Source organism: Diadema setosum, chromosome 16 (genome assembly GCF_964275005.1).
Source record: "Diadema setosum chromosome 16, eeDiaSeto1, whole genome shotgun sequence".
Taxonomy (NCBI): Eukaryota; Metazoa; Echinodermata; class Echinoidea; order Diadematoida; family Diadematidae; genus Diadema; species Diadema setosum.
The window spans coordinates 8,422,888-8,494,976 of NC_092700.1; the positions used below are offsets into that span (position 1 = coordinate 8,422,888).

The 72,089-nt window shown below is 40.4% G+C and overlaps 2 protein-coding genes and 1 pseudogene across 2 annotated transcripts; all 3 read left to right on the forward strand.

The window, feature by feature from the left end:
* Positions 1 to 7,371: 7,371 nt before the first annotated feature.
* Positions 7,372 to 7,983, forward strand: LOC140240259 (uncharacterized; annotated as a pseudogene).
* Positions 7,984 to 27,738: 19,755 nt separating this feature from the next.
* LOC140240260 (uncharacterized) lies at positions 27,739 to 44,439 on the forward strand. The gene is given in 6 exon segments (XM_072320045.1): positions 27,739 to 28,666; positions 30,492 to 30,526; positions 31,865 to 32,695; positions 32,697 to 33,526; positions 33,528 to 34,240; positions 44,321 to 44,439. Coding segments are annotated over 6 exon segments (3,456 nt in total).
* A 24,794-nt stretch (positions 44,440 to 69,233) lies between these two features.
* Positions 69,234 to 70,803, forward strand: LOC140240261 (uncharacterized). Its single transcript, XM_072320047.1, has 2 exons — positions 69,234 to 69,869; positions 70,021 to 70,803. The coding sequence occupies exons 1-2, from the start codon at positions 69,234 to 69,236 to the stop codon at positions 70,801 to 70,803; spliced, it is 1,419 nt and encodes a 472-aa protein (XP_072176148.1).
* The last annotated feature ends 1,286 nt before the right edge of the window (positions 70,804 to 72,089 follow it).

The window sequence follows — 72,089 nt, forward strand, 5'->3', positions numbered from 1 at the left end:
AGGTCTGTAAACGTCCTTATTGCTTCACTCCTCATCTGCGTGTTATTATGAATGGCATTCACTCTCGTATACTACAACGTACAACGTAGGTAGTCGGAGAGGCGCCCTCTAGTAAGTGAGTGACCAAGGCACCAAAATATGACCAAACCATCTACTACATTGTGTACCAAACTCGTGTAACTTTTGTATATAAGCTCATACACGTAGGTAAGTAAACATGCTCATAGTGAATTGATTTACCCTCCTTCTGGCAAAAAAAAAAAAAAAGTATTTTGTAATTACAATTATGCATTAAACAATTCAAAGATTTCAATTTTTCTATACCTATTGGGCACACTTGGAAGCTAAATTGAAGTTAAAGTTAAATGAAAATCAGTTCTGTTCAATGCTGTTTACATTGATTATTGTCCAGGGGCTTTATTTGAGGAAATCATGGGTGGTAAAGTAGGCCTAAAACTACTTGTAAATTCATGGAAATTCATGCAACTAGGTGTAAGGATGTTCATTAAGATTGTGAAATGTAAATGTTCTTTGACCTTGAATTAATAGATACAGGCATCACAATCACCATTGTGCAGGCTGCATGTATATGTATATCCTAAAAGTAGACAATGTAACAGAATACACTACTGATAGCTGTAGAAATAGAAGCACAGTTTGAAAATGGGCATTCTCTACCAGATAAAGAAGGCTTGCAAGATCACAAAGGCAACATACCTTTCAGACAACCTAGCTGAAAAGGCAGATGAAATCAACAGATTGTCAGTGTTCTTGAACTCAATCAGAACTTTTTACTTGGGGAAGCTGCTTACTTAATGAATAGGAACAGGCAAGAAGAAAACTGCCTCAGTGACCTGCTGATGTTTGCCACAGGATCAAGGCACATCCCCCTGTTGGGATTTGTAGAAAATCCTTGAGTAAAATTTAGGCACTGGGACAGCCTGGCTGTGCTCGATAGAACAACTACAAAGTACCCAGTTGCCAACACATGCAAACTTCAATTGTCTATTCCCATCCTTTTCTCTTATTCTCTCTTTTCTGCGAGAATGATGGCTGCCATCTCCAGCCCTCTCACATTCTTTCTTAAATAAAGATAAAGAAGGCTTGCAAAATCACAAAGGCAACATACCTTTCAGACAACCTTGCTGAAAAGGCAGATGAAATCAACAGATATGTCAGTGTTCTTGAACTCAATCAGAACTTTCTATATAGGGATGCTACTAGGCAAGAAGGCAAGAAGAACTTCGGAAGCCATCAAGCCAGAGCATGTACCCCTAATCGATGCTCTCCTCTACGTCCGTCCCACATGCGTACGATCGAGGTCTCTGATTGGACCGGAACAAAGGGCAAGCAATGACAGTGAACGCCCGCGTCTCTATACACACAAAAAAAAATCTGAGTCAAATGACTCATTTGCGTGAGTTTTCAGTTTGTCCGTGAGGCGACACACTTTTCCTAATTATTGAGTTTTTTCACTCACGCTTACTGAGTCACTTGACTCAGTAGAGAAACAGCCGAGTCACACAGCTGAGTCAAATGACTCATTTGCGCGAGTCTTCAGTTTGTCCGTGTGGTGACACACTTTTGCCGAATATTGAGTCTTTTTACTCACTAAAGTCATTAAATGAGTCAAGTGACTCAGTATGCTGAGTCAAGTGACTCACTGTGTAAGAATCGAAACGCGAAATGATTGAAACGTCTCTTGTTCAGCATGCTGATCCAGTCACTGACCTACGCATGCAGCACGACGGTAGACGGAGTAGGGAATCAGATCCTATATCTTGCGGTAGCCTATAATCCTATTCCTAACCTATTCCTAACCTATTCCTAACTTATTCCTAATACCTACCTACATATCACGAGACAATGCTTCTAATATATACAAATGTCGTAAAATTGTATTTATGTATGTGGTTACTGTTTTGAAATAGATTATCTATTCATTTATTCAAGACTTCTGATAACAGAGCTGAATATTTCATAAATTGTATGAAATTATAAATATTTAAAAATCAAATACAATTAAATACAATTTACCATCCGCGACAAAATCAGAAATACATTTCGGAAAATATTTTTTGAAAAAATAGTTAATTCCTTTGCTTGAAGTTATTACATGATCGATTATAATCGACTCATTGGACTCGCATGTCACATAAAATGAGTCGGTTGACTCATTTATAACAGTTACTGAGTCAAATAGAGATGATGCAATATGAGTCATCGTTTTCGTGACTCATTATTGTAATTCCGTGTGAGTCATTTTACTCGTTAGATTCGATAAAACGAGTCTTTTTACTCAGAAGAACTTAAAAGATGTGTCACAACAGCAATGACTCAGAAGATTTGACCTAAAATGAGTCAACTGAGTCGGGTAATTTTTTGTGTGTACATATGAAGCTGCCAAAAGGATTAAGTCATAATAGTATCGACAATGGACAGACGAGAAGAACCTATACCAGCTCTTGCCGTGGCAATCAGGGCCTGCACTGAAGATCCCAACTGCCAGTGCGAACTCTGCTCGACTTCACAAGACCTGGATGGCCGCGAACCAGTGCCCTGGCACTTGATTGCCGCGATGGAATGTGCCACGAACCCAGATTGCGAATTTGATCCGACGTGCGACGAGTTGCGAGATTACAAGGAAAAATATGCAAAGAAAGTGGAAGAGGTGAATAGACTTGAAAAGAAGTTGACTGCATGTCAAGAGAAACTGCAGAAAGTTAATGTCAGGAATATAAACAAGAAGATAAGGAGGAGAGAAGAAAATATCGCAAAATTGCAAATAGAGAAGGAGAGAACGGACAAGATAGTGGTAGAGCTTAGGGAAGAATTGGAGGTTGGAAGAGCACAACTTGCTGAAACTAAGGAAAAGGTTAATTCACTTGAAAAGCAGAAGGAGGAAAAGGAAGAAACAAGCAGAAAGAGTTACAAGACAGCATGGTACCACAAAAGACAGAGGGCAAAAGAAAGACACGCTTCTGGGGATGTAGAGGAGGAGCTGAAAACTGTCACAGAGCGCATGCACTTCTTGGAAAGACGTAATGACGAGTTAGAGGAGACATTGAGGCTGACACAAGATGAGGATATTGCAACATATGCTGATGGCAAGTATTTAGTGTCCGTCAGACTATAATGGAACTGATATCACAGAATGTGTCCTTGAACAAAGTGAACGTAGTTATGAGAACTGTTCTGAAAAACCTAACTGGTAAAACAGCTTCTCGCCTCCCGTCAGCAGGTACCAGAACACAAATTATGCTGGAAGCCAATCATCTCGCAACAATTGAGGTTGCTGTCGCGATGCGAGAAGGAAAACCTGAAGAAGCTTGTGGAAATTCTATCCATGGGGATGAAACAACAACGCACCATAAGAAATATCAGAATTTCCAAGTAACCTTGCCTGACGGCACATCACGCACGATTGGACTCCTTGAAATGTCATTCGGAGACACAGATGCAGTGTTGGAGGCTTTCACAGAGAAGATGAAGTATTATGGGAGGACGTTGTCTCAGTTGGAAGACACAGATCCAAATGATGTGTATGAAGAATTAATCACATCAATCAAATCAACAATGACTGATCAGGGTGCCACCATGTCCCAATTCCATGACCGACTCAAGTCCATAAGAGAAAACTTGCTGCCTGATGTTGTAGATAATTGGGAATCACTTCCCAATGAGGTAAAGAACTGCATGCAAGACTTTGGGCAGTTTTTCTGCAAAATGCATCCACTGGCGAATTTTGCTGAGGAGGTCGACAAGGTCCTGAAAGCCTTTGAAGACATCACAACATCTGGGAAGCATGTGCATGTTTTGCAGACCTCAGAATCTGGCGTGACAAGATTAATCAGGACAGCAAGTAAAGCTACAGAGGCTGTGATAAATCTGGTGTTGAGGATGTCTTTTCATCTTACCTGTTGGGTTGCGGATCAAGTAACCATTTGGTTGATTTCGTGGGGAATAGAGCAAACATCCTCTTTGAAGGTGCGGCCTCACTTTACTATCATGTCAGTCACATAGGGGACTTCCTTTACATGCTTGATCACAAGAATAACCTCCTGCTTGCAGTCGAAGAAGATGTTCATGAAAAATTGTATGTTGCAGACAATGGACAGACGAGAAGAACCTATACCAGCCCTTGCCGTGACAATCAGGGCCTGCACTGAAGATCCCAACTGCCAGTGCGAACTCTGCTCGACTTCACAAGACCTGGATGGCCACGAACCAGTGCCCTGGCACTTGATTGCCGCGATGGAATGTGCCACGAACCCAGATTGCAATTGCCAATTCTGCGCGGACGACGACGATGAGGAGGATGGCATCATCGACGAATACAAAGAGGAACGGACCACGACCTCGACTTCGATTATCTCTGGGTTCTATGCCCCAAGGAATAAATACCAAAGGCCCTTTTATGGGCCACACACATCCAAGAAAGAATTAATCAACGAATAATGCAAAACTAAAACAATACAAAAATATACAGTACACAACAATATGTTTAGCATAGTAAATAAAATTATGTAAGGGAGGTCAAACATAATAAGCCTGTATGTGAGGTGGTTTGGATTCGAGCTAGCCTTTAGACCTTTGACTGTTTGCACCGTATGATGAATGAAATTAATTACAGGGAGTATGGAGTGAAGTAGAAAGAAAGACAGCCCCTTGGTTTGAGGAGCTTGATGGCATCCTTGGGCCCAGGCCATATTCTGAGCCAGTGTTTGTGGCTCAAGCTGGTGTTGACGGTGAGAGCATCGACACAGGTGATGATAGTAACTCTGTCCCAGACTTTGAGTTCGATATGGAGCAATTTCTCAAGCAACTGCGGCGACATGATCTCATGAAGTTTGCCCACTTTATGCTTGACTTGGTTGTAGTGCTTTCACAAGTCTCCTAGGAAGCTCAACGTGCCAACAACACTGTAGCTGAGATTGCGGCTTCATTCGAGGCAGCTACAGCGACGCTGGTTAAGTACAAGAAAAGGTACTTTTTCTTTCTTTTTCCCTTCTTTCAATAAAATGAACCTTGGAGTGACATAAAAAAAGTTCTTTGTTGATGTATGAGGATATGCATAATTGATCTATGACTTTTGGATGTTGGATATTTCTGACTGTATATATTTTTCCACCTATTTTTTAGTGATCTGCTAAGCCTTACCCCTTAAAATATCAAAAATCAAGCTTTGATTGTAATCATGTGTGACATATTAAGTCAATCATCAGTATCACAAGAAGCTGTAATATTGAAAAGACAGAAATATGTGCTACCCTATTCAATCATTGGCTATCAAACTGAGTGACCACAACAGATGTGCTACTTAACTAATATAGTATTAGATAATTGTCTTACCATCTTTAAATATGAAAGTTTTTCAATTTCTCCTGAAGTCACTCCATCACAATGTCGAATGCAGCTAATGTGACTCTTGGATATCAGATTTAATCTTTGACCTGGTTTTACCTTAGTTTAACATTTATAAGGAGAAATATTTTTTGTTAAAATTGTGAACCATTAACAAATCATCCCTTCAAATTTTGTTCTTTCCATTGAAACAGGAAGATGACACCAAATCTCCAAACCTCCAGTGAGGTTGGGTTTTCAAGGAAGAGACCCTTACTCTCTCTAAAATCTATATACTTTCACTTTGTTTATTTGACAGACAAAAATCTGAATTTCTAATGAATACAAATTTAAAGCCTAAGTGATACCCTTTCTCTCTGTAGTGTATTATTTGGGAGGAATTCAAAACAGTGTACTTGTAATTTTACTTTTTTTTTGTAAGTAAACTTTCATTTTACAACATTTTTTGTTGTAAAATTTATTTTGATCACTGCACTAGACTTCGGAAGCGAGGAAGTCAGGACCCTCACAGAACACTTTGCCCCAGTCCTCGCAGAAGCTGGCGTGGCTACAACCATGGACCTACTACAAAAATGGACATTCAACAGGGAAAGTTGATGGTTTCCACCTATTACCCCTCATCAAGAGGGCTATCAGAATCTTTACTTTTTCCTTATCAAATTTTACGACATTTCAGGGGGGGTGGGGTTGTTTACGCAAGTCCCCTTTGAAGCGATGAGAGTCAGGTTGAACTAGATGCAGGCATAGACAAGCATGATAAATCATCATAAAACAAAGTTTTATACATTGTAATTTAAGAAGTTTTGTACTGTTTAAGTTCAAACCATTGATTGACATGCCAAGAAACCTACACCACTTTTTGCGAGTATAGATTTTATTACATTCTATTTAAATATTATACTATTTCAGTTTTATTAGTGTTAAAACTGTACCTTAGATTTCTTTTTTTTTTTCTATTTTAATACAGGTACTAAGTCAATCTGTAGCTAATGCACTAAAGCTAGTGAGCAAGGACACTAAGGACAGCTCTACAGAGGGAACTAGAGAATTTGAGATTTTCAACAAGTTCTTTGACTGTCTGAATGTATCCACTGTCACCCAGGCCCAGCATCAGTGAAATCCAAATCTTCTTCCCTATCCTGATGTGAATGATGTGAGATTAAAGGTAAATGTTATATATAGCCTACTTATTGATGTTCTTTGCTTTTCAGCCAATATATCTTCATAAACATGAAATACATTTTAACTGCGCATATATTTTTTGTGAACATCGAATATATTTTGTTTTTTTTCCCCAATGGCTTGCCATACAATAAAGAGCCAATTTAAGAAAGTGCTAGAACACAACAAAAAGTCAGGAAACAACAGAAGAACAATGAAATTCTAAGATGAAGTGAATCTGTAACTGGGACATTGACCCTCAATAAACCCACCAAGAGGCTCAGTCTTGGATAGTGATGACACCAGTGAGTCTGTTCCAGAGCAAGGATCTGCCTACCCTTCTACAGCTACATCTTCCTGCTCAGGTATGCTAGCTAAGTAGTACCAAACTTAGTCCCAAGTCTAACTAAATAGTCCCTATTACAATGGCTAAAGCCATGCTTGCTGCCTGGCATGCTAGCCTTTAGTGTCTGAATGAATCACAACATTTGACTTTTTTGTGGTGTATGGTTATTTTACTAACATTGGCAACAAGCCAGAATTATTTGGAATGACATGGGTCAAATATAGGGAAAAAATTAATATTTTATTTATGTGAACTACTTTTTATGTAAAACTACCAAAACCTGGTAGGTAAATGAGGTTTTACATTGCAGTCTATGGAATTTCCAGGACCAATCAACTAAATATGTATATTTTGTCAAATGCATTTTATAATATTCACCATGTGATCATGTATAAAGGTGATTCTACTCTGATTATACTCTCTCTTCTTTATTCTGAATATAGATTCTGGCCTCCTGGAACAAAGAAACTGTAAATCTGACGGCAGAAGATTGTCTCGCAATGAGAGTAACCACCATAACCTCGAAATCCCACTACCAGTCACAGTATATGAACATGAAGTCAAAGGGCATACACATAATGAAACCGCCAAGGGTTCTTGATGATCTAGAAAAAAACATTTATACCTGAAAGCGTGAGATTTCGTATAGACGGTGGAACAAAGATCATTCACCAGACTCCAGTGAAAACTGGACAGGCGCACATCTCTGGGGAGATGTCATTCGAGCCAGTCGACCTGACAGCTGTGGAGAGCCCATGCCTGGAGATGTCCTTTCCTAACATGAAGGGTGTGCCTTGGCCATATCCCCATGCACTAGCGAAAACACCAGCTGCAGGAAATACATGTCAAAATTGTGCAGGGACTCCAGCGTGCTGGCCTGGATTCAGAGGATGAGCATGTAATACTCACCATGTCCAGTAAAGGATGGAACAGACGGAATGGGGGACATTTCTATCACCAAAGATAAAAGAGACTGCCTGCTGCCAGACAAGGCATTTAGGGCAGCAATTGCAGAAATAAAATGCGAGGTAGAGAAGCCAAAAGGAGAGAGAGTGACCATCTATGAGCCGCCAGAACCCGACTCTTGTCTTCATCACCAGGCCTCTAATTGAGCTGTTGCCGATGAGAACAATCATGCCACCACGGTAGTTTTGCTCGATCACATGGAGTATAATAGGCAGCTAATGAAGGGAAGAGAACTAGCTGTCAATGTTCAGTCGGTTTGGAGATGGCACAGAGTTTGTTTTTTTAACTCTATGATTGATGAAAAGTTGGACAGAGCCCATGGGGGACTGCAAGGTAGTGGCTCTTGCTACATATGTTCTCTATGGTATGCCACAAAAGAGTCTGCATTGTGAAACTTCGTGGACATAAGAAGTGCGGGAGCGGTGGGCACATGCGCGAATTATCGATAACGTGTAACTTCTGGCATCAACCAATGCGATACGTTGAAATATGTCATATTTCTTGTTCAGGGCACGGGTGGGGGCAAAACGATTTAAATTCGCGGAAAAGAAGACACAATTTTCTTTCTTTTCATGTAAAGATTTTTTTCCAGAGAGTATTTAAGCAATTCAAAGCAAACGTCTGAGACAGGAAAAAAAGAGTGGGAAATCTCTTAAACAAAAGCTTCGAAGATTGAAAACACAAATTAAACAGAAGTTCAATATGGAAGCTCAAGCAGTCAAAGAAGTGGAGAATGAAACATTTGCAAAAGTCATGAAGCAGCAAAAAGAGAACTTGGAAAAAGGAGTTCCCCAAAAATTCCCTCAGCGACTCCTTTGGGAAGAGCAGATAAATTTCAATGAAAGATATTTAAAAGGCATGAGATGGCACCCAGCCATATTACGATCATGCATTGATATCGCTTCATGCAAAGTCCACATCTGCATACAAGCTTTTACGAGAGTCTGGCTTACTTTCATTACCACACCAGAAAACATTGTACCACTTTACACACTTCACAAACAACCTTCGTGGATTCACATCTGAATACTTTCAACAGATACGCACATAAGTGAAGTCATTGCAGATGAACACCGCCTGGGCGACCTGCTAATGCTTGCAACAGGTTCGAGGCATATCCCCCTGTTGGGATTTGTGGAAAATCCCACACTAAAATTCAGGCAATGGGACAGCCTATCTGAAATCAATAGGTCAACTGCAGAGTTCCCAGTTGCCAACACATGCAAACTTCAATTGTCTATTCCTATCCTTTCCTCTTATTCTCTCTCTTCTGCTAGGATGATGGCTGCCATCTCCAGCCCTCTTGCCTTCTTTCTTAAATAAAGATAAAGAAGGCTTGCAAGATCACAAAGGCAACATACCTTTCAAAGAACCTTGATGAAAAGGCAGATGAAATCAACAGATTTATCAGTGTTCTTGAACTCAATCAGAACTTTCTATTTGGGGAAGCTGCTTACTCACTGAATACGAACAGGCAAGGAGAACTTGGGAAGCTAATGGAACTGCCCAAGGTATGGAAAGTGATGTTGAGAAATTGCACAACTATTCCCAGGAAGAAAAAAACAATCTAGAATTGAAGATGATCTCTTATTCTGGGACAGTCATAATTTCGTCAAACTGTGAAAATAGACAGGTGCCAGACTTACAATATTCTATGTCAGGCTTGGGGAAGAGCCTTGTCAACTCAAGATATCAGAGTGGTGAGATGCAGAGAGGATGAAAAAGAGAAAAAGCAGGTATGTTGCAAGAACCACTCGAGAGACAACTTCTACAACAATTAAAGAATGTTATCAGACGTGAAAATGGGTGCAAGACTTACATTATTCAATGCCAGGCATGGGAGAGAGCCTTGCCAACTCAAGATATCAGACAGGCAAGATGCAGAGAGGGGAACATGGATCGACAAGGAGAAAGCAGATCTATTGCAAGACTTGCTGGAGAGAGACTTCTCTAACAATTAAAAACCTATTAATTGTCAGACATGGGAAACGGCGTCAGACTTCCAATGCCAGGCATGGGGGACAGCCTTGCCAACTCAAGATATCAGACAGGCAAGATGCAGAGAGGGGAACATGGATCGACAAAGAGAAAGCAGATTTATTGCAAGACTCACTCAAGAGAGACTTCTCTAACAATTGAAAACATATTAATTATCAGACGTGGGAAAAGATGCCTGGCTTACATTATTTAATGCCAGGCATGCGGAAGAGCCTTGTTACCTCAAGATATCAGACAGGCAAGATGCAGAGAGGGAAACATGGATCGACAAGGAGAAAGCAAGACCCCAATGAGAGATGACTTTTCTGTTATCAGATGAGGAAAGGCAACAACCATCATTTCTCAGTACTATTTCCTGAGGACACTGTGCAGTCAATGAAAAAGCTCTGCAATCCAGAAGCAGGGCTTCTGCTCTATAGTTCGTCCTGACAATCCAATAACCCGACGTCCGACAACCCACATGCCACATGCCTTCATCTCATCTCCCTCCTGCCATCAACCCACCTGCCACCAAACCTCCTGCCTTCAACCCTTCATCTCTTCTCTCTCCTGCCACCAACCCACCTGCCTCCAACCCTTCATCTTTTCTCCCACCTGCCCATGTCACTAACCCTGCTCACTCCACCACAAACCCATCTATGTCTAACTTCATACTCCCAGCTTCTAATATAAGTGGAACTAGCATTTCATCTCTTCTTCACCAGACTAATGGCATTCTACATACTAGTGTACATAACAGAGCCCCAACACCATCCAATGAATTAGAGGATTGTCAGGCTAATCAGAAGGGTAATACCTTTGGTCCAAACAACCATGCAATTCCTCTGGATGGAGAAGAGTACTCAAAGTGATCTCAGATTTCTTTCTTTCTTTTTTTTTTTTTTTTGGGGGGGGGGGTAAAATCACCCACAACCTTACCCAAGGGTACCGCGAGTTCACAATGTCAGGCTTTGATGAGGTTGGTAGAACATATTTTTTACTGCGTAGATAAAATTGCTCTCACAGTTAACATTTTGATGGTGTTCAGTAAAAGTTAAATTTAACATGATTTTGTGAATTTCTTGCATATTTTGACAAAACATTCAGTAAATATTGTTTGTTTCTAGATGGTTTTTTGAAGCAAATATGAACTTTGCCGAGAGGGCACCATGTATTCTGACATCATAAAACCAAGGTGCTGCAGATGTTGATACTTAGGCCTATATATTTTGATAATGAGACCTCAAGAGCAATGAAAGCCAGAAAAACCCTTGATACATCTAACAGCCGTACGCACCTTTTGTTGGAATTTTCAAACTTATCCACATCCTTGACCAACGATTCCTTTCTTGCTTTTTGAGGAAAATATCAATTTCCGTGACATGTATTTTCATTGTTTTTACTTGTTTGCACTTGTTTGGAGTCATATCTGAAAAACTTATTGACTTTATTCTAACTCACTTCAGTTGATCACCATCACACATTTGCATTGAGCCATCTATACCTCAGAGTGATTCCTATATACCCCCCTTCACACTGTGTGTGGGTAGGGGTATAATTAGACACAAAAGCTGCCCCATTCTGACCAACACCAATTCACGATGTGATGCTAGCCACATTTACAGATTAGACTTAGCAAAGCTCTGCAAAAGATGGGAAACCATTCATTCTCCAGTACCGAAAGCAAACACCGCTACATGAAAAATAAAAAATCTAAGCAAATGTCTGAGACAGGAAAAAAAAGAGTGGGAAATCTCTAAAACAAAAGCTTCGAAGATTGAAAACACAAATTAAAAAGAAGTTCATTATGGAAGCTCCAGCAGTTAATGAAGTGGAGAATGAAACATTTCCAAAAGTCATGAAGCAGCAAAAGGAGAACTTGGAAAAGGAGTTCCCCAGAAATTCCCCCCAGCGACTCCTTTGGGAAGAGCAGATAGATTTCAATGAAAGAAATTTAAAAGGCATGAGATGGCACCCAGCCATATTACGATCATGCATTGATATCGCTTCATGCTAAGTCCACATCTGCATACAAGCTTTTACGAGAGTCTGGCTTACTTTCATTACCACACCAGAAAACATTGTAACACTTTACACACTTCACAAACAACCTTCGTGGATTCACATCTGAATACTTTCAACGGATATGCACATAGTGAATTCATTGCAGATGAAAAGCGCCTGGGCAACCTGCTCATGTTTGCAACAGGTTTGAGGCATATCCTAATATCAATTAATTACTAAAATTCAGGCACTGGGCACTACGTCAACTGCAGAGTTCCCAGTTGCCAATACATGTACTCAAGAATCGTCTATTCCTATCCTTTCCTCTTATTCTCTCTTTTCTGCTAGGATGATGGCTGCCATCTCCAGCCCTCTCGCCTTCTTTCTTAAAAAGAGCGAACTAATTATTAACCAATGTCTTACCTCAATGCCGACGTATGAAGTAAGATTCTTCACTGATCACATACTTTCCCAACAGTTTTTCTCCACTCACTGTGAAAAGGTGAATTAATAAACTAGACTGGACTCTTGTGAGGGATAATATCAAACTGCATTCAGATCGTGTGATTTTCAAGATCTTTCCATCAGATTATTTGGCGTGTTTGTACATTCTACACATGATGGTAAGAAATTGAAAGAAGGTAATGTAAATAACGTGTTTTGTCGCACACATTTCACTATCATTAGTAACAGTATTTTAGAGAATACACCAGTGATAGCTGTAGAAAGAGCTGAAAGCCCAGTTTGAAAGAGGGCATTTTTTTACCTGGTAAAGAAGGCTTGCAAGATCACATTCATAGACAAGATACCTTTCAGACAACCTTGCTGAAAAGGCAGATGAAATCAACAGATTTGTCAGTGTTCTTGAACTCAATCAGAACTTTCTATTTGGGGATGCTGCTTACTCACTGAATAGGAACAGGCAAGAAGAACTTGGGAAGACAATGGAACTACCCATGATGACGATCTCTTATTCTGGGACAGTCATAATTTTGTCAAACTGTGACAATAGACAGGTGTGTCAGACTTATATTATTCAATACCAGGCGCGGGGAAGAACCTTGTTGACTCATGATATATGAGTGGCAAGATGCAGAGAGGAGAAAAAAGAGAGAGAGCATGTATGTTGCAAGAACCACTCGAGAGACAACTTCTTCAACAATTAAAAAATGTTATCAGACGTGAAAACGGGGGCAAGACTTACATTATTCAATGCCAGGCATGGGAGAGAGCCTTGTCAACTCAAGATATCAGACAGGTATGATGCAGAGATGGGAACATAGATCGACAAGGAGAAAGCAGATCTATTGCAAGACTCACTCGAGAGAGACTTCTCTAACAATTAAAAACATATTAACTATCAGACGTGGGAAAAGGTGCCTGACTTACATTATTCAAGGCCAGGCATGCAGAAGAGCCTTGTTAACTCAAGATATCAGACAGGCAAGAAGCAGAATAAGGAACATGGATCGACAAGGAGAAAGCAAGACCCCCTTGAGAGATGACTTTTCTGTTGACAAACGAGGAAAGGCAACAACCATCATTTCTCAGTACTGTTTCCCCAAGGACACTGTGCAGTCAATGAAAAAGCTCTGCAATCCAGAAGCAGGGCTTCTGCTTTATAATTCGTCCTGACAATCCAATAACCCGACATCCGACAACCCACATGCCACATGCCTTCATCTCATCTCCCTCCTGCCATCAACCCACCTGCCACCAAACCTCCTGCCTTCAACCCTTCATCTCTTCTCTCTCCTGCCACCAACCCACCTGCCTCCAACCCTTCATCTTTTCTCCCACCTGCCCATGTCACTAACCCTGCTCACTCCACCACAAACCCATCTATGTCTAACTTCATACTCCCAGCTTCTAATATAAGTGGAACTAGCATTTCATCTCTTCTTCACCAGACTAATGGCATTCTACATACTAGTGTACATAACAGAGCCCCAACACCATCCAATGAATTAGAGGATTGTCAGGCTAATCAGAAGGGTAATACCTTTGGTCCAAACAACCATGCAATTCCTCCGGATGGAGAAGAGTACTCAAAGTGATCTCAGATTTCTTTCTTTTTTTTTTTTTCTTTTTTTTTTGGGGGGGGGGGGGGGTAAAATTACCCACAACCTTACCCAAGGGTACCGCGAGTTCACAATGTCAGACTTTGATGAGGTTGGTAGAACCTATTTTTTACTGCGTAGATAAAATTGCTCTCACAGTTAACATTTTGATGGTGTTCACTAATACCCCTTTCCCACTGAAGAAAATCTTCCCCGGGGGCACCTGGGGGCACCCGGGGGAACCCCGCAGTGTGAAAGGTCACTCGGTTGAAACCTAGGGGAAGCCTAGGTGAAACACCGCTGAAATTTTGGGCAATTTTTACCCGAGAAGCGTCCTGGGTAAACACCGATAGTTCAACGGGAAATCACCCGGTGGTTCACCGAGAGCGCCCAGCGTGAAAGGTTGTCTCGGTGAAACACCGGGGAAAGTATGCAAATTATGTCAAAGGTCATGTCTTGTTTCTGGTCATGCCCACGTTTTCAGCGAGCTAGCACACACTCGACCTCCCAAACCCACACGTACAGGGTACTAGTAATTCGTGTTTGTAAACATACACACGACACTACATAGTATGTCGTTTCGTGTGCAATGTGGCGTTCACAGTGCGACAGCATTGTTTTCCATCGTGCTGTGCATTGTATTGTTTAATTAGCACGCCGTGTATACAAAGCTGATATAGAATTACAATGTACTTGATCGCTTTGATGCTTCCTCCTTCTTCGTCTTCCTCTAGGTCTTGCTCTTAACTCTTCCAGTAAAGTCTGATAGTGATACAGTCCGCCTCTTGCTTGATTTTTTCGTATTTTGTGCTTTTCTCGTCAAGTGCTGGGTTTACAGTGTGCAGGAGAAATCCGTTGACGTTTTGTACTGTTGAAATTTGAGGGAATTTTGCAAATGGCTGGAGTGTGGACCAAAGACGAAGAAAGATTGTTACTTCAATTACGTAGCGAGGCAGCAGTGAACAAAGAACTGATCCGAGCGGGACGTCGGCTGACGCTGGGACCGCGTACGAGTCCCTCCTCCGAAAACTTGCTGAACATGGGATCGAAAAAACCAAATCGCAGATGCACAACAAACTCAAGTACATAAGATCACCCACGTTGCAAGCAGAAAACCCGTCTAGGGGAAAGTTTCACCGAGAGCAGTGTGAAACGACGGCACCGAAACTTTCACCGAGAGGTTCCCCAGTGAATTCACCGGGGAACCTCTCGGTGGTTCACCGAGACGGGCAGCGGGAAAGGGGTATAAAAGTTAAATTTAACATGATTTTGTGAATTTCTTGCATATTTTGACAAAACATTCAGTAAATATTGTTTGTTTCTAGATGGTTTTTTGAAGCAAATATGAACTTTGCCGAGAGGGCACCATGTATTCTGACATCATAAAACCAAGGTGCTGCAGATGTTGATACTTAGGCCTATATATTTTGATAATGAGACCTCAAGAGCAATGAAAGCCAGAAAAACCCTTGATACATCTAACAGCCGTACGCACCTTTTGTTGGAATTTTCAAACTTATCCACATCCTTGACCAAAGATTCCTTTCTTGCTTTTTGAGGAAAATATCAATTTCCGTGACATGTATTTTCATTGTTTTTACTTGTTTGCACTTGTTTGGAGTCATATCTGAAAAACTTATTGACTTTATTCTAACTCATTTCAGTTGATCACCATCACATATTTGCATTGAGCCATCTAGACCTCAGAGTGATTCCTATATACCCCCCTTCACACTGTGTGTGGGTGGGGGTATAATTAGACACAAAAGCTGCCCCATTCTGACCAACACCAATTCACGATGTGATGCTTGCCACATTTACAGATTAGACTTAGCAAAGCTCTGCAAAAGATGGGAAACAATTAATTCTCCAGTACCGAAAGCAAACACCGCTACATGAAAAATGAAAAATCTAAGCAAATGTCTGAGACAGGAAAAAAAAGAGTGGGAAATCTCTAAAACAAAAGCTTCGAAGATTGAAAACACAAATAAAAAGAAGTTCAATATGGAAGCTCCAGCAGTTAATGAAGTGGAGAATGAAACATTTGCAAAAGTCATGAAGCAGCAAAAGGAGAACTTAGAAAAGGAGTTCCCCAGAATTTCCCCCCAGCGACTCCTTTGGGAAGAGCAGATAAATTTCAATGAAAGAAATTTAAAAGGCATGAGATGGCACCCAGCCATATTACGATCATGCATTGATATCGCTTCATGCAAAGTCCACATCTGCATACATGCATGATTACTCACTGAATAGAAACAGGCAAGAAGAACTTGGGAAGCCAATGGAACTAACCATGAAGACGATCTCCTATTCTGGGACAATCATAATTTTGCCAAACTAGGCTGTGACAATAGACAGGTGTGCCAGACTTACATTATTCAATGCCAGGCATGGGAGAGAGCCTTGTCAACTCAAGATATCAGACAGGCAAGATGCAGAGAGGGGAACATGGATCGACAAAGAGAAAGCAGATCTATTGCAAGACTTCTCTAACAATTAAAAACATATTAATTATCAGACATGGGAAAAAATGCCTGGCTTACATTATTTAATGCCAGGCATGTAGAAGAGCCTTGTTAACTCAAGATATCAGACAGGCAAGATGCAGAGAGGGGAACATGGATCGACAAGGAGAAAACAAGACCCCCTTGAGAGATGACTTTTCTGTTATCAGACAAGGAAAGGTAACAATCATCACTTATCAGTACTGTTTCCTGAGGACACTGTGCAGTCAATGAAAAAGCTCTGCAATCCAGAAGCAGGGCTTCTGCTCCTGACAATCCAATAACCCGACGTCCGACAACCCACATGCCACATGCCTTCATCTCTTCTTCCTCCTGCCATCAACCCACCTGCCACCAACCCATCTGCCACCAACCCATCTGCCATCAACCCATCTGCGATCAACCCACCTGCCATCAACTCACTTGCCATCAACTCACCTGCCATCAACCCACCTTCCATCAACCCTTCATCTCTTCTCCCTCCTGCCACCAACCCACCTTCCATCAACCCTTCATCTCTTCTCTCTCCTGCCATCAACACACCTGCCATCAACCCACCTGCCACCAACCCTCTATCTCTTCTCCCTCCTGCCACCAACCCACCATCCATCAACCCTTCATCTTTTCTCTCTCCTGCCACCAATCCACCTTCCATCAACCCTTCATCTCTTCTCCCTCCTGCCATCAACCCACCTGCCATCAACCCACCTGCCATCAACCCACCTGCCATCAACCCAGCTGACATCAACCCACTTGCCATCAACCCACCTGCCATCAACCCACCTGCCATCAACCCACCTGCCATCAACCCACCTGCCATCAACTCTTCATCTTTTCTCCCTCCTGCCACCAATCCACCTTCCATCAACCCTTCATCTCTTCTCTTTCCTGCCACCAACCCACCTGCCTTCAAATCTTCATCTTTTCTCCCACCTGCCCATGTCACTAATCCTGCCCACTCCACCACAAACCCATCTATGTCTAACTTCATACTCCCAGCTTCTAATATAAGTGGAACTAGCATTTCATCTCTTCTTCACCAGACTAATGGCATTCTACAGTGTACGTAACAGAGCCCCAACACCATCCAATGACTTAGAGGATTGTGAGGAATGTTTCACGAAGGAGAGAGAGAGTTGGTACATCTACGAGATGAACTGGCCATGGCCAAAGAAGGTATCTGTAAAATCTGTTTCTTTTCATTTAATAAGTGCACGGAGATTATTATATTTATTCTATGTAGATGTTCCTTTACTAACATCAGTAGTAATGTGGCCCTTCACCCTTTTTATGGATCGGGACCACCAACTTAGGGAGAAAGATTGGGAAAAGAAGATGGAAGTCGAAGAGTGCAGGAGAAGAGAAGACAGAGAGTGGGCAAGAGAAGAAAGAAGGGAAGCCAGGGAGTTTAACGTTGCTGTCATGGCCATTATGGAACGTCAGACCAACATGATTGCCAGGATGATGGGGGATATGCAGTCATCAAACGTCCCCCATATGAACTATCATGGTCCACATTATCCTGCGACATATTCTGCTGAGCATACCAGCACCACAGCATCCTGGAATGGAGAACATGAAACAGCCGCAATCAACAGCCGCAATCAACAGACAGGGTGTATATGAACTAATTTGGTTAGGGTATCTTTTTCTTTTGGGATGGGCATATGCTTCTTCTGTTAGTCTCACAGATCTGTTGACTCAAACTATAAAAAAAAAAAAAAATGTGTTCTTGATTTTTTTTTTGTTTCGAAGATCGGTAAAGTCAGGACGTACAAATCTAAAAGAGTCAGGAATGTCAACCTGATGCAGAAGGGCACAGCACTGGATTTTCCCTCTGGGGTAACTACTGCGACATGGTCATGGAATCTAATGTAAACGTAAAAATCATCAATGTCGAAGTTGCGGAATCATCAAGAGGAGTACATCTAGAATCCACTCCATCTATGACAATTGAAGTTAAGCATCAAAATAAGTGAAGTACAAAAATTTAGTTCGATGTATGGGCAATTATACGGATATAATAGCATACTATAACAGATAGGTGGTCGGATGTACTGATAGTAGATCTATATATGAATGGTAGGTGTTTGTACAAATATTATTTTTATACTCGTAACGTCTTGTTGTATTGAATGTCAAAAGAGGTACAACAAACACAACCACATTGTACAGTATATAGGTAATCACGCAAATATATTATTTGAGGGGGCAGCAACTACATTTTACCATCAGACCTACATCAGGAACTTTGTCAATGGACTTCCAGATCCTAACCAACTACTTAAGACCATCTTTGAAGACGTAATTGAGGCAATCATCCTTGCCGAGTTAAAAGCATTTGGGGTTAGTCCATAAACTCATTACAGAGCCACTATAGCACGAAGTTAAAATGGCAGACAACATCCTGTCTCTAATGACACCCTTCACAAACTTCAAAACCAAACTGGACATTTGGAAAGACAACCCACAAGGCCTCATGGATGCGAGAGCCTGTATTTCAAGGAGCGGTTGTGGATAGAGATGCCATTTTCGATATCCCATTTTCGATGTGCTCATCACAAAGGCGGAAAATGATGATGTTGATGTTATGTGTACACAAGCCCTTCATTTGATATGCTGTGCAATTCTACTTGTACTGGAAAGGCAATGTCAAGATAACCTCCCTGGTGGGAAGTACTGGAACCCAAGCAAAAAAAATACAAGAAAGGTTAAAAAATGTCCCCACAACCAACATGATCGGAGAGAGAGATTTGGATATCTCGATCTACTTGTACGTCAGAAGCCATCCACATGCATCGCATCGTTGGAGACGATATTAAAACAACTCATTTTCTCCTTACTTGTGCACAAATGGAAGTGCATAGCATTTCATGAGCCAATGTAAGAGGAAATGTCAAGTTTGCATTTTTATGCAAATTGTTATCATTAACACTTACAATGTAATCAATTATTATGTTAACGACTGATTTTATTCATAATTCATTGTAATTCCATGGATTTTGCAATGTGCAACCTTTGGATACATTCATGAATTTCTAGCCTGGTAAACATATTTTGTGTACATCACACACAAAACATGTCTTTTTTTTATTATTTTTCACTTGTAATCTATGCATATGTATGTGATAAATAAGTACTAATTAAATATGCAAACATTTACTTACATGTCTTCATCGAAGTTGACCTCATAACACAAATGTATCTGAGTTGGCTTGTAGTGAGTGATACAATATGATCTCATCTGACTGGCATAATACTCTGTTGGTCTTGCAAGCATCCATGTAAATGCAATATTTATCTTTCAATTTCAATATAGATTAGGCCAAACTAAAATATATTTTTGTTTCCGGTAACCAGACCGACCCGACCAAAAGGTGCCGACTCAGTAAATTTCATCCTCATAGAGAAAAATAAAATATTCAGTAGTCCGTCCGTGCAAGAAATTTAGCTACAAGACTTTTAAAAGAAATTTTATACTTGCCAAGAATGGCAGAAAAAATTGCACCAGCATGCACAACTACACGCAATTTCAATACTGCAAGGTACCGTACGTGCACTAGTTACCGCTCACTTTCGTGGTTTATCGTTAGTAGCGTTTTCAACTTTACCTCTTTCCTGAATCAGACTCATGAATTCTGTTGCCGATATAGTTCCCTGTTAACTGTATAAATTTCATCCATGCATCGAATGCGAGTGCGACATAATCGTGCTATGTTTCCGTCGTGTTTCTTGTACTAGTAGCTGCTGCTATTGAGATTTTTTTCCTCGTTCAATTTTTTTTTTTTTTATAACGAATTAAGAATTGAGGTTTGATATTAATTTTTAATACAACCAGCAGTAAAACTAAAAATACCAATCCAAAATTGGATCACGGTCCCTACAAAGTCTGCTGAACATTGCATTTTTTCCCCACATTTTAATCCATTCTTTGTCTTGTGGCCATGAAAGCTGTGTACCTTAATTAAATGCATCTTCCTTTAATTCATGCCTACCCTTTCCAGATTAGAAAGTGTGATGATCAAGATTGCTGCAAAAACCCTTCACTAGATGCAGTTCCATGAATGGCTACTCTGTTAAAAAAAAAAAAAAAAAAAAAAAAAAAAATGAGTGAAAATTTTTACTCTTGAAGGAGTGAATAAAAAAAAGAGTGCATTTAGAGTGAAGTTGGAGTAAATTTTAAGTGAAAATGTTCATTTTCACTCATTTTGGAGTGACCTCAGGGATCATTTGAAGATTTTGGAGTGATCCCTGAGGTCACTCGAAAACAAGTGAAAATGAACATTTTCACTCCACTTTCACTCTAAATTCATTCTTTTCTGTTATTCACTCCTTCAAGAGTGAATATTTTCACTAAATCTTTTTTTAGAGAGTACCTGATCCAGTCTTGGATTCCTCTGGAGATCACTACTTGCCATTAGATGATGTCATTGGAACAGACACTACTGATGCAGAGCGACCTTCTATGAAGCCATCACACAAGGCAGGGTCAAAGACCAGTAGTCAAAAATCTGTAGTGGACTACTTTCTCCTGGATGAACAAGTATACATTAAGTTTGTTCCAGATGTAATTTTTCAACTACATTTTTTTCAATGATTAACAGTTTTTTTTTTTTTTTTTGTTGCAATATGAACACCATTGCACTGAATATTGTTTCCACATTTTTATATTGAATAAAATATCCCAAATCTTATTTTTCAATACTAAACCAAGCCAAATGTTAAAAATCGAATCAAAATCCTGGTCTTCGAAGATAAGACACAGAGAATGCACTGAAATAAAACTGGATTATTCATAGTGATTTGTCTTTCATGTAGAGTCCTTTTTTCCCCTTCATTTTCCTAGGAGTTCCAAAGAAAGAACACAACTCTCTTCACACAACAGCATGCATGTGGGCTGGTGGAATGTGTGGAGTGTGGGAAGAAGCGAGTGTATGATATTACTCAAAGACTGTTATCAGTAGTCAGAAACAGGGAGAATTGGCAATACAGCTGTCGCAATATGAGTATTGCTGTGGTTCTCCTCTGCTTCCTCCTACTCATGAGCTTTCATCCACCATTCAGACACGTCTTGCCTTGACTTGTGGTGATATCTTGGAGCTTGCATTACAAGATGGGCTGAATTGACTCGTGTTGCTACTCTGGGAAGTCTGGTGGAGTTGTTGACCAAGAGAAGAAGAAACACTTCAAAACAGTCCTACCGCTATGTGGCACTTGTAAAGCGGCAAAAATGAGAGCATAACTTCATTGAATCATGTTGCCGCTGGATCAGATTGGAGGATGCGCTGCTCTAATCTCACATCAACTGTGAGCTTGCATAGCAAGTTCTTGTCCAATGGCAGAAAACTGATCTGACAGTACAGCATACCACCTTTCTGGGATGTCTGAATTGTGCCAGTGGCAAACTGTAGACGTATAAGTAGCATAGTATATGAAGAGTTTGTTTGCAAAAAACAATAAGTCCATTTTTGAAGATTTTGAAGTACGGTCTCTGTCATAAAGTACAAAATAATACCTTTTAAATGATATATTGGTCACTACATATAAAGGTACATTTTTGAAGTTATGGTCAAAAGAAGCAAAAATTTTCTTATTATTCTCTTTATTTTTCTTGACCTTTAATCGCAAATATCTCCATTTGGCAAATATGGACTTATCGGTTTTTGCAAACAAACTTCATATGTATGTACAAATGATACAGACATTTTGAGAATCTACATCCTTTCCAACATATCTGACAAAAATGTGAAATTTTCCATGAAAATCCACCCAGAATTGGTTGTTTGACAGAAATATACACAGAGATGAAATTTCACCTGTGCATTTACTCATTTCACCAACATTGTATTTTCAGTCCAATGTATACTGTAAAACGAGAAATGTTCGCGTGCATTTTAATTTCGCGAATTTCGCGAGCGCCAAGATTCGTGAAATTAAAATGCACGCGAAATTTCTTATCTACATTATATGCATTGAACGCAAGAGGCAATTCGCGAAAATTTCTTGCCGCGAAAAAGGCCGTCGGCTCCAATTCGCGAAAATTTCGTGCCGCGAATATATCATGTTTTACAGTACTTAGACAAGTGAAATACATTCTTTTATGTGAAAACATTGATTCACTTTCTTTGTAAGGTTGATGTGGCTTTTAGTCACTCTATAAAATTTGATCTTGGCTTTTTGTTTTCTTTGAGATACATTCCCGACACTTCCTCTTCTATGAAATAAAATGAAAGTGTAGTTTTCACATTTTCATGTCACCATGATCATCTGCTCATTAGGTTTCCCCCAACGTATGGTGGACAGGACAAAGAAGGTCATGATACCGGAAACCAACATATTATTCATTTTGGCCTAGTCTGTAATTCTGCAATTCTGCATTCAGTTTAGTCTATCATAAATGTTATAATCATGGTAATACTACAGTTTAACAATACTACTGTCTCTAGAGCTGGAAACGGAATTATACACTTGCAACCCTTGAACTACAAATCTCTTTTTTTTTTTTATATCGACAGGTACATAATTCATTAAATGGCACTTGAAAAAGGTGTGCAGAGAAGAAGATAGACTACAAAATACTCCATAGTGGCCCCCAGTTACCCAAGAAAGATAATGTATTTCACCAGAGGAACGTAGTCAACATCAAAGCTACACCATTTGGAGGTCATAGACTCAAAAGTTGTCCGGGACAAATATTTGTTAAAGTTCATTACACTGAGAAACCTTGGAATGTACACAAAATTATGATACTTGGCGTGACGCAAGTGATATAGTAGACATTTCCAATTGTTTTATCAACACCAATCAAGAAGAACGGCTATATTTTATCAAACTGCTGCGAACAAGCATCAAGGAGAATTTACATGGACAGCGAAAAGTAGATAGTGTGGTGAACATCGAAACTCCCATCTCGAAGGGGCTGTTCAATGAGATATCAACACTTGGTAGAAAATGTAAAAATCTCATTTTTTCTTGCCATCTTTGTCAGATTTTAATGACCTCCTTGGGAAAGGTTGGTGCTACAGAGTTTTTAACTCACAGGGGGATTTTTCCTCAGTAGTGCCTAAGACAACCTAAAATACATGGCAATTTCCAACTTACTTGTGACAATCACAAGAAATCACACAGATGGACATGCCATCGCTGTGCCTAGCCTCTGCCTCACATTCTGAGAGCTAAAGACATAATGCAACTGATTTATCTGTGATTTCATGCATCTGGACCTGCTGAAAATGAATTTTGTGGTTCTGTCCCTGCTGCAAACACCGCTGCAAACACCAGTCTTTCGCGCTATAGTCCCACACATTCATCTTCGTGTCATGGACCACCAGTTCTTCATGCAGAAATTGCAGTGACAATGACGATCTGCTGTAAGTTTTTTCTAATATTGCATACACCACAGGACCAATATTACATGCCCTCTTGCTACAGTGACCTGTATCTCTCAGCCTTATATCCGTGGAAACCCTGAACTTAATCAATGTCAATGCACAGTGTGCTTGGATAAACTGATACTGAGTCGTCCTACGGCTACTTAACTGCGTACTGTGCATACGTGTATCTGTAGCGGTGCTGAATGCCACACTGGTTGTATGTGCAAGCAAGTTGTGCGTGCTTCAGTCGCCTAGCTACACAGTGTACTGCTTGTAGACTACTGAGTATCTCATGTGACATCTGAAGTTAAGCCTCATCTTCTCAGAACTCAAAACCTCCCGTGATTATCACCAAATGACTATCACACGTGTTCTTCACGTGACGGTATATATAAGAGTAAGACATACCTCGAAGTGAAGATGAATTGACCTAAATGCTCTACAATCATAGTCTCAGAGTGCCAATGTGGATTACAGCTACAGTCCACTGGCTGCTTCTCTGCAGTCAGTATGCCTGACCTCGCCATTTCTGTTCATCACTGAGTATAGCACCGTAATAGTCATCACTCCAGGTTCCAGTACTACTGTCACACTGTCTGTCGCACTTGATACCCCAATATGGAGACCCGCAAAGGGAAAGCCACAAGAACTGAAGCAATCATTCAGGCTTTTGGAGAGTATATCCAGAGTCCTTATTTCCTTAAAGCTATCGAAGAAGCTGTTGAGAAAGCCATGATTAAACAAATGACAAAGTTTGTCCAGCGCCTTGACCTAGTTGAGCAAAAGTGCACCAGTCTCAAGGAGAAGTCCGATCAACATGATGGCTGCATCTTTGACCTGGAAGCATCCCTCAAAGCAAAAGATGCTGAAACTAGAGATTGTAATTTGTCATTACTGACAAATTAAGGTGATCCGATTTTTTTTTTTAATCAATGATTTGAGTCCTGATCGCAATACGCATGACCATACAGGTTTCATTTGTGTTTAGAGACATTGGCCGTGTGATGTTTGGATTCTCATTTAGAAAAGGGAGTCATATCTGCCATCCTTGGTACTAAATTCTGTATACACTAGATAACGAAGATACAGCAACAAATACATATGACCTTTGACCCACCTTTACACTCTCAAGATGGCACCTGAGGAAAAAGTGGTTAATTTGTGAAATGATTCTTGTGACATCGTCTACAAATGTCCAAAATATGGGAAAGATAGGACAGGTATTTACCAAGATACAAGATGAAACAGTTATGACCTTTGACCCTTATTTACATACCCAAGATGGCTTCTGATCAAGAAGTCGTTATTTTATGAAATAATGTAGGTGACATGAACTAAACATGTGCAAAATATGGTAGTGATAGAGCATGTTTTTCTTGAGTTTTTGCAAAGAAAATTGCGCAAAGAAAGAAATATTTCAATACATCGTTGATGAGCTTTAATTTTAACCAAGTATTTTGACGTGATACCGACATCGTGTGAAAAAACAAAGGGCACTTATATGATACCGCAAAGTTTCAGCTACAACATATTAATATCTAGGAGAAATTCACTGAAGCATAAGTGAGATAGTGCTTGATAAAGATAGTCATGTCAATTTTCACATCTAGAAAAACTCCCTCCCATAGAGATAACACGTAATAGCGAAGATTGAGAAAGAAGTACATACGACCTTTGACCCCACTTTGCACACCCAAGATGGCATCTGAGCAATTAGTTATTTTGTGAAAAAGTCCTTGTAACATGGTCTTTACGTGTGCAAAATATGAGAAAGATAGGACATATATTTACCAAGATACAGGATGAAACATTTATGACCTTTGACCCTAATTTACATACCCAAGATGGCGTCTGATCAAGTAGTTGTTATTTTGTGAAATAATGTTCGTGATATGAACTAAACATATGCAAAATATGGTGGTGATAGGGTATGTTTTTCTTTAGTTATTGCACAGAAAGTTGCAGAAAGAAAGAAATTTTCCAATACATCGAAGATACGCTTTAATTTCAACCAAGTTTTTTCACGTGATTCCGACAACGTTTGAAAAAACGAAGGGCACACTTACGATAGCCCTGCGTCTAAGCTACAACATATTAAAAACTTAGAGAAATTCACCGAAGCATAAGTGAGCTAGTGCTCGATAAAGGTAGTCATGTCAATTTTCATTTCCATAAAAATTGCACTCCCATAGAGATTACACGTAAACTGGTCAAATTTGACAAGGTTACATTCAATCCATTTTTTCGAGGTGATGTCGTCATCTAATTAAATTTGTGTAATTACATTTATGAAAGTACATTTAATAAGCTACAACATACTGAAAACTGGGTGAAAATTGGCAAAGGATAAGTGAGATACGCTCGAGTGAACTTGAAATTTGATGACGTCATTTTGAAAATTTACTTTTTTTACTTTATTAAGAAATTTGATATCTTTTAATCATTTTTTCAGTATCGCCAACCCATGAAATGATATGTACAACTCATCAGCTTAAAAAACATGTCAAGAAAATGGGGGGTCACCGTCCATCCTGACGAGTAAAATTGGATTTAAAATTGGTGGTTTTTTGGCATTGTTGCGCTGTATATCGCCATTGACGCGCGCGCGGAATTTCAACTTTGACGGGCCCGTATGACGTCATATTGAGTCGGATTGACTTGAAACTTGGTAGAAATATTCCTTGACATTTCAGACATCCGATCAAAGTGAAAAAACGGGAAATTTCTATTGTATATGAGCTGTGCGTGCGTATATGTGCGCGCGCGTACGCGTCCGTCCAATTTTTTCAATTTTTCAAAAAATGCTCCAAATGATCTGAAACGTGTGCAAAAAAATTTTGAGCTCGATTTGAGCGTACAAATATTTCAACGCGCGCGTACGCGCGCGTTTTAAGATAAATATGAATTTTTAAGAATATGAGTAGAACCCGCTTGACTTGAAATATATGTGACGTAATTTACATTGAAAAATTCCATTCCATTTTTGAGATATGCATGAAAATGTGTTTTCATGTAATGACGTCATAGTGACGTCACGGTCGACTGATCACTATGATTTTACTTGCGCTGTCGTCTTTGCGACATGATACATATATGGTATAAGTTTGACATTGATAGGCAATGCACTTTCTGAGCTAACTCTTGCACAACTTTTGCGGAGAAATAAAGAAATAAAGAAAGAAGAATAAAGAATCAGTACAGATACAGAAGGTGATCCGAGAGGATACTCGGATCACCTAATAAAACGTCTCACCACCGCTCTTGATGATCAAGCAACAGCTGTCAACAATCTCAAACTGACGATGAATGAAGCAGAGCAATATTCCCGCCGCAACTCCCTGAAGTTATTCTGGGACAGTCATAATTTTGTCAAACTGTGAAAATAGACAGGTGCCAGACTTACATTTTTCAATGCCAGGCCTGGGGAAGAGCCTTGTCGACTCAAGATATACGAGTGGCAAGATGCAGAGAGTGGGAAAAAGAGAAAGCGCACATCTATTGCAAGACCCACTCGAGAGACGACTTCAACAATTAAAAAAATGTTATCAGACGTGGAAACCGGTGCCAGACTTACATTATTCAATGCCAGGCATGGGAGAGAGCCTTGTCAACTCAAGATATCAGACAGGCAAGATGGAGAGAGGGGAACATACGATCTACAAGGAGAAAGCAGATCTATTGCAAGACTCACTCGAGAGAGACTTCTCTAACAATTAAAAACATATTAATTATCAGAGGTGGGAAAAGGTGCCGGACTTATATTCTTCAATGCCAGGCATGCGGAAGAACCTTGTTAACTCCAGATATCAGACAGGCAAGATGCAGAGAGGGGAACATGGATCGACAAAGAGAAAGCAGATCTATTGGAAGATCCCCTTGACACTGTGCAGTCAATGAAGAAGCTCTGCGATCCAGAAGCAGGGCTTCTGCTCCACTGTATAGTTCGTCCTGACAATCCCATAACCTGACATCCGACAACCCACATGCCATCAACCCTTCATCTCTTCTCCCTCCTGCCACCAACCCACCTGCCACCAACCCACCTGCCATCAACCCACCTGCCATCAACCCTTCATCTGTTCTCCCTCCTGCCACCAACCCACCAGCCATTAACCCTTCATCTCTTCTCCCTCCTGCCACAAACCCACCTGCCATTAACCCTTCATCTCTTCTCCCTCCTGCCACCAACCCACCTTCCATCAACCCTTCATCTCTTCTCCCTCCTGCCACCAACCCTTCATCTCTTCTCCCTCCTGCCACCAACCCACCTTCCATCAACCCTTCATCTCTTCTCCATCCTGCCACCAACCATCAACCCTTCATCTCTTCTCCCACCTGCCACCAACCCACCTGCCATCAACCCTTCATCTCTTCTCCCTCCTGCCACCAACCCACCTTCCATCAACCCTTCATCTCTTCTCCTTCCTGCCACCAACCCTTCATCTCTTCTCCCTCCTGCCACCAACCCACCTGCCACCAACCCTTCATCTCTTCTCTCTCTTGCCACCAATCCACCTTCCATCAACCCTTCATCTCTTCTCCCTCCTGTCACCAACCCTTCATCTCTTCTCCCTCCTGCCACCAACCCACCTGCCACCAACCCTTCATCTCTTCTCTCTCTTGCCACCAACCCACCTGCCTTCAACCATTCATCTTTTTTCCCACCTGCCCTTGTCACTAACCCTGCTCACTCCACCACAAACCCATCTATCTCTAACTTCATACTCCCAGCTTCTAACATAAGTAGAACTAGCAGTTCATCTCTTCTTCACCAGACTAATGGCATTCTACATACTAGTGTATGTAACAGAGCCCCAACACCATCCAATGAATTAGAGGATTGTGAGGAATGTTTCATGAAGGAGAGAGAGTTGGAACACCTACGAGATGAACTGGCCATGGCCAATGAAGGTATCTGTAAAATCTGTTTCTTTTCATTTAATAAGTGCACTGAGACTATTTTATTTATTCTATGCAAATGTTCCTTTACTAACATCAGTTGTAATGTGGCCCTTCACCCTATTTTAATTCGCTGGATCGACAATATATGGGTGTTTCCATTTATTTGGGGGCCAGTTGTCAATTCATGGGTATGCAGTTTGCAATGGCCCTTTTCCCCTTCTGAACAATTACACACATTTTAAAAATATTTATATCTTTATTAAATACATATGAAGGTATTCCACCCCAAAATTAGAATTAATATAAATCTCGGGATTTTTATTTTTGGCGCCAAATAATCTGTGGTGTCCCATGTTTTTTTTAGGCTTTTTTGTGACATATAGATAATGTCCTTTGTTTTAAGTGCTGTAAAATATTCATATAATATTTGAATTTAATTGTTTTGCTTATAATGTGAAAAAAACACGAATAAACATATATCCTAAGAAGTTGCCTATTTTGCAACCCATCGTTATTGTGCAATCAATGAATCAATGTTGGGGTCGCTACGTAAATTTTCGTGTCCCAAACATTACGTAGGGATTCCCATTTTCCCACGGTCTGTAATTTTTAAAATAACGATAGCAAGCGGCAAATCAGTTGTTCTTCACGTAGATAAACATAAATTAACTAATGGGTATATTTAGCAAAAACATCCAGCACTGTATGTCGAAAATATTACAACTTTATCGAAAAATACGAACATCCGTGTCCCAACGATTTATTTACGTCGTAAGAATTCGCTTGAGAATGGAGTAGTCCATCGGTCATTTTTATGAATGAACGACCACGTGATTCAACGCCCCCGAAGTGCTTTTTACAACGTACTTCTTGACAACGGTCGCCATTTTCTTCCTATCGACGGAGAACGAAAACAGTTTTCGTGTCCCATCATTTACGATGCCCCTTTGGAACCTTTTTACAGTTAAGATTTGCCTTTAAGCAAGAAATTCGTGAGTAATTTTGTTCTTCCTTTAACTTATGTATCGTATTTTTGTATTTATTGATGCTCTTAATTTGTTAAAAAGTGCCAAAATACGTCGCAAGCGCGTGTTCGTCTGAGAAGCTTCCAAAGGGGCATTGTCGTTGTTGAACAACGTAAATATGGACACGAAAATTTCCGTTTCCCGATTTACGCTGTCATCTTGTAGCCGCCCACTGTTTATTTTAATTGTGCTATTAATTAATTAATGATAAGTTTATGTGTAAGCGGTTAATTTTAATAGTTATATGAAGCGATTTGATGAAAATTGCGACGAATTGAAAGGCGTATTGAAAGGCAAATTGAAAGTTGTAAACCCATCGTAAATTGTGCAAAAGAAAACCAATTAAATCGTGTCCCGATTTACGTTGTGTATAATTTTGTCAATTGTAGCTTTTGGTTACATTTATGATTTATTATTCTGCATGTTCAGATATCTAGATCTAGACTATATACTTTGAGATACTACCAGTCGCATTTAATAAAGGATTTGTGATTAAAATCTCAACAAATTACCGTACATGTGGGACTGGGAGAACTCTGCACCTGTGCCTGTGGTAAACTCGGCCCCCGACAACAACTGGCTCAATAAAACCGGGTTTTTCTTGCTATTTCAATAATAATTCATACATCAACAACTTACTGAAAGCAATTGTAAGCTGTTGATGTATGAATTACAGGGGTGATATTCCTCAGATTTAAATCGGAATTCCGATTTTTATTTTTTATTTTTTTATTTATTTTTTTTTTTTTGTACAAGTTATTAACAAGTCCTATATGATTTCTTGTTTAAATCATAACATTTTTGTCCAGATACAGTAAATCTTAAGCCCAAATTTCCCCTCCAGGTATGCACAAAATTGCACAATTTAAAGTCCCAAAATGCAAAAAGTCCTTACCGTACGAGGGGGACACCCCCTCCCACACCCTCCCCCCTCCTCGGTCGCTCCGCTCCCTCGCGGAAGTAGACTTAGACCCTGTCTATTTTTTTTTCAAGAGTGAATATCACCCCTGGAATTACTATTGCAATACCAAGAAAAACCTGATTTTATTTAGCCAGTTGTTGTCGGGGGCCGATTTTACCTGTGTATGCGGTGTATGTTAAAGGGACTGTACAGTACTGGTTGAGGTAGGGATTCATGTTTTGAACATTCCTAAGTGAGATAATGAAAAGCCTCTTATGAAATATGAAAGAGCATGTAATTTTAAGAAGGATTCAACGTTTATTTGATGAAAATTGGTTTTTAAATGGCTGAGATATCCAAAAAAGTGCTAATAATAAAAGGCGACATGCCCCAACTTTATTAGGATCTCTTTGTTTCACCTTGTTTTTGGATATCTCAGCCATTTCAAAACCGATTTTCATCGAATAAACTTTTGGTACCCCTTAGAACTGCATGCTCTTTGACATCTCATAGAGTGGTTTCTGAATATCTCGCAAAATGTTAAAAGCTAAATCTACACCTCGACCAGAACTGTACACACCCTTTAACGTGTGCAGGGCCAAAATATGCACGAAAAATTCCCTCTGTAAACGGGACACCAAAAGTCTTGACGTCCCATTTACACGTGGAACAAAAACCAATTTCAATGGAATATAGGTTTCCTGTGATAAAATTTAATTTGCATGTCTACACATACTTAATGAAGATTGTCAATAGCACAAAATTACTGAATTTGAAAATGCTAACAGCTCCACAACATGTACTAAAAGTTCCCCGTGTAAACGGGACACCAAGGTCTTGGCGTCCCATTTACATGTGGAACAAACACCCAATATACTTAAGTACAGGTCTATCGTATAGCATCTGTCTACGGATGAGGGGAGCTGACCGACGAAAGTCAATATATAAATGAGAAGCCCCCGAATTAGAGACAGATCTTATCGGTCTAATGATTATTAAGCTGTCCAGGAATGGCTCACATATTACTGCAGGCCTATGGTCCATTTTTGTCACAAAGTTTTCACATATTAATGTCAACCAATGTACTTTGCTGTTGTAGGTTTTGCTTGCGGTACTCCAAAATGCGACCGTACACGGGGAAAGGAAAAGCTTCCACAAGCACCACTGCAAAAAAAGAAAAAGAAAAAAAGGCAGCCACTACCATACACCTTACGAATTAGGTGCGAGCGTAGGAATCTAGATGAAGGTACTTCCACTACTCCCTTGCCATCCAAATCAAAGGGAAAAGGAAAAACGCAAAATTGGCGAGACAATCTAAAACAGAAAAACCCTGAGAAGCATGCTGAATTGAAAAAACATGACAAGACCTACAGTAGGTACTACCGGCTACAATGTGCCACTGCGGAAGAAACTTTGAAAAAAAGAAATCTTTCAAAAGAAGAAAGAGAAGAAGCCGAGATGTGGAAGAAAAGAAAAGAACGTAATAATGAAACTGCAAGAAACAGAATGAGAAAGATGAATGCAAGAAAGAAGGCAGATGAGAAGAATGGAAAAACAAAAAAAGCCATGACTAGAAGAGAGTATGAGAAGAAAAGAGCATATGAAGCAGAGAGGAAGAGGAAACAACGTGCTAAAAAAAGTGCAGCAGAAATGGCCAAGATAAATCAAAAAAGAAGAGAGAAATATGCGGCAGAGAAATGCATGGAGATTCAGAAGATAAACGAAGAAAAGGATCGAAAGTTGAAAGAGATGGAACAGAAGGTAAAAGATGTGGAAGAAAAGTTACGTGAAAAGGAGATTGAGATGCGTGAAAAGAACGCCGAGTTAGGTGAAGACGCTATCGATGTGAGATCTAATACTGCCAGACGAAAGAGCCTTCAACGCGTCAGAAGAGCTTTTCCAAAACAAAGATCGCATTTTGTTTCTACCACGGTTGACCTCGTACAGAAAGCTTCACCACTGAAAGCTGCTGCACTGGAGAAGGCAGGAATAACAGGCAGAAATCCATTGCATGAAGGAGTGATGGAAGCCGTCGCAGATGCCCTTTCAGGACCGAAAAAGTCTGCAAAACGGAAGCAAATGGCCATGTCTCTCGCTGCTATAAAAGAAGTATAAACAACAAAGAGCGGCTGGAAGATACTTCGGTTGTAGCCGCAAACTTCTGGGAAATGCAATAAAAAAATCAGCAGGCCGAAGAGCGCTCTCATTGAAAACGATTAAACTCATCCAAGAATTCTATGAAGCCAACTCAAATACTTTGCCAGATATAAAACTAGTAAGTAAAAAAACCTACAAACCAAGACATGTAATGGAGTCATCCATAGCAAATCTATACCAGAAGTACACCAAAGCACATCCAGATAACCCAGTAAGTGCAGGGATGTTCTACAGCTACAGACCAAAACATGTAAAAACTAGAGGACAAGCCAAATATATCGGTTGTCTTTGTGAATACTGCGAAAACATAAATTTAAAAATACAAGCGATCAACAGTCTCCACAAAGGAACCTTCAAAGACGGCTATGATGTTGTCAAAGCAACAATGTGCCCGAAACCACCGAGATGGGATTTCAACCATCATTCCTGTATCAGCAGAAAGTGCAAGAAATGTGGCGTGGATATGTTAGACCAACGACTGCAACCTATCCTTGCAGACCTTGACAAGACCATGATTATAAAGTGGAAACGGTGGACAATCGTAAAAACAACATGCCACACCAAAAAGGGGACCAAGGAAGTGAAGAAACGTAAGCCAATAGAGAAACAAGGAACAGTGCAGGATTTGGTAAAGGAGCTTAAGGAGGAGATAGACCCATTCAGTGAACACTTGTTTAACAAGGATTGGCAAGGTAATCAAGAAAAAAATCTCCGAAAGAATCTGCAAATGGATGAGGTATTGGGGGTGTATGATTTTGCTGAAAATTTCAAGTGCGAGCATCAGCGCATATTATTCACACGATGCTGCAACAGTCCACCCTGTGGTCACATATTACATCTGTCCGACATGTTTGGAAACTGTGACGGAGAGTATTGTAATGGTTAGTGATGATTTAACCCACGACCACCATCTTGTGCACGAATTCCATCGCAGAGTCACCAAGCATTTAACTGCAACCAGGGGGTTGAACATTACTAAGTTTTACCGTTTCTCTGACGGCTGCAGTAGCCAATATAAAAGCAAGGGACCTATTTTGGACATAAGTTACGGGAGGGAGGATTTTGGACACATCATACATCACAACTTTTCGGGGACTAGGCATGGTAAGGGCACCAGTGATGGCGAGATTGGAGTTGTTAAGAGGAAAGCAAGTGAAGCCGTCAGAGCAGGAACTGCCACAATCAGCACCCCAGATCAACTATATCATTTTCTGAAATCCAATGTTACAAAAGAAGCTCCCGAAGACCAATGCTGCTGTCCATTTAGGAGATCGGTTATTTTTGTAAAACATGAAGAAGTTTCGCGAGAGCGGCGAGACGGGAGGGCCCCAAGAACTGTTAAAGGAACAAGGAAGTTACACAGTATCAAGAGCACAAAGGGAGGAACAGTTGGCACAAGGAATCTCTCCTGCTTTTGTTACCCATGTCTCAGAGGTGGTGGTGGCAGATGTGCAAATGCAGCTTATGTACAGCCTTGGAAGCAAGTTCAACTAAGTACAGGTAAATAAACCCGGGGGGGGGGGGGGGGGGGGCCTCCATTGACAAGTGGATATCATGCGTGTCCAAGAAAACACGTAAAAAGGGTATCTTTTTCAAGGCTGGGCATGTAACGTACGTAACGTGATAAGGGTGTCAAAAACACTAAAATACAGAAAAAACGGTATACTTTTCGCACGGAATCTTACGTGTTAAGGGTCCGATTTGCGAGGGTATTAAAAAACACTATTATACCTAAAAGGGGGAACTTTTTGAGCCAAAACTACGCGTTTAGGGTCCGATTTGCGAGTGAGGTAGGCTTATAAATATAATAAAAAAGGGATCAGCGTGCACTTATAAAATGATGGGGTTGTTAAATTATCGTTGTAACCTACTTGCTTAGGGGGTCAAATTATCGGAATATGTGTTGAGGATACGATTTCGTACAAAATACTTGTTAAGGGTAAAGTTTCACACGCCAATACTTGTTAAGGGGTGCATTTTCAGAACTGGGAAAATACGTGTTTAGGGTGCTTTTTGAAACCCCATGGACGCGCATGATATCCACTGGTCACTGGAGGCGCCCCCCCGGGTAAATAAACTTGTTATGCTAGATCAAAAAATGAATACTGTTAAGTGGAACTAGCAGTTCATCTCTTCTTCACCAGACTAATGGCATTCTACATACTAGTGTATGTAACAGAGCCCCAACACCATCCAATGAATTAGAGGATTGTGAGGAATGTTTCATGAAGGAGAGAGAGAGTTGGAACACCTACGAGATGAACTGGCCATGGCCAATGAAGGTATCTGTAAAATCTGTTTCTTTTCATTTAATAAGTGCACTGAGACTATTTTATTTATTCTATGCAAATGTTCCTTTACTAACATCAGTTGTAATGTGGCCCTTCACCCTATTGTAATTCGCTGGATCAACAATATATATAAGTACTTAGCCGCTAGAGGGCTGTATCAAATGCTCATTTTTGATTGGTCGCAGTGCGTTCTGGCTATCACGGGTCGAGTTTCCGGTTGTGCTGTGTACTTCCAGTATATACAAGTATACTCCGCTTGCGAATTCCTACATGGAGAATTCATCGAATTTTATCAGTTTGTTTTGTCATTTCATCCATCATTATGGATGGTTCTGAGAACAGAGATTTGCAGAGGATGAGTGTCCCCCAACTTTGTAAGTTTTTGACTGACAGAGGCGTACCATGCATACCATTTATGAAATTGAAGTAGAAGAGTAAGGGAATAATATCATGCCATTTTTCGGATCCTTTTGTTGTAGCGGGTCACATTTTTCTGGTCCCAACTCTTTGTTCTATTTTATTACAGTCCTGATAGAACGAGGTTTAGATATAAAGAGCTTATTTTACTGGTGATAAAAACCTCCTCATAGTGAGGTGCTTAGAACGGGGTACAGATATAAAGAGCTTATTTCACTGGCGATAAAAACCTCCTCATAGTGAGGTGCTTTATGTTCCTGTCCTGTTTTCCTGCTCATACATGCCATGTATATATATGTACTTTTTCTTTCAGATATGAAAGGCAAGAAAGGAAAGAAAAGGGTTCTGAAGAGGAAAGCAGACACTAAAACAAAGCTTGTAGCTGCTTTACAGACTTCACACGATGACATAAAGGAACAGATAGAAGAGATGGAGAAAAGACAACACCTGGCAGATGAAATGGTGATGGATCGGGAACACCAACTTAGGGAGAAAGATTGGGAAAGGAAGATGGAAGTCGAAGAGCGCAGGAGGAGAGAAGACAGATACCCCGTTTATACTGCGAGCGGGTTTTCGAGCCGCCTCGAGGAGGTTCGAAAACCCACTATGAAAAAGCGGATTCTCGTCTGTTTATACTGGGCGAGCGAAAACAGGCCCGAGTGGGTCTTAGCAGGGTCACGGCTTCCGTTCCTATGGTAACCGAATTCCCCTCCAAAAACCGGTGCGCGCTTTCGAACATCACTTTCGCGCGGAAACGTGAGCTTCACATTCGCTTGCTAGTTATGCGTGTTTCTCTCTATACACAGCTCGTCTACATGACATACTGTCCGTTCAAATGTTGTTCTAAATTCATCGTTTTACAATGAAATTTTCCTGCATTCTGCTTGTGGCGATTTTTGCCTCACAATTAAGCGCCTGCAGGCACATCCTGACAATGCTGGATAATTCTTAACAACATACTTTGCATCGGTCAAGAGAGCAATTTGCACTCGCTCGTCATCGACGGCTTCTTCGCCATCGTAAACGACAGCGAGATGTACTGGTAGTAGGATTCTTGTCGGCAGCAGTGGCAGCAGGTAGTTTGAGAGACAGGCGCGTGGGCCGTTTGAACAGACACCATGGCAAGATCTTTTGGGATCAAATCCTGCGTGGATTCAATGACGGAGAATGGAAAAAACACTTCTGGATGAGTCGACGAACTTTTGAATTTATCGCGGACCACCTCCGTCCACACTTGGAAAAAGAGACGACAAATTCTGGCAAGCCCATTCACTATAAACGTCGGCTTGCTGCTGTGTTGTGGTGGCTTGCAACTCCGACGGAATATCGAACGATTGCAACATTGTTTGGCACTGGTACAGCTACTCTCTGTGCCATGAACAGAGAAGTTTGCTTCGCCATTAAAGATGTTCTTTTACCAATGTTCATATCTCTTCCCTCGGGCAATCGGCTCACTGAAACTATCGCCGGATTTGCAAGAAGGGGCTTCCCCCAGTGCGCAGGGGCGATTGATGGTACACATCTTCCAGTCATCGCCCCGAAGGACAGTCCCGAGGACTACCACAACAGGAAAGGCTGGCATAGCATAATCCTGCAGGCTGTGGTTGACCACAACTATTGGTAAATTTAAACCTGTACTAGATCTACTACATAATCGTCGGTTGAGAATGATAAGGGCGTTAAGTGACCACAAAACCCATAGTGTTCGAGAAGACTTAAAGCCCTTCTCATTCTCAACAGACGATATTGTAATTTAAAATCGTGAGGGACACGCAGACCAATCTATAGCCATTATATTACAAATGAAATCCGAGACCAGGATAAATATAGGGGAACTCATCCATATCCTATCACCAGACACTTTTTTCTTATTTTTTTTTTTTTTTTTCATTTTTGGTATGATTCGTGTCTCTGCTCTGTATTCCTTACTCAGAGAATGATTTTCTGCTAAAATTAACACCAGTTATTCACAAAGTCATAAAAACTACGAATTCCGCAAAATTATGAAAGTTATTCACTCCGAATTTTGGAAAATATAGAACACCTTTCTCCCAAAAGTTGTCCTTTAGCGCGGTGTAAAATCGGATACGATTTTCATAAATAATTGACGTCTACTACTAGTATACAGTATATTGCATCTTTGCAGTTGCACCATGCATTCAAACACAATTCATTCCTATATTACCACGATTCACCGTACACAATCTTACCAAGCGGACGACAAACTAAAGAAAAAAATCGGTAGATGAGGCTTAAATTTAATATTTTACAGTAAAAATTCTGATGAACATTTCGTACAGTTTTCGATATATTGCGACACCTTCGAAATGAGCGTTCCTTACTATAAATTTGTTTGTCGCTTTTTTTCCCCACGATTTCGTTCCATATAACGCTCTGTGAGGCTAGTCTACCAAGTCCCACGCGTATTTAATGTCGTTAGTACGCAGTTAAATGTGCGCGTTCGGAATTACCATGCGGTACAGAATACAGTATACAGTATTACATTATGCCCGGTAATACTATACCTGTATGATTAATCTAAAGCCTTTCTAGAAATATGAAAGAAGGTCATGAATACATTGGTACCTGTATAATTTGTCTAGAGTCTAATAAAAAATAAGGATATCATGAATAGATTGTAATGTTGCAAACAAAAGGTATTTGAAAATTTCACATACACTTGCTAGGAGTTGTGAGTGTACAGTAAACATATTGCCGAGTCTTCTGTATGGCATCTGACATTTTACCATTGGATTGATTTTTTTGATTGATTTGATTTGACTTCTAAATTTCTTTTCAAACAGAAATGAAATACAAAGTCGATTGAATGAACTAATTGAATGAGCACAGTATAATTTGAATCTGGCAGTTAAAACAGATTTAATGATTAATTGAAATACCCACAATTTTTCTATCTAACACTGCAAAATGAAAACCAACAGGCATTATTTTGTGCATATATTCATGCAAACAGAGAGTCTCGTATATCTGTCGTTCAAAGTCATTTTAAGTAACTCTTGATGTACAGAAATACAAGAGACCATCATCATAAGCAAACACTTGGCGAGGACAATGGCCTCAGAAATGGTTGTTTAAAATAATGCGACATTGTAAGAATATAATACCAGGTATACAAGTCACCACTCACTGACTGGCAAAAGAGAGGAGGGAAGAATAAAATATGCTATGATGTGCAGGTAAAAATATTGAAGATTCCAGGGAATCTCAAGTTAATGATGTCAAATTTGTTAGCCATCGTTGTAAAATGCCAAAAATGTTCAAATACAAAGAAAGTTGGGCCTGCACCTTGCCACATCCGCACATGATGCTCGTGTATTCACGAATTCGGAATTGTATGTGAATGCAACTCAATATGGTGGCTATCTCTTCCCAAGAGAGGTAGGTGCACTTCAGTTTATCGACTAGAAATGTTTTACATTACACTGCTCCTCATTCCACTGCACCCACAAGTGCTGATAAGTTACTATTGGTTGATTGCTTGAATTTATGAATTGCATGTAGCATTGTTGATTCAATTCATGAGTTTCTCTGTATATATCAGACTTGCTATTGCTTACTAGACAATGGTAATGTTGTACTGGGATGGATGTAAGCCTTAAATATTTAATGGGCTTGCACTGAAATGAAAGGTTCACGATATGCAAAACTCCCACTTTCATATCAGACTTGTCATTGGTGTCTAATCGAATTTCTTCCATGTCTTTCCTATGTGGACAGTTAAATCAAGTCATCAATGATGTGGAAGTACCAGTCGTCATTATCGGAGATCCGGCATATCCACTGCAGCAATGGTTAATGAAGGCATATCCACATCATCCTGGAATCACCCGAAGACAGCAGCACTTTAATTATCCGCTTAGTTCTGCAAGGATGGTGGTAGAAAATGCCTTCCGTAGGCTTAACCCTAACTAGGCCGGGGGGGGGGGGGCCTCCGAGGCCCCCCCCCCTCGACGTTCCGCGCGATGTATCGCTAACGTGAAAAGCTATTGCCGCGACGTTTTATGACTTTTTTCTGTCGAGTCTCCCGCATCTTTTGACACCAAATTTGCGATGCCCGGGCGCGCGGTTCCGAAGTTTCGCATAAATATGTACATGCATGTCAGACCAAAAATTGCTCAAAAACGTGAATTTGTGTACAATTTCAATGGAAACTGTGCTTACAGTCAAATTTCATAAAAGCATGATTATTTTGGGGTTTTATTGATTAAAATCAATTAATAACATATTTTCTTGTTCAGAACAATGTCGCGGACAAGTTTCATCGAAAAAACAATGAAAAACATAAAGTCGAAAAAACAAAGAAATACATAAGAAATTCAAAAAACAATAAAATACTTCAGAAATTTTTTCGGATAGCTCAAATTTTTTCTCTTATATTTGCTTAGGACACTAAAAAGAATATTTACACAAAAAAAAAGTGCCCATTTCGAGCTTTATTTAGTGATTTATACCAAATTATCAGATTTCATGCATCATTATGCATAAATTAGCATAATTTAGCATAAATGACAATTTTTTAAAAATCTAACTTCGTAGTACTTTAGATTACATCATAGGCAATGTGTGTGCCAATTTTCGTCGCGATCGCGCGGTCAACGGCCGAGATCTGGAGGGGGGGCCTGGGAGGCCCCCCCCGGCTCTATGATCTACCTAAATAGCCCGGCCTAGTTAGGGTTAAGGGCCGCTGGAGGAGGCTTCTCTAGAGGAATGATGTAGATACAGCTTTTGCTTCTGATGTCATCGCTACTTGTTGCACCCTGCACAATATTTGTGAGGTCTTCCGAGACGAATATGACCCCCAGTGGGATTGTGAGCGAGACGTTGATGAGGAAGCTGGTGGTTTGTATCAGCCTGACCACCCCACCAGCTCAACTCCAAAATCCCACAGCAGCAGAAATTTGTAATGCAATTATGAATTTGTTGTAAATCTAGCTTTGTAGCAGTTCTGCATGCATGTATGTACAAATGATACAGACATTTTGAGAATCTACATCCTTTCCAATGTATCCGACAAAAATGTGAAATTTTCCATGGAAATCCACCCAGAATTGGTTGTTTGACAGAAATATACAGAGATGAAATTTCACCTGTGCATTTACTCATTTCACCAACATTGTTATTTTCAGTCCAATGTATACTAAGACAAGTGAAATACATTCTTTTATGTGAAAACATTGATTCACTCTCTTTGTGAGGTTGATGTGGCTTTTAGTCACTCTATAAAATTTGATCTTGGCTGTTTGTTTTCTTTGAGATACATTCCCGACACTTCCTCTTCTATGAAATAAAATGAAAGTGTAGTATTCACATTTTCATGTCACCATGATCATCTGCTCATTAGGTTTCCCCCAACGTATGGTGGACAGGACAAAGAAGGCTTGCAGTCATATTGAATAACGACATCAATTTCAATTTCAATTTCAATTTTTATTTCATTTTTCGACAAGAACATATAGACATCACTTTTTTTTTTAAGAACATAAGTTGCGTAATACTTTGTAGGATGAAAAGAATGCACAATAATTGTAGTACAGTATGATAATTATACATTGTCATGAACATGTGTCACAGCTGTATGCCATTTGAGTTGCACTATGAATTTGAACCACCATAATTTTTTTGTTTTGTTGATATACATTGAATGTACATGTATAGTTGATTTTTTTTTTTTTTTTTTTGCTACATATGAGCATATCCTGTGTTGAAATGACCTGTTATTTAAGACGTCAGACCCAAATGAATCCCTTTGAAGGCATCCCTTGAAACCAGGAAACTTTTGAAGGGCCATCATGATACAAGGATTAAATTGTACATGTCAAATCTATCTGTGACATCTATCTTTTTAAGGGACCAAATCATTTTTTTTTTCATGCTTTTCAAAAACAAATCTGTCTGTTTTGTTTGATTGTTTGTTTGTTTGTTTGTTTGTTTGTTTTTTTTTTGGTTTTTTTTAAAACAGGATATTCAAAGCAGTTTTCCCAGCTGGACCCCCATGTTTTTATTCTAAAAAAAAAAAAAAGTCTTAAATAATTATATCAGATTTCTTTTTTGTCATTGCTTTTGTGCATTTTGAGTGTTAAGTCATTTATTCATTACTAATGTGTGAATACTTTCACACTGATTTTCAAAAAAGGGTTGCTTTAGTATACTCCTGACACATTTGTGATAATGTGCACATTTGAACATGTATCTGCTTGAAATGATTTTTGTTTTTGTACAGTACATTCATCTGCAATGTGTGTGCATAATAGTGTGACAAACACGTACTGCACAGTACGTTACATTGAGGAAAAAAAAAACAAACAAACCTATGTTGCTTCTTTGAACAATGTGTTCTGCAGAAAGTGTTTAAGAATGAAACTTGGAAGGTTGAATAAAAATATTTAAAAAATTGTACAAAGTGACCAGTACATGTTGTTGCATTTGTTTGTTTGTTTGTTTTTTTGTGTATACATTTCACGTACATAAGCCAAGATGTTTCTTCCTTTTATTTCAATCTTTCTATCATCCAAAACAATTTTTTTTTAATGAATAAGAACATTCTAGATCAACAAGTCATATCTAAAACATATATGTCCCTTTTTTCGGATTTCCTATCCCACAGATTTTAGTTGTGCTTCAGGAAGCAAATACAGACATAATAAAATATAGGGCAATCTTTTTTTTGGAAAATATAATTTTTTCCCTACCTTCCGACCCACTTTTCTAGGGGTTTGGTTACCAGAAACCAAATTTTTCCATAGAAAGGGTAAAATTTTTTCGAAAAATAAAATTTTTCCTCTACCTACCGACCCACTGTTCCTGAGGTCATGTTACCAGAAACCAACATATTATTTATTTTGGCCCTAGTAGTGAGTACACGGCACGCGTTGTTGCGATGCAGAGACGGCTAATTATATTGCAACAGTGAAACATGAAAGGCCTAAAAGAAAACGGAACCTTCACCATCGGCACCTACTTCTCTTTCATTTATTATTTAGGAAAGGGTTTGCAGTTTCTGCATTGTTTCTGTGAGAAATGCCCCTCACAACGCTCATTACATCTCCGTGAAAATGTCGCATTTAGTGGCATTTTTAGCGGCGATTTATCTGTGTTGTATTGAGCATTAGCGAAGGTTTCCGTACCCACCCCCAGAACAGCGCGTCTAAGTGCCGACAAGCGTGAAGAAATTCCTGGCGAGAACCCTGCACTGGTGTAGAGTGTAAAGACAAACTGAATGTCATCAAGAACTGGCACGGAATGCGTACGCTGTATGCCGCCCTTTAGCTATCTCCACCTGACAGGGCACTGTTTTATGCACACATGGACCACTCAGAAAAAAAAACTAGATATATCCTAAATTTATGTCTACTAGACACCACTGGCAATTCAAGAGATTATAAGAGTTGGGAAGAATCTGCAGCTCATTGGCACAGCACACACAAATGTATGTACTTTTTACTATGATTTATATACCATCTTCCATTTGCTCTCATCTTTTCTGTTTTTGGTATCTAGCAGAAATGATTAGGACTACTGCTGAAAAGGAATTTACCGACATTCAGGAAAGATAAGCTTGCTGGGGATCCGCGGCAATAATGAATATTTCTCACTTTCATCTTACTTCATTTTTAGATGAAAGAGCTCCATTGGATATGCAAACAAGGTGCAAGATTGCATTCAGAATTACATCCCCTAGCAGAAAATGCACTGAATTTCATACCAGAAAGAGAAGGACAGTTGTGACAATGACATCCAGTCAACCTCATCCTCATCCTATCCCCCACCCCATCCCCCGCCCCATTCCAACCTCTGCTCCTGTCCCTACCCAAGTCATTCCCATTTCGGGAACCCCGACAAACAATACCCAACGAGCAAAGTCGTCAATCTACCTGGGAAAAAGAAAACCCCACTCCCCGCTCCAAAGAAATCATTTAGAAACAGGTGTCGCAAGTGCAATGTTGTTTTTGCGACTGGGAAAGACGTCGCTTTTCCGAGTGGAGAGTGGATTGGATGCGACGAGAGAGGATGTGACGATTATTAGGTGCATGCGATTTGTGTGGGGATCACAGTAAGAACTGAAAACGAACTAGCTGCAATTGATTATTACTGCCCCACAATCTTCACATAGAGGCAGCTTGTAAGTCTTGACTGAGACTTTTCATCCCATCTTCAGATTTGGAATGGCGGAAGATGACCACTGGCAAGTATCATCATATTCATCTGCAATTGGGCATGAACAGATACGTCATACGGAATCAGAAGTTAGCAGTGCAGGGCAAAGATGATCCCTTGCCTGGGATTCATGGAAAGCCCTCAAATAGGTTTTAGGCATCCAGCATCACTAGAAGAAGAGAATCGACATTCAGCTAAATTTCTGTGCGCTTATACATGTTCCCTCACTTTTATGCTCCCCATTTATAACAGTTATACAGAAGCCCATTCGTGCCACGCAAGTATAACAATTTCAGTGGAGCTAACTGGCGGCCACCACTTAATTATCGTTTTTGATTTAGCCATGGATGTCACTGGCACAAAGGAAGACGAATCCGTTCACCAAGTAGTACAGTGTCTGGGCCTGAAGCATCTCAGGTGCTATTTGCTAGCCTCATCAGAGAAGGTTGATTCCTCAGAAGAACTACCAGATGTAATATCTGCTGTTTCAGATGTGGCAAGTACTTCCCATGAGAGAAATGCAGCCATTCAAATTGAGGATGTTATCATTGTCGATGAGGATCCACCAGAACTGTTGCCTTTGTTAGATTTGGAGGAAACTGATCTTGTGACAAATCTACCAGCATCATCTACACCAGTGAATCCCACACATGACAGTCAGTATGCCTTCTACCTCTTAATTTTTACTTCTCTACAGGAAAGGCGGTTGATCGCATGAGTAGCGGTACCCTTACTCATCATTGGGAACCCAGCATATCCCCTTCGGTCCTGGCTAATGAAGGGATATCCAGATACTGGGAGGTTGACATCAGCTGAGGTCAATTTCAACTACCTTTTGAGCAGGTGAAGAATAGTGGTGGAGAGGGCATCCTTTTCAGTCTTTTACATCAAAATTACATCGGAAATTACTAAAAGTGTGCGAATGCTTTAATTTCGAGCAAATTTCAATGATCAATGAGTTTGCTGTTGTTGGTCAATCAAATGGAATATCAGAGCACAGAAAGGCCATCCTTTAGAAAACACAACTGCAGAAATAAAAAAATGAGATCTGCTGATCTCGTAGTGGAATTAAATTTTGGCTTTCCTGATCTGGTAGTAGAATTAAATTTTGGCTTTGAACATATATGTGTGCATGTTCAAACATAAAACTATGTTTCACATCGTGTTCATTTTATATTGGATTCATAGGTTTGCATTTCTCCTGACTATAATCAGTCTTCCATAATAGACTATTCAAATGTGTTGAAGCAAAATAAATCAATGAATGAATAGCTCAAACACGTTTTACCTCTTTTTCCCCCGTCTCTTCATTTTTGGAGACAAAGAATCTTGAGATGGGAGTTGTTTGTTTGTTTGTTTGTTTGTTTGTTCATTTTCCATCTGACAAGATGGCTGGATAGCCCATATCCAGCTACGTTAAGCTGGTCTTCCATGGGGTCCAGTTGGATGTGAGGTGGGACCACTTCACTGGGTTACATTTAATTTAATGCGCACATTAAATTAGGTTTTTTTTCCATCCTAACTAATGTAATTTTTCTTTTGTAGATGATGGAGATGTAGAGGATCAAATGACTTTTGTCACTGGAGCAAGGAGGATCCCATATCTGGGATTCATTGAAAGCCCAGAAATTAGGTTTTTTAGGCATCCAGCAGCACTGTCAGAGGAGAATCGACACTCCGCTGAATTTCTGTGCGCAAATACTTGCTCTTTAACTTTGATGACCCCACTTCCAATCCATAACAGTTACAACACCTTCAAGGAGGGAATGTCAGCTGCTATTAAGGAGTGCAAAACATTTACTGAGTGCTAGAATTCAAGACTTCATCCAACTTCATCCAGCTGGGTCAAATTGCGACATTATCAAGTTTATCAAAGAAGAACACTTTGCATGGGCACAGTCTTCATCCATGCCATTCCTTGATCAATTAAGAAGAGATACTGCAGAAGAAATAGCCAGTTCACTTTTACAATCTTGCAGACAAAGCTGAATGATTGGAAGGAAGATGCATCTTCAATTCTTCACTGTAACAGTCCATTTTTTTTTTTTATTCATGTTCCATATTCCACATTTCATACAAGTTTTATATTCCATTTGATTTGAAGCAGAAATGTTTTTCACACAAAGGTCAGTTTGAACCAATAATGCATATTCCATATTCCACATTTCATACAAGTTTTATATTCCATTTGATTTGAAGCAGAAATGTTTTTTCACAGTCAGTTTGAACCAATAATGCACAAATGTATAAGGACATATAATTGGCGTGTAATATGAGGAACCCACTAAAAAGCAAAGCTTGTAGGATGTGGGCTCCAAAAATATAACATAGGTTTTAGTACAGTATATTAATGTCAGAAGTGATGTAACATGCAAAATTCAAAATATCGAGAATATTACAATGTTTACGGGATGTACAAAGTATAGTATATAATGTTTATGATTAACTTATGGTATAAATGCTAAGAAAAGTAGCATTTGATGTGACTGACAACATATCCCAGAAACTTCTGGAGACATGTGACGCAGAGTCTGAGATGATCACAGTCCAAGCTCTTGAGCTGATCTCGTGTGCAGTGCTACTGATACTTCAGAGACAATGGAAAGCTCAACTGCCGGGAGGGAAGTACTGGGATGTTGCCGACAGTGTGAAGCAAGCACACCATAATGTTCAAAGTACAAATTTCATTGGAGAAAGGGATTTCCCACAGCTGGATCTTCTGATCAGAAAAAAAAAAAAAAAAAAAAAAAATATCTGCTAGACTCGTTACTCTTGAAACAATAAGAATACATGGACAAATAACCAAACACCACAATAGGTGTGTCTTCATCAGCCTGAAGTTCAAAATAGAGCGCTATTTTGCGGTTTAGGAAGATTGCCCGATATTGCGAAAGTGCGTCTCCATCAGCTCGAAACCCGCTTTGGGGAAATTAGCCCGAAACTTGAAGCATGCGTACTTTGCATCATTACTCTGCTTGGCGCGCGGTTCGAAAGTTGATTTCCCCGCGCAAAATCTCTCGTATCCGTGTGCTGTACATAAACACAGCAGCGGAGCAGGCCGGGTACGCCCATATTTGCGTGCGTACGAGCTCGATCGACTCACGAAATTCGTCGCGTCGATCTTGATCATGCTCGCTTCCAGGTCTATTTTCTACAATTCCGTTGGTACCGTACATTAATTTTGTCTTCAAATCGCATCCACTTGATCATCATGGAGGGCTTACAGGATGCCGTATCTTTGATCAGGAGAAGGAGGCTTCGCCGGGAAGCAATTCGTCGGGAGCACTTCTTTTCCTATCTATCTAGGAGGAAGAGGCAACTCATAAAGAAGGCTTGCAAGGTCACAAAGGCAACATACCTTTCAGACAACCTTGCTGAAAAGGCAGATGAAATCAACAGATTTGTCAGTGGTCTTGAACTTAATCAGAACTTTCTATTTGGGGATGCTGCTTACTCACTGAATAGGAACAGGCACGAAGAACTTCGGAAGCCAATGGAACTACCATCTTATGGAAAGTGATGTTGAGAAATTGCACAACTATTCCCAGGAAGAAAAAAAAATGCCTATAATTGAACATGATCTCTTATTCTGGGACAGTCATAATTCTGTCAAACTGTCAAAATAGATAAGTGCCAGACTTCCATTATTCAGTGCCAGGCATGGGGTAGAGTCTTGTCAACTCAAGATATCAGACAGGTAAGATGCAGAGAGGGGAACATGGATCGACAAAGAGAAAGCAGATCTATTGCACGACCCAGTCGAGAGACAACTTCTCCAAAAATTAAAAACATATTAATTATCAGACGTGGGAAAAGGTGCCAGACTTCCATTATTCAATGCCAGGCATGGGGGAGAGCCTTATTAACTCAAGATATCAGACAGGTAAGATGCAGAGAGGGGAACATGGATCGACAAAGAGAAAGTAGATCTATTGCACGACCCAGTCGAGAGACTTCTCCAAAAATTAAAAACATTAATTATCAGACGTGGGAAAAGGTGCCAGACTTCCATTATTCAATGCCAGGCATGGGAGAGAGCCTTGTCAACTCAAGATATCAGACAGGCAAGATGGAGAGAGGGGAACATAGATCGACAAGAAGAAAGCAAGACCCCCCTGAGAGATGACTTTCCTGTTATAAATCAGATGAGGAAAGGTAACAATCATCATTTCTCAGTAAGTACTGTTTTCTGAGGACACTGTGCAGTCAATGAAAAAGCTCTGCAATCCAGAAGCCAGAGCTTCTGCTCTATAGTTCGTCCTGACAATTCACTCCTTCTGACAACCCACATGCCATCAAACCTTCATCTCTTCTCCCTCCTGCCACCAACCCACGTGCTGTCAACCCACCTTCCACCAACCCACCTTCCACCAACCTTTCATATCTTCTCTCTCCTGCCATCAACACACCTGCCATCAACCCTTCATCTCTTCTCCCACCTTCCACCAACCCTTCATCTCTTCTCCCTCATGCCACCAACCCACCAGCCCCCAACCCTTCATCTCTTCTCCCTCCTGCCATCAACCTACCTTCCACCAACCTTTCATCTCCTCTCCCTCCTGCCATCAACCCACCTGCCATCTACCCTTCATCTCTTCTCCCTCATGCCACCAACCCACCTGCCATCAACCCACCTGCCCCCAACCCTTCATCTCTTCTCTCCTGCAACCAACCCACCTTCCACCAATCCCTCATCTCTTCTCCTACTATATACCATCAATCCACCTGACTTCAACCCTTCATCTCTTCTCCCTCCTGCAACCAACCTACCTTCCATCAACCCTTCATCTCTTCTCCCTCCTGCCACCAACCCACCTTCCACCAACCCACCTTCCACCAACCCTTCATCTCTTCTCCCTCCTGCCATCAATCCACCTGCCATCAACCCTTCATATCTTCTCCTACCTGCCATCAACCCAACTGCTACAAACCCTTCATCTCTTCTCTCTCCTGCCATCAATCCACCTGCTATCAACCCTTCAACTCTTCTCCCACCTGCCATCAACCCAACTGCTACCAACCCTTCATCTCTTCTCCCTCCTGCCACCAACCCACCTGCCACCAACCCTTCATCTCTTCTCTCTCCTGCCATCAATCCACCTTCAATCAACCCTTCATCTCTTCTCTCTCCGGCCACCAACCCACCTGCCATCTACCCTTCATCTCTTCTCCCTCATGCCACCAACCCACCTTCCGTCAACCCTTCATCTCTTCTCCCTCCTGCCATCAACCCATCTTCCACCAACTCTTCATCTCTTCTCCCTCCTGCCATCAATCCACCTACCATCAACCATTCATCTCTTCTCCCTCCTGCGCCTTAGCTACCTCCACCTGACAGGGCACTATTTTATGCACACATGGACTACTCAAAAAACACTCGGCCAAATGTCTACTAGACACCACTTGCATTCACTTGCAATACACAAGATTACCAGAGTTGTGAAGAATCTGCACCTCATTAACACAGCAGGCACATGTATGATTTCATCTCCCATTTGCTATCACCTTAACTGTTTTCCGTATCTTACAGAAACGACTATGACTACTGCTGTAAAGGAATTTACTGTTCAGGAAAAATAAGCCTCCTGGGGATCTGCAGCAATTAATGAGCCAGTAGCTCACCAGGAAAAGTTAGAAAACAGAAAATAATGGAACTCCCCTATATGAAAATAGCAATTATATGTATGATGACATTCAAAAAGAAGCTTGGTGAACAAAGTGAAAAAAGAAAGTCAGTCAAGCATGGACCTGATGAACAACCGACTTCCTGGAAAGGGAAATATGAATGCATTAAAAAAGGACAGGAAAGTATAAATAGGAGAGTAGAAGTACAATGGAGGGAGTATGATTACTCACTAGAATGCTTCAAATAGGTCCAAAGCCAGAACGAGGGGAACGCCATTCTGTTCTTTTTGGTAAGTGGTTACTTCCCGAAATTCCTGAGGAATATCTGCAATTACTTGCAATATTTGCATGTGTGGAGATGTTTTAGAAGATTTAAAGGAGAGTTCTCCCCCTCCTCATCTCCATCCCCATCCCCCCTCCCAACCCAGGGAAGAGCCTCTTGAGAAACGAAATAAAGTTTGTGACAGTGATGGAGTCAAAACAGATCGGATGTTGATACTGGAAGTGGAAGAGGGAAGAGGAAGAAAGAACCCCAGAAAATTTGGGACCTCACACTCGAAGTTGGAGAGAAATACGAGTGAACGAGTGAATCATCCGATTATGATGATGACGACGACATTGTTCCTTTGACAACACAACAGGTATTTATGTCATTTAGGATATTTGCCAGACATAAACTCTTTAAAAAAGAAAGGAATCACATCTAGGTGGTTCAAAGTCAGACCAAGGATTAGGCAAATTTTGTGGTATTAGTGCACTTGATTTCAAAGCAAATACACTAAGAAAGGTCCAATGATGAACAAGCATGTGTGGCACGGGGCACTAAATTCACATGTTTCCATGGTCTAGACCACAGATTATGTATCAATTTAAACAAACCGTGGTAGTCTAAAACATGGCAACTAGTGCAATGAAGTTCCCCACTGCCTAACACGCACCTTCATTATTTGACCTTCTCAATGTACCAGCTAAAATGAGCATACTAAGACCCCGTTTACACCGCCTGACCACTTTTAGGCTAAGTTTTACTTACTGGTCTTTTGACGGAGAATTACGATGGATAAATATCAGGCCTCCGTCTCCGAATATCATCGTTTGAGAAGATGCAGGAGAGCTTGTTTTGAAGAGGATCGCCCGCCATGTCGTCAAAGTGCACTGATGCTCGTTTATGCAATCGTTCTTGCATGTACCGTGGATCGCGGGATTTGGTGCGAGTACCATTCAGGCCATTTTTGGCTTCGAGTCGTGAACGAGGAATTCCCACCTCAGGATTTCCGAGAAAACTTTAGAGTAAACAGATCGACTTATGAGTTTTTGTGCTCAGAGCTGGATCCCATAATCGGGAAAAAGGACACAAACTATAGGTCTTGCATATCAGTGGAAAAGCGGGTCGCCATTACTCTCTGGAGATTGTCAACCAATTGTAACTATCGTACAATCGGACATCTTTTTGGGGTGGCGAAATGCACGGCCTGCATTATTGTAAATGAAACGTGCAAGGCAATAGTGGATGGGTTGCTGCAGCGGTACATTTCATTCCCTCAAGGAGATAGACTCCAGGAAACCATAGCAGGTTTCGAACGAAAGGGATTCCCCCAGGTCGCAGGTATCATCGACGCCACACACATCCCAATTCTTGCCCCTGAAAAATTCCATACTATTTCAACCGCAAAGGATGGCACTCGGTGATCATGCAGGCTGTATGTGATGACAAGTACAGACGGTATATAGTCACAATGTTGTAATGTATTGTACCATTATAATATTATGTGTTTGTGTTACATTTTTGTTCTATTAAGTCCCTGATTATGTGAAATTTTTTGTAAACAGGGCCCCATGGAAGACCAGAAGTGAAAGTCTTTCTCACTACTGCAAATGGGCTACTCTCCACGTTTTTCTTTTCTTGACCTTTATGTATAAAACATTCTTCTTACTGGATGGAATATGTTGATTTTCACAGAAATAAAAATAAGCAAGCAAAGCTTTCACTTCAATGCCTCTTTCATCCTATCATTCTTTCAAAGGTCGGAACACGACATTCTGCGAGGCACCAATCTGAAGAGCCTGCAAGACAAACAACTCCACAAAATGACAATGAGGCTGCAATAGAGTTAAGGTCTGGAAAAAACTCGCGAGGTCTGCGACCAAGTTCGACAAGACGTCCAGAACGCCATCTACAACACAGAGCAGCACAGAAAACCAAGGCTAAAACAGCATACACAAATGCTACTTGGCATTCATTTGATAGAAGACGTCAAGATTAAAATGTTATTTACTTTATCTTTGCAATTCATTTCTTAATTGCAAATTCATAAATTTCATTTCAAAAATTATACACCAGTCTATAAGATTCTTATAGAATTGCAATGTAAACTTCTGCATTTTTGTGGGTTTTGTACCTCGTGTAAGAAGCTGATAGGAATGCCCGAAGGGAGCTTCTTTGCCCTTCAGGGGCATGGTTCTGGGCATGGAAGTGGGGACTACCATTTGTCAGGAGATTGTAAGGTAAGTGCATTTGTGATAGAAAGATTGTAAGGTAAGTTTATTTGTCATAGCTCTAGACCAAGGTAGACTCTATGTCACAGAAATGTATTATATGGAGCTCAAAGTACACAAATGTAGATAAGAATCATACAATGATACAGGACATCTTAAGGCTTCTTTGTCATGTCATATTCAATGTTATTGGGCGCTGGTCCTCTGAATGAGCGGGGATAATCTAGAGGTTTTATTTGTTTTTAAGAAAGGAAAACACAGTGACATGGTAGTTTGCAAAGAGAAAGAACAATATGTCATTATTTATAATGTAATGAAATGACAATAAAACGAGTTCCCAGAGATTACAGAGACTGGGCGGGTTTATTCGTTATGGTAATGCAGGGGCTCGGTCTCTATGCTGTAGCCTCGGTATACATGAAGGGCGGGCGCGCTTGGCGCTCTGCAACTACCAGTGCCGTAAAGTTGGGGAGGATTCGCTCAGCACTTCTGGGTACTAGTACATGCGAGCGCGTTCGTGTAGTGGGGGAGCTGGTGACTTGGCACTCATCGCGGATGGACGGTACTAAGAAGGTTACGTCTCAATCTCTCCATCACCTTGTGACCTAGTGTGTATAGGTGCTAGGCATCTCATATAGCCTCCGCTGCTGTTTATTGCTCCTTCAATACGCCACACCCACTTGTGTATCCAATGATCCGGATCGTACAGAAATAAAATTCTTCTTCACACACCTTGATTGAATTGTGATGCGCAAGATTTAGTGATGTCGATTATGCGAAAAATGTGGTGTGATGTGTTGGTGTGTAATGTGATTCCGACTGAAATGGCCGTGACCGTATATAAAATACATAAGCCAATATAAACGAACCCAGAGAGAAACTGGAGGACAATGGTTATGTTACAATATAAATAGCCACTGTTAATCAATTTGCACTGTCCTTTAACGAGATGTGGTGTGAAGTGTTTTACTTCTGTATGTGATAGACCTGCGTTTACCATGGGGAAGAAGTTTGCAGTTCCAGATGGTGTGATTGAATCCTACGAGAAGCCACCTGTGGTGGTAAGACTGTAGTATCTATGTGTGGCATAGTGCTGCAAGTGGGAAAGGTAATTGCGTTGGCCCATAAATGAACATGGCAATACTCGAAAGCTATCACAAGCTCAGAATGCGGACAGGTGATCATATCAGCTTGGGAGGCCTTCTTACAAACCACTCTACAAGCATTACATTACAACCAACAAAGTTGATGCAAATGACTTTCCTGCAGTGCATATTGGATGCATTCATTGGCACAGTAAGGGTTCACCTACAAGACATGCTGCTCCAGCACAGCAGCCAACATCCCAAGATACCACCCTTGGCCATGCTTTATAAACAAACGGAGGCCACATCCTGATTTACTGTGATGGCAATCTGGGATTTAGTCTTATACATTACGAGTTGATATGATGAACTTAGTCAAATGAGTAAAGGTGACCATTACAGTGACCATGAAAGTTTATATTTTTCTTCAGCTCCATTCTTCCTATTACATTTTGTTTGATGAGTGAAAGGGAATGTTGACATTAGTCTGGGAAAATATGCTGTTGCCCTTGATGGATGCTGTTGGGTGTATTTTTATATGTCTACTTGAATAAATATTATTTCAGACTGTGAGTGTAGAACGACAGCGATGTCTTGCAGAGTGTTATTTCTGTTGTAGAAATGATGATAATAATGATAATAATAATAATAATAATAATAATAATAATGATCATCATCATCATAATGATGATGATATGAGGGTTTTCCTCCTTTACAGCCAAAGCAATAAGTGTAGTATCTCTGGTGTTCATTACAGTACTTCTACATGTAGCTGGCTTTCGGAAGATGTGTGACAGTCTGTCACTCTGCAAAGCCTTCTCACCCAGTCACAAGACTTCTTGCTTTTTCAGTAATGTGCAGCTACAAGCACACTAGTCAAGGACTAGAACTCAAGACTTTGTCTACAAACAGGTGAAAATTGTGTGAATGTTACAAATAGTCATATGCAGGAATTCAAGATCACATATCTCAACAAACATCAAGCAAAACACATAATATCTCAACAAACATCAAGCAAAACACACAACTGATTCCATGACATTTGCTCCTGCGACAACTGTTCCCATGAAATATCTGCACACTATTCTACCCATAAACATGACCCTAACCCTAATCCTAATAGTCACATCTAACTAAAACTAAAACCCTATCACAAATATAACGTAACTGTAAGTCATCGAAGAAAATAAGACCGGAGGAACTGACGCAGGAGCAAATGTTGTGTCACCTAGAAACCAAGCACACATACGAAAACAGAGAGAGGGACACACACTCTCATACAGACAGAACTCAAATTCTCTTAACTCTTCAAGAAAACGTCTTTGTCTCATACAAATTAGTCCCTATTTCTAATCTAACAAGGGGTGTACGGATAGGTACACTTATCAAGGACCATGTTAAATAAAATTGAAAAGTAGAAAAGATCTTTGGTTGTAACATGGCTCTCCCTAGAGAACGTTCAGTTGTGTCGACAACATTCTGTAGTGTTGACAACATACAGATACTGTGTATCCATCTCAAATCATTTAAGGAGTTTGTCTGCTGTCTTAAACTGATCACTAACACTACATAGAGTATACATGATAACCTTATTTAGCTGTTCTGGTTACTAAATCATCAGGGTCCTTTTATTATTTTCCAACAATTTACCTTTAACAACTCTAATCTGTCACACGTAATTGAGCTTGATAGACCCCTGTGATCTCAACAAATGCTAGTGAGATAAATATCAAATTGCAGCTAGTAATATTAATTTGACACAATAACATACTTTGGATAGCAAAGACTGATATACATAGGCTTAAGCACTTCAGCTGTTCACAAGTGCATGAAAACAGAATCTCTCTCAACATATCAACTTTGTAGAATCCAGTGTCGATTGAAAAGGATGAATTTTACACTTCATCACACATCACTTCATCCAACAGCTGACACATGCTTCATCGCATCATTAATTTTGCTGCTTTAAGCAGACAGACAAACCTTACTTTGAGCACATTCGGAACATGCGAGGAAGACGAAAACTCAAGCTGCATATCACCAGGCCTGCTGGTCATCAGGAGTCAACGTATCTTTGATGGCTCTAGCTGCTGCTGCAAGGATGTTGCTCCAAAGAAACTTGCTGCCCGCCACAGAAGAGAGCAATGTTGATGGCACAAGATGAACTCGACGCAGACGATTAGCTGAGGCTGCTTCACGGTGGATGTCTCCTGTTCTCGCGAGAATTTGACGAGCCAAGACTCAGAGGGTGTATTTCTGGCTGGCAGCCACTCAGGGTAAGGCAAACCACATTACCTTCACCACAGAGCTCACAATCCTGCCAGAACCACTCTCTCCGAGGGCAGCATCGCCTTGAGGTCTACGAAGATCTTGCGTCCTTGAGGAAGCCGTCTAGAGGGCAGCTTGGCTCAACAGCTTTGAGATGACCCTTGTCTGAATTCCATGACATAACTATATAGGCAGGTCACGTATCACAATGGTGTTTCAAAAGCTGTTCAAATGTTCAAGAAATGCTGCCATAAAACTCACAATCCAAATTATAATGATACATGCAGTTCAGCTTTCAGCGGACGGACAACAAAGATAGCAGTTTCTTCATACACAGTGCAAAATTAAGATGTGTTCACACCTCTGCTTGAAGAATTGTGCATTCCCATTCTACAAGTTGTCCATTTCCAGAAGTCTGTCACAATGAGGCAGGAGTCTGTAAAAACTGATGCAGGGTTATGTCATCACATACATTCCTATCGCATACAGTGTCTTCTATTTTATAGGCACTTTCTGAATGAGACCAGTGTGTCCAAGTTCCTTTGCCCACAATAATGCCAGTGAGCAAGACATCTTGGCATTGGACGAAACACTCTGCACAATGCCAGGCTGAAACCCTTCACCAATCATCAAAGTCATCTGGCAAATCCTCTAACTCCTCTGCAGGCAAATTGAAAATCAAATTGTTCTCAGAACTACTACATCTTGCACCATCCTTTTGGCTGACGTCTGGTGCAACCTGATGACAGTCGTGGGGTTTGGCGTTGTTCTGAATATCCTTCAAGACACCACCTGCCAAAGTATCGGAAGTCCTTTCAGTCAACGTCCTGGCCTGCTCCATCACCACCTCTGGCGCGTTTCGATTCTTATCACTGTTCCTTTGCATGTGGTCTCTATCATTTCCCAAAGTCTGACTCGTCTTCTTGCTGCTGTGCCATACCTTGCTCTGGATAACACTGCTTTGGTATTCACCGCCACTCCCATACCACTCTGCTGTTCCTTCTTCACTGGTAGAGCTAGCACAAACTGGCTCTCTTTGAGTCTCTGTACAACTGTCTTCCACTGTACCAAAGTCCCTATAAACTGCATTTTGGTGCAAGTACAAAAGAGTGGTATCCTTTTCTGCTCCAGAAGGAAAGTCCGTTTTTTCCTCTTCAGATTCCTCCGAGTCTGATTCCACCGTTGCATACTTTGACCACTTGCTCAAGCCGCTGGCGGTCTCTTTGGCACACGAAGACACTGCACTCATTCCCGGGGTATCAAAAGAATCTGACATCCCCTGGGGATAATCGTGTGTCCACGCATTCAAATCGTGGTTTCGTTTTTGGCTCGCCATAGCAGAGGGACTGCCTAGCTGCTGCTTGTTCTCTGGTCTTCTGGAAGACTGTCCAAACAGATTGTAGGTGTCACCAGTGCGACCACCAGACACCAGATAATGAGCAGGAATGCCTTTCTCACTGCACCCGCTGGAGTCAGTCATCCGCTTAGCCTCCTTTTGCTGTGGTATGAGGCCAGCAGGTGGCAAATTCCCATCATCAGCATCTCCTTTCCATTTTGAATACTGCTGCTCAAGTTGCATGGAATTATCAGAGTGTTCATCAGTGGCATACCATGTCTGCAAATAACAAGAAAAGAATAAAGTAGCACAATTTATCTTTTACCCCTCAGTTACTGGTAATTGGGGAATGCAAAAAATAAATAACTGAATAAATAAAATAAAGCCAAAAATCTAACAAACTGAAAAAACATACAATACATATGTACCTATGTGTAAGAACAGTCATTATATTGAAACTTAAAGGGACTGTACAGTACTGGTTGAGGTAGGGATTCATGTTTTGAACATTCCTAAGTGAGATAATGAAACGCCTCTTATGAAATACGAAAGAGCATGTAATTCTAAGAAGGATTCAACGTTTATTTGATGAAAATTGGTTTTCAAATGGCTGAGATATCCGAAAAAGTGCTAATAAAAGGTGACATGCCCCAACTTTATTAGGATCTCTTTGTTTCACCTTGTTTTTGGATATCTCATCCATTTCAAAACCGATTTTCATCGAATAAACTTTTGATACCCCTTAGAATTGCATGCTCTTTGACATCTCATAGAGTGGTTTCTGAATATCTCACAAAATGTTAAAAGCTAAATCTACATCTCGACCAGAACTGTACACACCCTTTAACATACGTGTATAGGTCAAAAATACGTGCCAACTATCTGAGAGGTCAAAATTTAGTATACCTGAATCATTGCAGGATTAGAACAAAACATCCCTTCCTTCACCAGACAATATGATATGGTATTAATAAGAATGTATTACCAAAGTTTCAAGAATCAGGTGTTGAAGTTGAAGGCGATTTCTGAGCAAGTATTCTCGATGACTGAAACAAACTTTGATACAAAGTTATGCACAACACTTGATGACATTCATACTATCCACTTCCCTGTTGGGAACATTTCTGTAATGTTCAAATGTGTATTACAATTCATGGATGCTTCTTTCCTACAGCCTAGTTACAAAGTGCTTCATTCATCTGCTCCCTCCAATTAAATTCCTCAGGCAGGATTCACTTAGATGTTGCTTGGTACGGCAAGCCTCCTGCAACTTTTGTGGTTGTCAAGGGGTACTGTTTTGAACAAAGCATGCTAAGAATTTGAATACATTTTTTTTTTCTCTCTATCTTTCTCTTTACAAGAGAGGTTGCTTGTGTTTGTTTGTCCGTCTGTTTGTTTGTTTGTTTGTTTATATGTATAGGTCTGTATGTGTTGTACACCGATATATTACTGTATGTCTAGCTAATTGCTTTTTGATGTTATTTAGTCTTTTTGTCCACGAGGAGACTGCAAAATACAAGCTTAGCTTTTTAGCATGTCTCCTCCATTTCCTGCAACTTTAGTTTCAATTTTCATTGTTTACTTCGCTTTTGTGATGCGTAGTATTGTCAACTTCACGTATTTTTCTTTGTTACCACATTGCATTGATGTTGTGTTATTTTGTGTATAAAAATGTTGTTGGAAATGAAATAAATGAAATGAAATGAAATGAAATGAAATACATTCCTGAAACAGTCCATTGCATCAAGCATGCATATTCCTGCAGCAAACAATATTCCTGTTTAAAAACCAGACAGCTTGCCTCAGGCTTACCTGACATATTAAGAACCCATGCATGTTAAGTGCATTCTACTTGATGATATGCACAAGTATGTAAATGGATACTCTGTCCTTGGAGAAATAACTATGCATACAGCTGTACATTTGTATACACAAGTGAACAAGTCAGTCTTCTGCCCTGTATTCAAATTCCGAGCATGCTCTGCTCACAGAGGTTGTCCCTAAGGCTGCGTTCACATAGAAGTATACTATTCGGGTATTCGGGCTCGTTTTTCGAGGGCACGCGAATAGCTTGAATCGAACGATAGGATTTCCTCACACCGGTTCACATAGGAGGGCACTATTCGAAAGTACCGAATAGCTGCGAAAAGTATAGCAAAGTGGGAATCGAACTTGTTCGATTTTCTTGCAGCGTATACCGTCTCTCGTTTATGAAATAATGACAATTTTGGTCTGGATTTGCCCTTTAGCAAAAATAAGCATGTAGACTGACATTCTGATGGGCAGTTTAGAAATTGTTAATAAGATTTGCTAGGATGTAGGAGGAAGAAATCCTCACTGCATGGGATGGTGAGTTGACGGTGCGGGTGATGGTGTATTCGGGGCCCGAATAGCGAATAGCGAATACCGAATAGCGAATAGCGAATAGCGAATACCGAATACCAAATACTTCTATGTGAACGCAGCCTTAGGCTGCGTTCACATAGAAGTATACTATTCGGGAATTCGGTGCTCGTTTCCGAGGGCACGCTTATAGCTTGAATCGAACGATAGGATTTCCTAACACCGGTTCAAATAAGAGGGCACTATTCGAAAGTACCGAATAGCTGCGAATAGCATAGCACAGTGGGAATCGAGCTTGTTCGATTTTCTTGCAGCGTATACCATCTCTTGTTTTTTAAATAATGACAATTTGGGTCTGGATTTGCCCTTTAGCAAAAATAAGCATGTAGACTGACATTCTGATGCAGTTTAGAAATTGTTCATAAGATTTGCTGGGATGCAGGAGGAAGAAATCCTCACTGCATGGGATGGTGAGTTGACGGTGCGGGTGATGGTGTACTGGGTGCCCGAATAGCGAATAGCGAAAAGCGAATAGCGAATACCGTATACTTCTATGTGAACGCAGCCTAACAACCAACAAGCCTTCCAAAGGCTTGTTTTCCCTGCGACAACTACTATAAAGCAAGATATTCATGGCATTACCCTATTTTAAAGGTCCAGTTTACCTTTGGGAGCAGTGATTTAAAAACGTTCAAGATATCACATTTGATTCATATGTGTAGGTCTGTTGTATCATAAAACATCCTACCATATAAAATTTTTGCAATAAAGCCTAAAATATAAGGAGATATCAGTGTTTTTCTCAATAAACCGTAACTGTATACGCTTTAGTCTGGAAACATTTTTATTATAACTATTGTTTATATTTTGTGTATTTAACAACACTTAACATCGATTACACAGATTCAAATTTTTACAGTGGTTGTTTCTATCCCTAAATTACATTTTAGAACTATTTTAAAGCACTAATGCTGGGTTTTTGTTTCATATGCAAAAGGTAAATTGTGCCTTTAACTGGGCTATTTGAGACCAAGTTTTTACTGGGGGGTCAATTAGACCCCCAGTCAGAATAACCAGTCAGAATAGGGTTGAATTTTTTTGCAAACTGGAGCCAAGGGTCTTCTTGACAGCATAAAATTTCTGCGAATTGCCATTGGCATTCAATGCATATAGTGTAGACAAGAACTTTAATGTGCACTCAAATTTCACAAAATCTTGGCTCTCGCAAAATTCATGAAATTAAAATGCATGCAAATATTTCTTGTTTTACATAGCATGAATTCCTGCCTAAGGAACTTAATGAGTTGGAGCAGGTGAATGAAATGCTTCTTTACCAGGCGGTAGAAAAGAGAATTTTGATACATAACATAAAAGGTCTATGCCCAAACATGTTGGATGATAACCAGAAATCAGAACAGCAGTCAGGATATACCTGTTTTAGTCTTCTCTTTGGCTGGCTTCCAAACCTGTCATGTTGATTGACACCACGCCTCTTCCTTTTACCCCTTGTTGGTCTCTCTGTTGTCACATTACCTGTATTAATAGATTTAACAATGGTAATTGACCAGATGACAGAGACTATCATCGTAATTATGTCTTGCCACTACAATCATCACTGCTCTAATAAAGTGTTGTTCATGATATATTCTACATATTAACTTGGGCTCCTAAAACACTTACCACATACTTTTATAGTCTTTGTCATCATGTACACCTACACGTATTGACCGATTCGGGTTCGTTGAGGGCAGCAGACAATTTGTGGCACTGGGCGCAGACATGAGCTCATTTTGCGGTGTCTTAGCTGACCCCCCCTCCTCTCCCCCACCCCACGGGCAACATGTTTATCGCGCACTTGTAACAAAGGTTCGCGCACTAATCAAGCGTTCGTGCACTCAGTACAACAAGCCCATTGGCTAAAACAACCATGCATCAGTTTTTCATTCCGTGCGCGGAAGGGGGTGGGGGAGAGGGAAGGGGGGGTCGGCTAAGACACCGCGTAATGGCGCTGCCCATGCCAAAAATACACATAGCGCGTCACAGAATCGGTCTATACGCTTAAAGAAGATGACATTAAAATTCTGGTCGTCCAAACAGGACACTGCCATCATAACAGTTTACATTTTCCCATTTGCAACTTTACAGAGAGCAAAGATGCACACTGGGCAAAACTCCTCAAGAAATTATTCTACCAAATTAACTTTTCCGCTGCCAATGCAAATAATCCTTTTTCTCATCACTCGTCTCATGCTGCAAGTACAAGCAAAATTTCACAAATATTTTTCAGTTAAACCAACTGTTTGTCAAAATGCAGTAACCAACATTTCAATGAGACATCAAAGAAATATTACACTTGATCAAATGCCTGTTGCATTTTATATCAAATGCATATATTGACAAGCTTTAACTTAAAAACATCAAATTTGGTAACTTCCTGATATTCCTACTGCAGGATTTGACATTAGTGGAGGCCCAGTGGCCCGGGGCCACTAAGAATTGATGTTGGGCCACTAAATTTTCAAAACATTTTTTTTTTGCTAGCCATATCGGATAGCTAATATTCAAATTTAAATGTTATATTTCTTTTTATTTTGGGCCATCAAAATTTCAGAGTCAAAGACTTGAGTGGCCGAACAGGCCACCAGGTCCCCCCCCCAAAAAAATAAATAAATAAATAAATAAATAAATAAATAAATAAATAAATAAATAAATAAAATAAATAAAATAAAATAAAAAATAGTATCAAGCTCTATACAGGTATCAACAACATTCTTTACAAATTCATAAATCGTCTGTTGAGAATGAGTCGAACACTATGGGCTTTGTGGCAACTTAACGCCCTTATCATTCTCAACTGACGAAATTTGCCTGGATCGTGCACTCATGACTTGACTGGATTCTAATGCTTTTGTGACTTCAATATGGGCACATTCCTCTCCCTCTTAACCCATTGAGGACGAGTCCGGAGTACACTCGGGCATTGCGTCTATGGGAAATGTGTCTTATAATACAAAATCAGCCCATCCTAAAAGGGTTAAATAATGCATACCTAGCAAGAAATCTGAATTATGATCGGCATCTACTTCATCCTGACACACGTCAGTCTCCTCCTCATCACAGAACTGCTCCCACCTTGACTGCTGCGGGGCCCGCTCAATCAAACTCTCCTCCACCTGTGTGCGATGCAGAGTGATGGTATCAGATAGCATGCATTGACGTTCACACACTTTCAAGTGTGATATTTCCTCTTTTTCTCCATAGGATATGAACATGGATGACTGTTCTTGTCAGAGTTTCCCTTTCACAATTAGAAACTAGCTTCGGGGCTGTCACACCATAAAAGAAAAGCAGACTTTTATACTTGCCATTACCCGAGTTCAGTGACCTTTGACCTTTTGGCCTGTCATTTATAATTATGAATCTTTAGTTGCAGTGACCTACTGCTGTTTATCCTTGATTTGTTACCTGGTACTAGCATCTAACACTGATACAAGATTAGCACTTAGATTTGGCAGAAAACCCAGCGGGCACACTGAACAAATACACGGCTGTATTGTAGAATAAAGCTCCCTGCTGGCAATGCAACAGTTTATGTCTTGAATTATCAAAATTAGAGTACCGATGAGAAGGCAAACTTACAAACAAACTTTCTCTTTTTGGAATACATTGTTATACATGATAAAGAATTAGGCCTATCCATTATCAAGCAAGGTTCTCCAATGGTTAGAGACTGTCACTAGTATAATGCAAGATAACATTTTGAAGCTTCACAATTTAACCATTTCACCCTCAAAATCTTACAATCTTTCTTGCAAAACAAGCAACATCTAGCTCCCCTTGCATTTGCCGAATTTGGAAAGCATCTATCTATTGAAGAGCACATTGTTATTGGAAATGGGGCAAAATTTTGCCTCTGTAACCGACTCCCCCACCCCCCACAAAAAAAAATAATATAAAATAAATCTTGAGATTTACAGTGAAACTTGTTTTGTAAAGTTGACCTCACATAAGACGAATTATCGCCTCAGTCAGAAGTCATTTCAAGTCCTTTTTTCTTTATATTCTATTGCATTTAATCATTTAATCCCTCATAAGTCAAATTTTACGAGTACAAGTAGAAGCAATATTTCTCAAGTCCACATACAACACAGGTAGACTCGACTTCAACAGACAAGGTTGACTGTGTTTCAATAAGCACACATCAAACAGTGAGTACATTTATCTTTAATATAAATTGATGGAAACACATGGAAAGTTTTCATAGTAATTCTGAGTCACCAACATGTATAGCTATTGAATACTAGTAGGGTTGGGGTGGAGATGGGGTTTTTTAAGCTTGTGTAGGTTTGTGTGTGTTGGATAGTAGGCCCTACATATAAGTCCTCCCACACTCTGCTGATCAATTCCTACCTGGAGATTTGTCTCATTAAGGCAAAACGGTTGGTTCTGCTGAAAATCATGTTCAGGGTTAGGTTGCCATGGCGATCTGCTATTCCCAGCAGCAGCTGTCTCACCTTCGGCCGCTGTAACATTCAGGGTTTGGACAAGCTGACGACATTCTTTGCCACCGCCCCTCCCATATACCTGTAAGTGTTGAAAAAAGGACAAGCAAAATAGCCATCAAATGACAGCCCCAAATGGCTAATTACTGAACATGATACAATGCAACTTAGGCAGCCCTTTGTTTCACACTTAATCTACACAGGCCACAGACATAGTCTACTTGCTTTCAACTGTTCGATTTGATTACCTGGTGCTATAAAATTCCACAAAAGTTCATTTTTAAGTTATTGTTGAAAACTCATCTGTTTACACAACCTTAATTCTGCTGTTGTTGTTGCTGTCATTGTATCATAATCTGTACATAATGCTGTATTTTATTTTTACGTTACTTATATACTGTATATTTTTTTCCAGATTGATGCGCTTTACAGAAACATCAGTAAAGCGCTATATAAATGTTATTATCATTATCATTCTCTTCATGAAAATTACACATTCCATCAACTTGATACTGATAGAGTAAAGATTAAGATTAGGATAAGGGTTAGGATTAGGTTTAGGGTCAGGAGTTTGGGTTAGGGTTTGTAGGATTAAGTTCAGGATTAGGATTAGGATTAGGGCCAGAGGAAGGGTCCTGGGTAAATTGCCCAGGGAGTACTTGCCCCAATGTTGGACCCGATATGATCAAACATCAAGCGCTCTTTCATTTATATTATAGCAAAGTCAATATCTGTGGAATTCCCTTAATATTCTCTTTATATTGTTGTTCACACATACATCTACTGACTGTATAAGTGGATATTTTCATGCGACTAATTTTGTGCACTCAGCCGGATAAGAAGAGTTTCGCGTGTTTTTAATTCCACAGTATCAAGACATCAACTACAGGAATATAGATCTATGGCAAGCAATAAAATATTCATGTTTTTATTTTCGCGTGTTTCTGATCAGTGATTGCGCAAAATGCGCGAAAATTTCCACTTTTACACTTCAGTACTTTACTTCATAACCTCTACGGTTAGAAATCTAGTACTGTAATCTCCTCATCCAGCAGTTCCAACACAAAAGTTTCAAAATTCATAACTTTTGCATCGATTGTATAATCCTCAAACTTTCACTGATGAAAGTGATGTGTTTTACTATTATGTTGCTGGGAAAGAGTTCCTTATAAATATCCCCCTTGCCTCCCCCCCCCCCCCTCCCCACTAATCTGAACAAAATAAATAACTTACTTTTATTTTTTACTAATAAACAACTAAATAAAGGTTATGCTAGGGTTATGTCTCAAAAGGAAGTCTTCCCATAAATGGCATAACCTACCAACTCACCAGCATTTAGTTTAATACTGTATTAGTAAAAAAAAAAAAAAAAAAAAAAAAAAAATGTAATTTAGTGGGGGGGGGGGGGGGGGGCATAAGGAACTCTTCCGTGGCGTCTATTATTGGGTTAATGAATTTAATGTTGTGAGAATGTTACTGTTAGCAGAGGCGAGGGGAGAGTGCTTTGTTCAATAGTCAATACGAACCTTCCGGACAGATTGCTTCTCCGAGCAAACCTTGCATTGCCACTTGGGTTTCTTCTTCACTTGATGCACTTGGAACATGTGGCATGAGAAACAGCGCAATACGTGAAATTCTTGAGGCATTTCGAACTAGCTAGGGAGGTCTAACACAGGTTACAGCGCAGCTCACATGTCAGTCTCGGTACAATGTCATTGAGTTGGCAAGAGATATTGTCGAAGTAGACAATTCTGACTGTGTCACTGCGCGAAGAACTCAACCAACTCGACTTCAACTTTCTACTCTTTGGCCGGCCACATGCAAGACTCAAGACATCCTGACGCTACACTACACCACGATGCACTCGTAAGGTATTAAGGTACAGGTGCGTGCACATGGTCCCTGGCATGGCAGCAGGGCCAGCTAGGGGAACTAGCGAGAGGTGTATGGCGTGTGTGCAGCGCAAGAACACCCAGGGTATCTAATCGGATCGCGGAAGGGTAAATGGTGCCCACGTACAATGTACGTACACATGCCTGTGAGTGCAAGAGTGCTGACCAGCATGTTTACAAATCACGCGCCCGAGCTACAGTCTTGACTTCATAATTGGCGCACCTGTTACGTGAATGTGCGACTGACCTGGGGTTGTATGGAACGCCATGTGTTGCAAAAGTCGGGAAACCACTGAAAGTACTGAGTAACAACTACTGATCATGGGGAGATTTTCAACCGTCTACACCATTGCACTGACGGTGGTCTACACCATTGCACTGACAGTGGTCTACACATGCAAAGTCAAACTTCTGCTCAGGAGTTTTAACCCTGCACGCATAGCTAGCTTCCAACCGATGATCAGTAGTAGCCTCTGATCAGTAATTTTAACTCATATAAGCAGAAAAATCGGTCTGTCCAGAGGAGTTTTATATCATTTTTATTTTTGTTTTGTATACATTTAGGCTTTAACAGCTCTCAGGAGGGTATGCCCAACGACAAGACCTTTTGGTCAACTCGTTTGGTCACTGCAGGGAGGTGGCTACGACCTCTCTGGACTTCATAATTTTCCCCAATGTATGTCCTGGAATGCGTCAAACCAGGGAGGTATCCCCGTTCCACATCCATTTTAGTCTAACCAGGTCAAGCAATCAATGCAGTGCACGGTCAGTCAGCGGACATGCTATATAGTTTAGGCCAACTTTTGCGCCATGAAATAACGGTATCGGGTTCTGTCACGTACTTTTGATAATGCTAACAAAGAGCTGTAAAGATAAATGACGCAGACAGGTTATAAGAAATCTAGAAGAATGATGAATTCGGTTTGAATATAATGACAAAAAGTGAACCAAGTGATGTACATATAGTAAATTCACATCAAATGAAAGGGCTTTGCAGTATAGGATGTGGATTTGCCAAGGAAATAGATTGCAGATAAAAATATCCTACTACCCACCATTCGTTGTTTCATTAAAAAATATTAACTCACAGTATACTATAACGGTAATTCACGCTCTGAAGCTGAGTCTGGAGTCAATGAGAGGTTAAAGGAATGGGAAATCCAGTCCAAATATAAGTTAGTCTGTTAAAAAAAAAAAGAGCAAAATCTTACGAGTTCAACGATAAAAATTGACTGAAATCAGATGAATATAGAAGGAAATTATGACATTTTGAATTTTTGCTAATTTCTGCAAAACAGTTCTATGTACACAGGATATGAATACGAGTATGCAAATAAGTGAGCTAATCATGTCATAATTTTCCATTGATCGTGTACAAACAAATGAAGAAAATTCAATGTTTTTGAAGTTTGACACATGATTACTGGTTGAATAACTTCAAAATAGTGAGCAGTTGCAAACAATGTACCAGAATTTGAGCCCCGGGGATACGTTTGAATGAAAAACTGATGGAAATTTCAAAATTGTATGAACAAACTAAGTAACATTTGGCAAGTTGTGAGGGAATGACATGCTCACTCTGCCATTTCCATATTCATATTGACTGTTCAAGAACTGTTTCCTGAAAATTAGTGAAAATTTGAAATGTCATAACTTCCTTATTTTTCACCCGATTTCAATCAAAATTTTACAGTTGAACTCGTTATATTTTACTCTTTCTTATATCAGACAAACTTATATTTGGAATGGATTCCCCTTTAACGTTCTCTCCCCGTGTTCCCGAAATACTAACCTTGTAGGCCTACAAGCGCGACACTCAGAACTAATCCCCGTGAATGAGATAGAGATGACACTATAATATTCTCCAATGATGCAGAGTTGTGTGAACACGAGAAGGAAAGATGAAATTTAATAGAGACGAAAAGTTCACAAATCCAATGTTTTGAAGGCAATGTTGATCGAGTAGACCGACGACTTGACGTTTCCCGTGTTCATTTAGTAGTAGTGTGAATTGTTGAATTCGTGAGAGAATGTTAATGTGAAACTTCTTCTAGGTGTGGAGTGAAGAAAGCGGAGGAAAGAAGAGATTGGCTGAAAAAGATGTCAATCTCGCGTTGCTGTGGTGATCGGAGGAACGACCGGCCACTGAGTGGTGAAATCTCGTACTCGCGAAGAATTTGCGTCAGCGACACTTCACGAAGATTGAAACCATGGTTTAAGACATGGACAATTTGTACAGAGCGCCAAGTCTCGCATGGCCTATTTCGTTTCGAAATCAGTCATTTCGCCGACGAAATGACCATTTCGTTAACGAAATAGTCATTTCGTCGACGAAAATAAAAGTGTTCTCATTTCGTCAATGAAAATGACTGATTTCGTAACAAAATAGGCCATGCGACACTTGGCGCTCCATACTGGATCCATAGCTGTCGCAAATAACTATCTGGGCCCGAGAAAAGATAAAATCGATTTTAAATTTGCTTACCACACAGGCTGCCTAGTTGTAGACTTACAGTTGAAATCAACTGTATACTTAATATGAAGAGTTAGCGCTCTTCATAAAACAGGGCCCTGGACAGTAGGCCATTTTTACCACGAGAGGACGATTGGCGTCTCGAAACAAGCCGACGCACTTCCAGGCCTAAAGATATGAGGGTAGCTACAGGGAGTTCCATGGGTGAAAGAAACCAATAATTATTTAGATCCTTATTTTAGTGTTTACCACACTAGTTACCACTGTTTACCACAGTTTACCACACTAGTGCTGCTACATAGGCCTATATGATCGAAGTTTCATACCTTTTGAAATCATACCTTGTATGTGGGGATTTAGCCTCATGCCGTATACACTTGTACTTAATTAATTAGCCCCTCTACACCAAGAATGATTATTATTTCTGCGCGATTTGTTCTGTGAAGCTGGAGTACATGGTCAGCTGAAAACTTCATCTAAGAATATCTCTTTTATAGATCATGTTTTGAGTGTGTTGACTGAAGATCTCTCTTGATAAGATATAGACTGTTCCATTCTCAACTTTGACTTGACACGCTTCTTCAAAATCTTCAGTCGATTTCCTCGAATCTTGTTTCGTCTGCCAGATGAAATAACTGTCAAAGAAATCAGGAGATCATCTAATCCCTGTACAATTTTGTAGATCTATCGTGTCTGATCTATATATGACCAGGGGCGGATCCAGAAATTGCATAAAGGGGAGGTGTCTTTACAAAATTAAAGGGAGCGCACCCCCCCCCCCCCCCCACACACACACACACTTTTTTTGTGTGTATTTCTTTTGCTTTAACAAACCCGCCCTCTGGATCCGCCAGTGATGACGTCTGTTTCCTTCGTTAGTTATATAGTTGAAAAGCATGTTATGTTTGACCCATAGGCCGTGATATCATGCACACAATCAAATAATATAGTGTATAAACATAATAAAATGGAATTTTATAAACACTATATTAATGTAGGCCCTGCTATGTATACCTATACGCCAAGATTTCAGTAGGTTTCCTTACCCCTATGATATAGGGCCTACTGGAAACGGGAAAAAACAAACTTCCACCTTGAAATTGGGGGTATATCCACGTACCCATGCCGCTCATGTTTTACATGCGCAGCAATAATGGTCGAAAATATCTTCCGTATATACATTTATTTTGTTCTATGAAACTGTGGAGCGTCCGCCGGATTTATTTTTGCAGATGTCATGTTGTTTATACTTACAGACAGACGAAGTGACAAGGACTTCACTCGATGGGCGTCTTGAATTTAATAGATGTTGGGCTTTTGAACGGGGGTTCGGTGCCCTAGATTTGAAAAATACCGGGAATTGGAATTTCAAGATTCGAAATTTAGAAAATCATGCCATAGCCTGCATGATATCTCATCACTCCAGGACCTATATGCGATGTCCACCGTCGCCTCGATTTTATACAATAATAATAATAATAATAATAATAATAATAATAATAATAATAATAACCCTCAACAACCCTCACATCGAATGGCAAATATCTTGGTCAGGTGAGAATACAACGAGGAATATTCCAAGGGGACTAAATGTCACCTCTCCTCTTCGTTATATCACTCAATCCACTTCCAAGCGTTCTGCGAAATGTATCGGCCGGTTATGACCTCGGAGGAAATCATGGCTCCCTCAATCATCTGCTGTTCATGGACGACCTTAAGCTCTTTTGTAAAGACGAGAAGCAGTGCGACAAGCTAGTTCAAACGGTTCGTCTGGTCAGCAAAGACATCGGCATGGACTTCGGCATCAACAAGTGCGCTACCCTGGTTATGAAGAGAGGGAGACGAGTGAAGAGTGCAGGAATACCACTCCCCGATGGAAGAATACTACAGAGTTTGGAGGAAGGAGAGAATTACAAATACCTCGGAGTGTTGGAATCTGATGATGTCTCGAGCAATGCTATCAAAGTGTCTGTGACGAAGGAGTACTTCTCACGTGTAAAAAGTGTACTAAAATCACACTTAAATGGCGGACACGTGATCACAGCTCTAAACACCTGGGCGGTAGCAGTTTTGAGATACACAGGAGGAGTGGTCGAATGGACGAAGGCGGAACTGGCTGGTTTGGATCGGAAGACAAGAAAGATGCTCTCGATCTACAAAACCCACCAAATGAGTGCTGATGTCGACAGGTTGTACTTGCCAAGGAAAGAAGGAGGCCGAGGGCTCGTGAGTGCGTCATATTGCGTTGAAATGGAGCAAATCAGCCTCAACAATTACATAAACAGCAGTGTGGAAAAACTCCTTCGAGCCGTTCTGGTTGAAAGTGGAAATAATGTAAGTTTAGTACGCCATTGATCCACTTACTTTCAAAAGCCAGAAACGAACAGAAAGATCTGCAAAGTGGAGAGAAAAGCAGCTGCACGGGCAGTTTTGCAGAGAGACGGAGAACATCAGCAGTAATGACACATGGTTATGGCTGAAGAAAGGAGAACTGAAGAAGGAGACAGAAGGACTGATCATCGCTGCCCACGAGCAAGCACTGTCAACAAATGCTCTGAAAGCCAAGATACAGAAGAGAGATGTGGATGCCACGTGCAGGATATGCCGAGAAAGAGACGAGACAGTGCAACATATTGTATGTGGCTGTAGTAAATTGGCGCAAAAGGAGTACAAAAGACGACATGACAAACTGGCACAAGTCCTTCACTGGGAGCTTTGCAGAAAACATGAAATACCATGTGAGAGCAAATGGTATATGCACGAACCACAGAAAGTTTCTGAAAATGATAAAGTTAAAATCCTGTGGGATTTCGATGTTCAAACTGACAATGTCATCCAGCACAGGCGTCCGGATATCATCGTCGTAGAAAGGGCTCGACAGATGTGCACAATCGTCGATGTCGCGGTACCGGGAGACAGCAGAGTAGCCGAGAAGGAGAAGGAAAAGATAGAGAAGTACCAAGACCTCGCCAGAGAGCTTCGCTGCCTGTGGAATATGAGAACGAAGGTGATCCCTATTGTCGTTGGAGCACTCGGAACAACGCCAAAGCAGCTGCAACGGCACTTGGACGATGTTGGTGTGCCAGATCGAGTGCAAACGCTCCAAAAAGCAGCATTGCTGGGGACGGCACGAATCCTGAGAAAAGTGCTGGAAGTCTAAGGTTCCAGGATGGAACTTGACGTGATATTAATCTCCAAGAGATATCTTGTGAAGATAGAGATACCAATAATAATAATAATAATAATAATAACAATAATAGTAGTAGTATAACGCACAGGTCCACTATCAGTGCTCATGGCAACTATCAGGCGATCATGCATGCTCCCTTTGTCGACTCTCAACCAATCAAAATTTAATATGAAAATTGTCATGGTCATAATATTGTCATAGTGACGAATATTTCCTGGTCGCTCAACAATGTCCACAAAAATCTGATGTGTAACATTAGTAGTACATGTATATTATAGGCATATATGATAGGAGAACAATGTCAGCATTTCACGAACACGAAGTTCGGGTGGAATTCAGTGGCGGATCAAGGGGGCGCGCCCGACGCCCCCCCCCCCCTTATTTTTTGTCTAAACAAAAGAAATAAAGAGAAAAATGGAGGGGCGCATGCACCCCCTCCCCCCCCCCCCCTTTACGGAATTTCTGGATCCGCCCCTTTAATTATTTCCCATGGGACACAGTCCAAGACTATCACTTTTCTCCACTTGTTTTACAAGAAAGCAAAACCCAAAGTAGTTGGGGGCCTAAGGGCTCAAAATGGGCTGTTTGGTTCAAATTCTTCCAAAAGCACCAAATTTGGCTTATAGGTCCCTTGTACCATACTCTTTCGATTTTTGATGGGCGCCAAGTCTAAAAACCCTTGGGGCCGCCATATTGGTGATATCCAATATGGCCGCCATCCGGGCTAAAGGTCAACTGCAGTTACAAATTGAAAAGGTTGAACAAAGCAAGGAGGTACTAATGTGGAAGGGTTTACGGGGTTAGAGAATGTGATTCTAAATGTCACTTCTGCAATTCAAGGTCACTAATCACCTCTCAAGGTAACTTTCAAGGTCAAATAAGGGTCAAATCAGGCATTTCGGGCATTTTTGGAAATGGCGTCTGTGAGCATTCAACTGGAATTTACTGGTACACTTATTTTGTCCCATTTGTCATTTCTTCCATACTTCTTCAATGATCAATTAGGGCCAAGAGCGGTGCCATCCCCCTACATATCAATAATGATTATGACAAATAAATGAAAAATTATATATATAATATATGTACTTATATATATATATATATATATATATATATATATATATATATATAGTGAAATCTTTGAGCACAGAAAATGGGTTTCCATCGGTTTCGTTTTCTTTTCTCATTTTCTTTGCTCAAAGTTTCGCTATTTATCATTTGTTTCTGGTCAGTTTTCCCTCTCTTTGTTTCAATAT

Excerpts from the sequence above, each read along its gene's own strand:
- LOC140240261 (XM_072320047.1), top strand. The coding sequence starts at position 69,234 with ATGTCACCTCTCCTCTTCGTTATATCACTCAATCCACTTCCAAGCGTT. Across the intron at positions 69,870-70,020 it reads AAGAAGGAGGCCGAGGGCTC|AAACGAACAGAAAGATCTGC; the intron begins GTGAGTGCGTCA and ends TTCAAAAGCCAG.